Genomic DNA, 70889 nt, shown 5'->3' with positions numbered 1-70889 from the left:
TTATCAACTTATAATTAGTATTTGACTAATGGAGGGGGAGAGGTAAATAAATCAATCACATGAGATCGATATATTAAAAAAAAAAAAAAAGTAATTGATGAAGCGAACTTTAATGGGTGGAGGTTAAGAAGTGTTTAAATGAAAATATTTAATAGAAGTAAACACTAACTTAGTCATGGGTAATGGAAAAACATGTAAGTTTAAAAAATATTTAAACAATAATAAAATAATGAAGATTCCATTTTTTAGTTCATTGGAATCTCAATTCATTGGTGTCATTCATGTTATTATGTGCACCCAAGTACATAGTTTGTGATGTAGACAACATCTTTTAGGCTGCATCCTTAAAAGGTTTGTGCTGCTACACGCACCTTTGTAATAGTAAGTGTTGTTGCGGCCAATTTTTCCTTTTCCTTATCATAATTTTGACGAAGGAAAAGAAAAATGTGATCGAATAAATAGATGAATAGGGGTTAAATTGGCCTCAACATATATAATGGAGTTCCATTCAACGCAGCTTAATTGGCAGACGTGCAGGCAAGTAAATGATATTCATAACCTTAGACGTGGTCTTCGTCCAGATAATAACTACTGTAAGTATATTTATGCAAGAAAAGATGAATTTTTTTGGCTGTAATTGGATTCACGAGATTTTTCACTGATCATAACTTTAGATTTATGGAAATATTAATTCATTTTTTTTTTATTATTTTTTTTTTCAACTCATAAATCATCAAAATAGTGACACAAATGCAAACAAACTTTCACAACTTTATCTCTCTTTCGACATTTATTTTTATGGTACTGTAGAATTATTGAAAAGCGTAGTAGATCATACGTACGTATAATAGGAGCACCAAAGAGGTCAAGTGTTTCCAAAAGCTAGGAGTCAAAAAGTTTTGGGCAATTAAAAAAGCATGTGAAAGCAGGCATCCCATTAATTCTATTTAATTGTTTTTGCACCATGATTGAAGATTTAAGGTTAGGATAGAGTTAATAAACCGGGTACATAGGTTGATATGTCATTTTTTTTCCTGTTGAATTAAACGATGGTCTCTTTTATGCAGTGACGAAGCCCCGTACAACAAATTAAGGTCACTTGATCCCAAGTCACCTTAAATAAAAAATTCAATAGTGGACTTCGATCTATTCAATATCACTTTTGAATCTGCAATCACCTGAAATACAATAGTGGACTTTGATCTACCCAATATCATTTTTAAATCTGCGATCACCTGAAATAAAAAATACAGTTACTCAATATCATTTTTGAATCTGCCACTGCTAGTCCTATGTCACTAATTAACTTTAAGATTGAGTTGCTTCCAAAAATTACAAGAAATTCACTATCTTTTATTCTCTACCTCTTAATCTCAAGATCAACAATTTGTATAAAATCATAGCATGTGTTATTTATTCTAAATAAATTATTTTTAAAAGCAAAATACACTGTTGTGGTTGTGTGTGATTAGTGTGGCTCTAGCTTGGAGTTAGTGTCTCTAATTTCAGAATTATTTTGCCATCTCCAAATAGAAGCTTATCATTTCTTAGTCACTTCTTAATTTTTTTTTTCCTTCTCCTCAAGAGTCAAGTGCTCAAGTCAGTCAACTAAGAGAGTTCCTTTAATCCTTTATTGATGCTCTAAACATTACCTAATTCTTTGTATTAACTTTATTGGCACTACGGACGTTTGGCATCTAGTTCCCCCCATTTCCTTTAAATTGCAAGGTCATGTTCTATAACATTAGATTTCAATTTTTGTATTTTTTTTTTTACATTGTAAAGGTTAAATAATATTAATTATTGTATTTTGAACTTAAAATTAGTAAAATGAGACGAACAAGTCCAAACACAATTTTTGGCTCATGAATATATTAATTGTGATATAATTTGTTAATTTGATACGAGTAGTTATAGAATAAGATTTCTATAAGATACATGTTAAATTGTTGATGTCATCTTATTCCAAAAGTATAGCAAGATTAGGAATTCTATATCTCTTTGTCCATGTACAATTTGGCCATCAAAAAAAAAAAAGGGAGTACAAAAAAAAAAGAGTACCAGTAATTTACCACCTTTGTTGTTTGTTTCGTTAAAACGAGTCTTTTACAAACTTTTACTTGCAAAAATACACTAGTCAAACTTCAACATAATTGCACCCAAAAAAATAAAAATAAAAATAAAATAATAATCAACATAATTGGCCATTAATTTACAAAACGTTTAATGTAGGCAATCGGTAAACAACTAAACACCCTTAAATATGGCGTACTTTGTTGTCCTTTTCTTTGTCAGATCATTTATATGAGACGAGGACTTCTTACACCAGAATAATGTGATCTTTCAAATCTTTCATTTTCTTCTTCATTCAGGTAGTTAGATGTTTATTTGATTCAAAGAAAAAGAAACTGATATTGCAACTGATATTTCCCTTGACATACTCTGACTCTTTAGTCAATAATCAATACTCTCTCCGTCCCTTTTTGTTTGTCACTTTTACTATTTTGGATGCCCCTATATATTTGTCACTTTTCATATTTTCATAATTATTAAGATATATAAAAAGACTTTTATACTCTCATTTTTTTGTCCTTATTAAGTCCTCTTTCTATTTTACCCTAAAATTTGCCATAAAAACTGCGCTAACTTTTGACTAATTTAATGTTTTTACACTTTTGAATCTCTCAATTTCTTTTTTTCATATACTTTAATTACTTTTTTAATTGAAAAATGTCTCTTTCCCATGCACTTTTATTACTTTATTGGTTGAGAATTTCACTTTCCCATATACTTTTATTACTTCACATCCTTAACCTTAATTCCCGTGATTTTCCTTTAAAAGTGACAAACAAAAGGGGACGGAGGGAGTATTGAAAAAAAATCTAATCTAGTTGATCCAATCCGAATATTTGTCTTTCCGATCAATATATATGATAATTGAATTCACTATTGACACAAACTTCGTCAATACACAACTTCAAAAAATAAGACCTTTTAGCCTTTTTATACTCCCTCCGTTTTTTTTATAAGTTAGAGATGAGATTGCTCGAAGTTTTAGGTGGTTTAATAAAATAAGATGTTAGTGAGATAGATAAGGTTATTATTTTATTGAAAAGTAAAAGTGGTGTAAGAGGGAGTGGGGACCATTGGAGGATTGAGAAATGATAAAGTAAGTAAGAATGGGGACATTAGTGGGTAAAGATATATTATTAAGTTGTAAGAGATTTTTAAAAATAGAACTCTAGCTTATACAAAAACGGACGAAAATAGTAACTCTAACTTCTAAAAAAAAGAGGGAGTACATAAGATCTACTCGTGCCATTTGTAGGCCAATGATTATAACATACCACCTAACAAAATCTCTTGAGAACTAAACAAAATCCTCAAAAACATATACTTTACAACATTTTCTTGTCCACCTAAAACCTAAAGAATACTGTTATAACACAAACAAACAAACAATAAAATTACAGTACAAAACAAAAATCAAAAGAAATCAGAATTTCCCCAAATATGATCCAAAGCCTGAACAACTCCCTCAAAGCTACTAAAATTAGAACTGACAACATCAATTCTAACCCCTAACCTCTCAGCCCCAGAAGCCGTAACAGGCCCATGGGCCGCAACAACAAGCCCAGGCCACCTCTTCCTCACTCCCTCCCAGTCCAGCCCATATTCACTCAAACTCTTCAACAAACCCTCAACCTCCGCCGTACTAGTAAACACAAGCCCATCTAACTCATCCACTTCAACCAACTTCTCCACACATTTGGGCCCAGCCCATCTTGTCTCATACGCGTTAACACGAGAAGGAACCCAGCCCATTAGGCCCAAATCTCGTAAAAAAATCTGGAACAACGGTGGGTTCCTCAAGGCCCAAAACGAGCGGAACGGGGCAGAGAACTTTCCGGCCCAGCCCAGGTCCGAGTGAGTCAACGAGTCCACTGGGGGTGGGGTTGGAAGGAAGGATGAGTCTGACTTTTTCTGAGTTAGGGGATAAGTAGGAGATGAAGTCAGGAGTGAGGAGTTCGGCGTCTTTTTCCGAGGGCGGAGATGATGAAGTCTTTTCCGGCGGGGAGCGGAGGTGGTGGGGATTGAGAGAGAGCGGTGAAGAAGGCGGTGATGCCGGCGCGAGAGGTGAAGGCGACGGCGGAGAAGTGGTGGAGGAGGGAGATGTGGTGGCGGAGAGAGGTGGTGGTAGCGGTGGTTGGGCCGACGATGACGGTGGGCAGGAGAGTGGGGTGAAGTTGTGGCGGTGGAGGAGGAGAGCGAGTCGGGAGGCGTAGTTGTTTTCTGGGGTGGTGAAGGCGACGGTGCGGGTGGCCGGGGTGGGTGTAAGTTGGGAGTTAATGGTACTTACTATCAGCATTGTATTTTATTTTCTGTTTATTGAAAAGAAAATAGAGATTGTTGGTTGGAAGTGGAATGAGGATATGAGGTTGAGTTTGTTGGTTAAGTTCATAGTGGTGGTATGGCCTGTGTGGCCGCATGGGCAATCATTTTGTCACTCAGGGTTTCCTACACGTCTACCACAAATTCGTGCGGGAGTAAAACGGATACCCTTTAAAAGTTGTACAATAATAGTCTAAAAAATCTACTTATTATTAGCAAGTGACTCAAACATTGTTTTTAATTACTGTAATACTCATACTTCTTATGTAATTTTATTCAAAAAGCAGAGGTTAAACAAAAATAAAAAATCTTGATGCAAAAAATAATTGTATACCATGCACTACTTTTTTGTAACTTGATCTTTGTCCCTGGTAAAACATTAGATTATAACGGCTATAAGCCAAGAATTTACCATGGAGAAATAGCCAGCAAAATTGGTTCAGTTTAATATTGGGTAAGAAAATTGTTGAAAATAATTTAAGATCTTCAATGTGTACATAACTTCCAGGGATTTCAAATTTTTAATCTCTTTGTTTTGAGATTGAATTCCCATATTGCCGCAGACTCTCCAAGACGGTTTGTATCTTCTCTGATATGTTGGAGTAGAGATATCTCTGAGCTACTTCATCTAAACCATGACGCGCAATGCGAGGCCATCCAAGCCTTGGTTCAGATTCATTATGAGATTCTAATAATGCTATCTTCCTCAATCCAGGAAGGTCAAATTCTATTGGCTCACCAACAATAATCTTAATGTGCTTGTTGATGAGTGGAAATGGTGGTCTTCTACCAAATAAGAAGTCTTCTGGCATGACCTGAATAAAAAAAGATTGGATAATGCTACATACATTAAAAGAAACCGGGAATGATCTTTTTTCAGGAGTTTGTAGGTCACCTCTCTTTTACCTGATGGAAACCATGGTGGAAAATTGGTAAAACTATTGGTGTCACTGGGGCACGGGTGATAAGACTAGCAGTTCCCCATTTTAATCTTCTTATCGGACCATCTTCTTGAGACACTTTCCCTTCAGGAAAGGTATGCAGCTAAAAAATCAAGATAATCATTACACAAAAGGCAAAATTCCATTAATTCTAAACTATGGACTTAAAACTCTTAAGACCACTCCATGATTTTTTTTTTTTTTTTTGACGTAACTTCTCCATGAGTTCATATCTACACAAATAGCTTGGAATACATTCCTCTATCTCAAAATTCATTCAACATTATGCACAATTTCAGTAACATATCATACTGCATGACAGCATCAAATACATGTGGATGCAACTAAACCTGTACCAGCCATTTTTGTCATATAAGCAAGTGATCAGTACTTAATAGGAGAAGCCCAATATCACTATAAACATGTTGATTCAGAATCATGGATTCATACAAGCATTACCTCCGAAACAGAATAATACTAGAAATACTCAAGCAAAAACAGCATTGTCTTAACAATTGTAAACAAAAATCATGTAAGCCTTCATATGCACTTCCATATTGAAAAATAAATAAATAAATAAATCCTCTAGGCAACCATGTTTCAGTTAGGAAATGAAGTTCACTAAATCATAACATTATATACATGGGAAACATTCCTATATATTACTGGTCAGGCAATATGTAATTCTATGCAAGAAAATTGCAAGTTAACAAGACCATACCCATTTCTCCATCACTTAAACGCTCAAGTGCTTCATTCATGTGTTCCTGATAAATTCCACCAACTCTTGTTACAGGTATGCATTTTCCTGTGCAATATACTCATTCAGAAGAGAGCACAACTCAAGCGGACTTCATGCATGCAAATCTGCTAAGGCTAAAGAAAAGTTTCACAGTCAAGACCATGTACAATTGTAAGTTGTAACAATGATGTATTGCAATATGATGTAAATGGTATATCATTGCATATAAATGGAAGCAATAAATGCAACAAGTAGAGCCAAAGGAAAGTTTAGTATGTGATACTAATGTAGCATCTTCCAGAAATAAGAACAGGATTAGCCAAGAACCCAAGACAACAAAAACATAATCTCACTGTGGCGTAAAGCCTAACACAAGTCTTCTTTGACAACATGAGGAAGCGTGCAATTCATCAGACTGACATTAGTAGAATTATAAAGGTTCAAAGATAGGTCATTATCGCCTAAGTCTATAAGATGTTCAGACTCGTGGGTAAATAAAATAATACTTTGTAAAAGCCAAAAATGTAAAAATCAAGAATAAGATACGGAAGAACCTACTTTTGTTTCAAAAAAGGAGGATATGACTTGACCATCTACTGAGACTATGTTTCTTCATTAAGTTACAAGTCATCATTTCACAAGAAGTTCTTTGCTTCTGAAAACCTCTCCCAGATAGAAACACAGTATTCATTTATTCCTATAGAAACAATTCTTTTTATAGGCTCCTAACATCGAACATCAACAAGGTCTGTGACAATATAAGTAAATCATCATCCATTACTTTAACAACAGTGAAGTTTCATACTAAATTCACTCCATCAGGCTAACTTGAAGCAATTAGGTCAGAAGCTTGAAAAAATAATGAAATAGATGCCATACGGTTATAAAAAAAGGACAGAATATGCATTCATCAAATGCATAAATGACAAGACAGATGGGAACCATAGCCAGTTAATACCAAGTCGAAAAAAATAAGACAGCACTGTATTTTTAAAGCATATATCTTCAGCAGCAAGTACCCATCTCGCCAATTTGGGATCTGTTATAGGAAAGTCCTTGAATCCCCACATGAGTGGATCATCCAACCTGTCAGAATTTACAGTTCCATCAGTCTAAGAGAAAACAGTCTCTACTAATTTACAAGAACAAGTTGAACTCCAACTACAATTACTGGGCAGTAATAACAAAAATACTGGTTTCCCTCTATTTTTCTTGTTTAGTTATTTTCCACAGCCAAGACTTTAGTTATAGTCTTATAGACCCTGTTTTGACTAGCTGTTAGCCATAGCTATTTGCATTCGCTGTTTTGATTAGTTGATTGTAATTTGTTGTTTATATAAAAGTGTTTGGTAAATAGCCGTTAGCTATTAGCTGTATCAATGTAAAAATAACCAAAAAGCTAAAAGCTCTTTTAGAAAACTCTTCATAAGAGCTTTTTGGACCCAAAAAAGCTCTTTCAAACAGCACTTTGGCCTTGTTTGGTAAAGAGCTTTTAGCTTATTTTGCCCAATTAGATGTTTGACCAATTAAAAAAGCTAATTTGGGTGTTTGGTAAAAATATTATAAAAAGAGCTTTTTAGGCTCAAAAAGCTCTTTTAAAAAAAAGCTCATTATAAGAGCTTTTTTAAAATTAGCTTATTGAATAATTAGCTTTTTGGCTCTTAAATACACTAAAATTGCTAACAATTAACAACTATTTACCAAACACTTTTACACAATCAGCTAATTATAACCGGCTAGTCAACCAGCTAGTCAAATCAACTAATACAATCAGCTACCAACTAATTACCAAACGGCCTTTACCAAATACCCCAAAGAGCTTTTTGAAATAGTCAAACAACACTTTTTACTCCAAAAAGTCTTTAACCAAACACCCCCTTAAACTAAACAGATCATTTGTAGGAGGCAAATTTAATTTATGTTGGAACAATAAGAGAACAGCGGCAACTGAAGATGAAGGAGAGGAATAATGAAAATCAAGGGTTGTGTAATATAAAGAGCAAGTGAAATTTCAATTGTTGAAGCAAGGGACTTGCTTCCAATATTGACCATTGGAGTTGAAATGAGGAATCAGTTTGACAAAAATTTGAAAAAGTTGACAAATGGCCAAAGTGGGACCAATCCAAATAGCAAATTAGTTGCTAAGCATCAGGGTACAAACTACTTAGAAAGGAAAGTAGTTTGAAATTTTATGTGGCAGCCATTGGAGTTGCCCTAAGTTGCCTTCTTTGAAAAACCAAACTTTGGAACTCCCTCTAGTTTCTGCCAAATATAAATGATATGACATGGTCAGATTAGCTTGTCATATTACATAGGATTTCAATCTATTTTCTTCTCTAGAAAGTTTGTATATTAATAATAAACTAATAGCTTGCTATTTAAATGAAATCTATTTGCCAATAAGTGGATGACTGCCATTCTTCTTCCTTTTGCAAACTTTATGTAAAGCAAATTAGTAGCCAAGCTAATTTCCCATTTCAACTCCAATGGTCAAGCTACTAAAAATTTTAGGCAATTCCTAGCTACTACCATTGTAGATGCTGTTGGAGCAACTCTAATAAACTTCTAGCTTATATTGCCATAGCATTTTCTCATGCTAAAAAAGCTGGAGCCTAAACTAGAGGATAGGATCACATGTCCTATTAGGCTATAATGTCTTGTGTCCTCCTCCCTCCTAATTTTGCCAAAGTCAAACCTAAACTTGATCAACAATGTATATCTAAGTCTGTGACAAGACAATGTGAAGTTTGTTCTCTGCACCACAAAGATCCCTATAACTAAACTAAGAGGTACCGGGGTCAATCACCCATTCACCCGGCAAATGCCGACAAGACTCTAGGTCATTATTAAATTATCTAGCATCATTCAACATTCAAGTACATAAATGCCTTCTCCAGCTCTCTAACCCCCTTCCACCTAATAAAAAACAGTCTGCTGCCGCTTCAATCGTTCACTATGCTGGTTTACAATTGTTGCACTTCTCCAGCTCTCTAACCCCCTTCCACCTAATAAAAATCAGTCTACTGCCGCTTCAATCGTTCACTATGCTGGTTTACAATTGTTGCACTTCTCCAGCTCTCTAACCCCCTTCCACCTAATAATAAACAGTCAGCTGCCGCTTCAATCGTTCACTATGCTGGTTTACAATTGTTGCACTTCTCCAGCTCTCTAACCCCCTTCCACCTAATAATAAACAGTCTGCTGCCGCTTCAATCGTTCACTATGCTGGTTTACAATTGTTGCACTTCTCCAGCTCTCTAACCCCCTTCCACCTAATAATAAACAGTCAGCTGCCGCTTCAATCGTTCACTATGCTGTTTTACAATTGTTGCACTTCTCCAGCTCTCTAACCCCCTTCCACCTAATAAAAAACAGTCTACTGCCGCTTCAATCATTCGCTATGCTGGTTTACAATTGTTGCAAAAAAGGGAATTAAACCGATCAAGTTGAGACAAAACGGCTAATATAAGCAATATTAAGAGCTAACACACCAGAAAAGCCTTAAAGCCAGTCTTCTTTAACCCCAAATTTCAACATTCTACCAGAAATTGCTAACATTTCCACATAAAAATTCCTGCACCTTTTCCCTCCAAAATCAAACAAAACTAAACAATCAAACTATTCTAAGGATCAAACTCCAGTATAAGAACCAATATACTAATCATAACAACCAGAATTAGTTATTTATTTATTTTTTTAACTAAGCGTTAAATTGCAAGAAATTCAACAACATCAATTGAAATTGAAAATGTAAAGAGAGAGAGACAGACGTGGACATATGGTTGCTGACAGTGAGAAGAGGAACACCAGGAGGACGAGATCGAACGAGATGAAGACGATTATCGCCATTGTGAACAGTGGTGGTGTTGAAAAGCGTCACCACCGCCTTGGCAAAAGCGCCGACAGAAGTGATGATTAACCTCCGGGGAATTCCGTACAAGTGTGACGCACGCGCCGCCCATTCCAGCGTTCTTCCCTTTCCCATTATCTCTCTCCTCGCCAAGGAGGCGGTAGGCGGGGCTACAACGGCAGCGGAGGAGGAGGGAGTGAGTGACAGCCTACACCCGTCTAGAGTAGACGGGGACTTGGCAGTTATTATTGATTTAGGGGGTTAAGGGATGGGCCATGGGCCATTTGAGAAGACTTGAGCCATACCAAAATTATTAATGGTGCATTGAATTGACCCATACCATACTTCATACAACCATTGTATGTTGTCCCTACATACAACACTATTAGAAATTTGACATACCCATTATTCTACCCAATAAAAACATGACAAATTAAAGTTGTATATAGGGACCACATACAACAATTGTATGTGTAGCTTTTACTCGGAGTAAGACTAATTAATAATTAAGAAAATGAGTGATATGAGTAAATGAGTAGAAAACGGATCAGATTTTATTGCATATTGGCTTTGTTTTTAGGGTAATTTATCGACAATTTATGAGTCAATTAGTGTAATAAATGTTTATTTATTATCTATTCTTTTTACTTTTAGCTTCTTATATGCAACCCTTATATCTTTTTTCTTGTTTTTAATATATGGATCTAGATTCAGACTTGTATTTATGGATTAGAAAATTTTAGATTCATTTGGGTTTTGATATCAAATTTACGGAAAAAAAAGGAATTTAATTGTAAAATAGTAAGAGTAAATTTTATTTGACTTAGCTTACGAACTTATACCGTTAACAAACTGATAGAAGTCACATGAATTTGAAATTTAATGGAACGCCTTAAGTTATAAACCTTGTGAAAAACATTAGTACACAAAGTTATTTTTTTTGTTATTAGGAGAGTCAAATTAAATATAGATATTACATTAATTTTATACTTCGTATATTTTATCCGATCTTAGCATAAATGCCATAAATTACATCATTCACAGAAACCCGCAAGTCGAATCTACATCAAATTTGGTTATCACTATAGGATCCATATTTGATTTGGTAGATTATCACTATAGGATCCATATTTGATTTGGTAGACCATGTTCGAAATTTGAAGATCCAATACACAAGCTTCGGATTTGGCTCAGGATTCACAACTATCTTCAACTACGAAAGTTTGGAAGTAGACAACTTGAAAATGAATGGACTGAAGCTGCCTGAACAAACAATATGTTTGCACTTATATTTATTTGGACACATAGATAGCGGTGGAAGTGGCAATAAAACAGGAATTGTACTAATATTTTCTCTGAAAATAAATACTTCTACTTGCATTGCTTACTTAATGACATTATATTTATTCAAATCAAGATCTATGAAGTCATATTAAAGTGATAAACTTGTATTTCCTTTCGTACATAGTAATATCGCATTGATAATTTTATTCAAACTAGTAAGAGTTGTAAAGACTTGTAACAGCATAACATAACAAAATATCTCGACCAAGGTAATACAAAACAAAAGTTGTTAAAGAACAAGCATGATCTTTTTATCCTTAATATTGGTTGTAGCAGAGCATTATTATTGAAAGGTTTAAGGATGAGAGTTGTGAACTTGACCAATCTTCCCAGATTTGACTGCTGGTGTTGGAGGATCTATTTTCACTTCTCTTACTGTGCTCTCTGTGTACACTGAACCCTGCCAATTGAAATATGAAAGCAATGCAACTTAGCTTAAACCATGAAATTTTGGTAGGAAAAAAACAATAAAATTTTGTAATGGAGGTAATCTAGATAGCAATTTTAATACATCGAAATCAAAATATATAACACGTAACATGTTCTTTCTCGACTTGTGAACTTTACTCAAAAGGAAACAATCACCACAATGTATACCTAGCAAGCCGCAGCTAATTAGTCGCGGGGATACTATAATAGTGACTAATAAGAATCGAACCCTTAATAATTGACTCTCAAAGGAAGCCTAAGAGAAAGAGATAAAATGTGTAAGAAATTAAACTTACAGTAGTGATGGCAAATTCCTGTTTTGTAAGTGAAAAAGAAGAGACATTATTGGAGGTGGACATATTTGTTTGAGAGTGCTCAGCCTTCTTATTATTACCACTATTCATTTTCACCTTTCTTCCTTTTTCCTTAACAATAATGGTGGATATGTGACACACTTATATATATATATATATATATATATATATATATATATATATATATATATATATATATATATATATATATTACTAATCCAGTGCAGTTATAATCATATTATAAAATCCCACACCAATTGGTTGTTGGTGTAGTGGTGAGTGGGGCTACACTTGGTAGGGAGGATCGCGTGTTCGTTCCCAAGCAACAACAATTGAGAGGAGACTGAAATCTAACCACCCAGAACTGATCCTCAAATTTGGATTAACCCAAAGGGTAAACCGGGTGGAACACCAAATAAAGAAAATATTATAAAATCCTATTAGATATTTTATTAAAATAGAAATGATGTAATATTTGTAAATTTTTTTTAAAAGACAAGTGGTGCAATATTAAAAGAACAGAAAAAAGTATATCGTCTTAGTGCTGAATATAAGCATTAAATACATTTTTCTTAAATCTTTTAAGATTGAAAGTCTATCATATTTCAAAGTTATGTATGGATTAGTGTTATTAATTCTGAATACAGGTTAATTCTTGATTTTTGCTTTTTAATCTTGAACGTCATTTTCCTATTAATTGGTTGCAGTTTGACCAAGTATATGATCCGTTGATTATACCAATAATTGACCTAAAAGAAATTATGTTTATAATTGCATGCATTTAATGCGTTTAATATTTTATCACAAGCACATGCTTACTAAGCATGACTTTTGTTTAAAAAAAACTTCAATGAAACAATGATTACGCAAGAAACTAATGAAGAGATAACTACAGAGTCGTACAAAAGTTTCTTGTCATGTGAAAGTATCTTCGACAATCTTAACAAAACCGTAACAAGTTAGGTCTACAATTGTTGGCAAAACAATACGTGTATTATTGATTTTTTTAATGTATAATTATAATATTAAATATGTTAATTAATGAACAAACCCAGATTTAGAGAGAGAAAGAAGAGAGAGAAAGAGAGACAAAGAAGCAATTAAGAGGAAGAAATATTTGTGGAGAATGAAAATCTGTTTCATTAATCTTAGTATGAGAGTATATATACATGTATAATACAAAAGTGGGTATGAAACCCATAACAAACTTTCTAGTAAACCGAGAAAGCACTAACAAACCACTAATCTGATGTAATAACCTTATGTGAACTTTACACTCCCCCTCAAAGTGGAACTGTCTGTGAAGAACAGGGCTGTCTTGCGCCCCAAGAATTTCTCTTTTCACAAATAAAAAGAATTTCTCTTTTCACAAATAAAAAGAATTTCTCTTTTCTCAAAGTTGAGTTTGATAGAAAGTCGGTACCCTTCACAAAAATGACGAATTTTTTTTTACTTTTCTGCATTTTCGAGTTGCACGAGCACACTCACAACACAATCACCACATCGAGTTGATTATACACATTGAGTCAGATCACATCGAGTTGAGTCATGCACATTGGGTTGTCATCACGTCGAGTTGAGTTTGCACGCATCATAACCCATTGAGTATATTGAGTCACACAATGAGTCAAGAACACCAAGCCTTGAGTCAACCTTAAGCCAATCAACCACAATGAGTTGAGTACACCAAGCCTTGGGTCAACCTCAAGAAAGCTATAAATATGAGCAAAGTCCTATAGTCCAAAATATAGATGCAGGTACACTAAGTTCCTGACGGACGAGTAACCTTTACAAGAGATTTGAGGCGATTTGATTGAGCAAAAAGGCACAAGCAACAACAACGAAGCCGAACGGGCAGAATGAGTCTGACCTTGATTCCAGCGCAGCACGACAGAAACAACGCGGCGCGACAGCAGTCGCCGCGCGATGAAACTTGACATGGCGCGTCGGACTTGAATTCCTACAGATCGATTTGCTGGACGACAGTTATCTACTTAAACCTCGTGATGAGCAATCGATTCTTTCTAAAGCAGATGATTATGCATTTGAGCCTCTTGATGAGCATTTGAGCCTTTTGAGCATCGTGATGAGTGATAAATGATTTGATTTGATTAGTAGTCAGCCCGATTACAACTTGATTGATGATCGGCCTGATGACGATCATCTTATTGATTGATTGAGTACGCCTAAGCATTGGCTGAATACATTTGAGTATAGATTGAGAACGCCTAAGCATTGGCAAAGCATATTTGAGAACGCCTAAGCATTGACTAAGCACATTTGAGTAACACCTAAGAATTTGTTGAGCACATTTTCAGTACACCTAAGCATTGGTTGAGTCCGCTTAAGCATTGTGGAGTACATTGATTGAGTACTGATTGAGCATAATCACAAAGAATTCCTAAGATGGAAGATTTCTACGGAAATCAATTTGAAGCTTGGTGGGACCTTGAGAGATGAGGTTTTTACGGTATATTTTCTAAAGATGGAGGAGATACCACTTCCAGGAGTGAAGGCGAGAAGATTTGAAGATGGCAAAGCATGCAATCTTCGACAACATTCCCTAAGATGTGGAGGTTGTCATTATTTGACTTGAAGATGGATGAGCATTGCGATCTTCGACAACATTCCCTAAGATGTGGCGGTTGTCTTTCTTTGACTTGAAGATGGCTAAGCACTGCGATCTTCGACAAGATTTCCTAAGATGTGGAGGTTGTCCCCCTTTGATCTGAAGATGGCTAAGCACTGCGATCTTCAAAACATTCCCTAAGATGTGGAGGTTGTCACTTTGATTTGAAGATGGTTAAGCACTACGATCTTCGACGACATTCCCTAACATGCGGAGGTTGTCACACAATTTTTGAAGGCGGCTCGTGATGAGGTGGTCTTCGACAGCGTTCCCTAAGATTGCGGAGGTTGTCACCTGATTTTTGAAGACGACTCATGATGTGGTGGTCTTCGACAACGTTCCCTAAGATTGCGGAGGTTATCACCCGATTCTTGAAGTCGACTCGTGATGAGGTGGTCTTCGACAGCATTTCCTAAGATTGCGGAGGTTGTCGCCTGATTTTTGAAGATGACTCGAGATGAGGTGGTCTTCGATAGCATTCCCTAAGATTGAGAAGCTTGTCACCTGATTTGAGAAGACGACACGAGATGTGGCGGTTTTCGACAGCGCTCCTTAAGATTGAGTAGGTTGTCACTTGATTTGAGAAGACGACTCGAGATGAGGTGGTCTTCGACAGCTTTACCTAAGATTGTGGAGGTTGTTAAACAAAAAAAATTTGATCCGACGAGATGTCACCTGGAGGCGTGTACCCGACGGTGCAAGATATGTGTTTCTTTCCCTTAACTCATTTATTTTTGGAACTATTGCCCTCTGCAGGTCGCAGAACGTTCTGAATCATTCTCCGTTCCTATCGATCTACTTTGACTTTTGTTTTCGAAACTTACGTTTCTCCAAACTCAGTTAAAGTGGAGGCTTCTGTAGACACTTGATTGTGTCTTCCCAAAAACAAAACCCAGTGATGAGTATATTTTACATCTTTGATTATCAAGTTAGTTGAAGAGTCTTGTGAATTTCTCTTTAGCCTTAACCATTTATAACCTTTCCTTAAATGCTTTAAACCCAAAATCATTCATTTTGTGTTCTCTTTATAAAAATGTCCAAACCAGTCTATTTTTGGTCCATAATCCTGATCCAATTATTTTGTAGTTAGATGGGGCTTGAAAAGAGATTTCCAACGATATATTATAAACCCAAATCCGACTTATAACGAAGAAGTTATGGCCAAAATACTAAACCGAGCCCAAATCGGATCTAGGTCCACCTTACCTACGACCCAATGATCATGTGGGGGGTCCAATACCTTAATCCCAATACTAAACCAATTAGGATTAACTAGGAGCTTTTAGAATCCTCTACAAGGTTCTAATCTATCCTTTCCCTGAAAGATAAAGATTTAAGAATTTGATGTTGAATAAAACATCTCTTTTTGATAAAACCTAATCCCGGTCAAAACTGAATTTTGTGCCTCGTAATTTTTATCAAAATCTTACATTGTTGGATAGCCCTTAAATTTCCAATGATATATCATAATCCCAATTCTGATTAGAAACGAAAAAGATATGAATGAATTGAAATACCAAACTCTATCCAAAACTGACATTGTTCTACTATTTTGATCATATCTTTTATTCTACAAAAGATATCAATTTGATTCTAATTGGGTTAGAAAGTAGACTATGATGTCTAAAGCAACTATGATACGGTTCAACTTTGATCTCTTAATTAAAGTTGTATAATAAGATTAGAGTTAAGGTTTGTCAATATTAGTATAAGCACCCCGTCTTAAACAAAATACATTTAACACTTTTTTTTAAAACCTGTGTATTTTATAAACATTATTGTGCTATAATTTAGGCCGAGGTATATTAAGTCCATCATCACAGCCAGTCACATACTCACAACAGCTATAGCTACAAGAACCATCAAACGGCAGAAAACACACACACACGCACACACAACCCAAAAAAAGGAAAGAAATCAAAACAAAATAACTCATTAGCTCTATTTATAAATCACTAATTACATTATCACATTCCATCCACTCTGACCACTTTCTATAAATGTCCATTCTAAAGATTTATAGCTACAAGATCAATAACCAAAAGATTTTTAGCTATACGGAATAATATTTAGTTCAATTTTATAAGTAGACAACTTAAAATAAACGCATCAATAAAAAAATGTTCACATATTAGGCTATACATTGGTGATCTGACTCTTTAGAAGACTCTTTGGGATTAAACTACTGCCATTGTTAAGGCTACTAACTTTAATCTTTATTTGACACACTCATCTATTTTTGTTGATTAACTTTCATATTCAAAATAAATCATGATTAGTTATAGTGAAACAATTTTAGTTTGAATTTCAGTCTTATAAAGGTGTGAGTAAGCTACTTTATATCTCATCTTGTTTTTTACACTAACATCAATCATTGAGATGAAAAAAAAAATATTATTTCTAAAAATTTAAAGAGTCTTTAAAATCACTTTTCTTATTAAAATAGACTATGACTTATTCTTTTAAGCTTTAAAAACTTTCAGGAACTTATATTAAGTTCAGATAATTTGAAGTTGCAATCAATAATATTGTTCCCTGCATCCATTCCCTTCCCTGCACACTATTCCTCTCCCATCCCCCTTACCTACACCACTGCACCCCCTCCATGGCCCCTTCCTTGGACAGTACAGTTTAAATTTGGAATTTCATATTACAATTACAAAGCACAACCAAGTAATCGACCAACAATCAAAGTTAAAGAGCTTCATTTCAATAGAGCATTCGAATTATATCTCAAGTCCAACAATAAGTGGAATGCGACAATAAGATGATCATCCTTAAGCACGATGTTTAGTGAGTTTGTGACGCATGTTCTTTCACAGCAAAAATCATCAGTATCAAAACTATAATTTCATATTAGAATTCCCAATTGCAATCAAATTAAACCATCACTTTATATAACAATTTCACACTGAAATTTCAGATTACAAATTCAAAAAGAGCAATCAAATTCATGAACGGAAACTATATAAAATAGGGCAATAGGGCAATCGTAATTTCACATATTTAAATCTCAAATTGTAAAACAAAAGAGTAGTCATTGGGTTTTTCTTTCACAAATTTAAACAATCGCAATTTCATAATAAAATTTCTATCAAGTTTTATTAAGAAATCGGGCAAGATATAATAACTATCAAACGATTCGCAAAGAGCAATCAAATTCGTAAAAACAAACTGAATTAATATCAACTTATCGATGATGGAGTGAAAAATTTTCAGGCGATCGACAAAAGCGTAGTTGAAAGTGTCACTTGAGATATTAGATTGTGTAGTTGCGAGAATGAATTGGGAAAAATTAGAAATTAAAATTTTGAAAAACTGACGAAGTCACGAAGAGCCATTGCTTGTTGGTAACTGTGGAGTTGAGCCGCCATGTAGGATTATAAAATGTATTTATAGCTAATTAGAGATTTGTAAATTCTTTTAGAATTAAGTAATTCAAATGCCATCTAAGCAAAATTGGCGAATGAGATTTTAAAGTTTAAATTAATTAACAATAAAATATTATCTTTTGAGATTAGAAATTTAATCTAAATATATAACGAATGAGAGAAAATTCACAATTTATTTTAAAATAAAAATATTAAATGATGATATATTGCATACAACGAATAAAATAACAAATTTTTACATATACAAAAAAATATTTGTTTTAAACAATACAAATAGGCCGTACATCGCACGAGATTCATCTAGTGTGTATACTCCAATAATTAAGCATTTTTTTAATTTAATCTTTGTTTTTTTTTGTAAAAAAAAAACAAAAAAATTCTAAAATAAAACCTATCCGATTTTTATCGGATCTCACGCCTAGGTTTAAGATTTTAGTCTTTCCCAATTCATTATACGGTCGTACCTCCTAAAACTTAGCGGGAAAATGGATTTAGCGGGAATTCCTTTTCGAAACTGCACTAAATTATACCTCATGAAATACTCCGTATATTTTTAAATTCAATCGGTTTGAAGAATTACCTATCTAGATAGAGACTTTGTTTTTTTGTGATTATATTCTAATCTAATAAATTTTGGGATTCGTGAATTTTAATTTATTTATTTTGGGATTGTGCAAATATTTTGGTGTTTAATTATACCTAAACATAATTTTAATGTGGCACAAGTGTTTGAATGCAACAGGGGATAAAATACCTGTGGCACAAGTGTTTGTTTGTCACAAAATAGAATTACCCGTGGCACAAGTGACAATTTGCCACAAGAACAAGTTACTCAAGGCAATGTTTATTAGCCATGGGAAAATTGTTTAGCCGTGGTACAAGTTTAAATTAGCCACATATTTTTATTTTCCGTGGCGTAATATTTTGTTGTCATTTAAGTTTATTGGTTGAATTTATTTTCCCGTGGCAAGATCAAATTATGCCACGAATTTTGAATTTCCGTGGCATATTTTGTGGCACAAGTGGTGAAATGTTGAAGTGTACATTCTTAGGCGACAATTGTATTGTCGTTATCTTTTCCAGCAATATTTTCTAAACATGTTGCCTTAGGCAAAGGAAAAGCAACATTTTAGGTGATTGTTGTCTTTAATGGTGTATAGCAACACTTTTTTAATTGTTGCACATGGATCTAGTAGTATTATTTTGGTTCATGGTAACATTTAATATTTGTTGCCTTAGGTGATCAAGGGTAATAGTTTTTTTAGTGTTGCAATTTTAGGTGTTGCCTATTCTCATTATTTTTGTAGTGATATGTATATAATTTTGAAGTAAGTTTGTAGTAGTTAACTAATAGTACAACTATAAACACAAGTACAAAACAGAGTACTTTGTACTCCCTCTGTCCCTATTTTATTGCCCCATTTGACTATACACGGTCTCCAAGACGCATCTTAAAACGTATATATCTTTATGTCCATACACGTGAAAATTATAAAAACGTGATATTAATAAAATATACAACGAGACGAATCTAACAAAACCACTCATGACTATATTATCGTTTATAGATTATCGGTAATTTATGGTCAAAGTTTTTAAAGTATGACCCTAAAAATGGCAATGGGGCAAAAATAAAGGGATGGAGGGAGTACATACGAAGTACTTTGTATGTAATAACAAGAGCTTCAATAGACAGATGATGTACTCACATATATAGATAATCACATAACACTCCCATCAAATGTAATATGTTACGTAACTATTTTACAATCACATCATATCAGTTCAAATTTATTCTCGATCTCCATCTCTCCACACTGAAATCAAGATCTATTATGGAGTACATGTTAAACGAACATATCATGCACTTAATAATTACTTGTATTAACTACTTATCAAGAAGACTAATCAAAAACAAAATATAAATTGTTACATAATACGGAGTATATTACAAAGTTGATCAAAATAATATTTTTAGTTGGAATTTTCATAATATCAATGACACTTAAATTATTGCATGCAAGTATGCAACAGAAGTTTGTCAAGTTTCGTCAAGCTTGCGAGCTGTGAAGTTGGCCATTTCTTCCAGCTTTGATAGTTGGTGTTGGAGGTTTGGCTTTTAATTCTCGCGTTGTGCTCTCGGTGTATACTTCAACACGTCCTACCTATAAATTAAGACAACTAGTTAAATCAATTAAACATAAAAATTGTCTGTACTTAATATTATTACTAATGGATGTTTTTACAGCGGTATTTTGAAATATGACTATCATATTATTTTAATGATAAACAATATAATTAGTTATTTTTTCACATTATAATATAGATATTAGATACAATTAGTATTCTAACATACACAATGCAAATATAATTTTTGAAAATTTGAATCCAACGTATAATAAATATTTTTCGAGAAACTATAAATTAATAATAAAAATTACATAATATAAATAAAACTAAAACTTTGATATATATGGTTTAAAAAAAAAATTGATAAATAAAAAAAATGTTGATGATACTATTTTATACCATAAATAAAGTAATATAATTTATTACTTGGAGAAAATTTGTCAATTATGAACTATATAGTCATTAAAATATTATGGTAGTTATATTTCAAACGATCACTATAAAATTTTCACTAATCAAGACTTTTCTATGTATGTTAAAGTAATTATAAACGATTTTACGCGTAAAAAAAAATAAAAATTAAATTTTTGTATTAGATAAAAAAAGGTACATAGAACTACCTCTATTACCTATTATATATACAATTATTGAATTTTTTATATCTCACAAATAATATCTCAAAGTTGCACATAATATGTAACGGATAATATTATTATTATTTTTTGACAGCAGTATTAATTTTACATACACAACATACACGTATAGTGTGGAGAACTTACGGTGGAGATGACAAGTTCATGCTTTGTAAGAGACACATTGGAGCTGGGTTTTTTTGATTGAAGGTGCTCCATTTGACTATTCATTTCTCCCCTTACTAATATTTTTTCTCCCTTATAAATCTCTTAGGATGAATGATGAGCTTTACGAATATACGATATATATATTGATAAGAAATGATCAATAATACAACACAAATATGTAATTATTACTCGCGTTTTAAAAACTAAAATGATTGTGTTAGGTTAGTTGAGTGTTTGACTAATAATGTACACGCAACGCAACTTCAATTCAGACAGGGGTTCATTAGTTTATTAACAGCAGCACATGCATGCAAATCACGATTGTTTATTTTTTTTAAAAAAGATTTAAAAAATTAAGGAAGAAATTGGAAAATGTTGAGTCCCTTAGGTTTTGAATGATGGTTTTGAATGATGACAAACAGCTATGGGAAACAGGTTTTAATAAGTGTTGAAAACAGTTGGTGGGAACCAGCTAACATAGAACACTGTTTCCCCAGACAAGTTATTACTTACATGAGTTTTCTTATTGAACTAACTTGTCTTTATACAGGGAACAGTTATATGATAAAAGTGTTATGTACTGGTAGGGAACCAGTATGTACTGTTTCCATGGTTGCTACGTGGTAAAGCAGTCACATACTCTTTATTGTGCATTAACCATGTTACATGTGCAGTAGTTGAGTTGATTCCAAGACTTGGAGCATAGAAGCCTTTCGAAGATATTTCGAAGAAAGATTGTTTGCTCATAATAGAAGTATTCAAGGAAGATTCAAGTCTTGAAGATTACATGAAGAAAAGACGATTTATGCTTTAATATGTTATCTAGGTTTTCATGTAATATGCTCCGTAGTATGCTTGCATGTTTGGGTTATATAAGTGCTTAAAAATATATTGAAGTATGATATGAAATCTGGTACAAAGTTGGAACAGGTTTCATAACATGTTTCAATTCAGGGAACCAGGTCGGGGAACCAGGTTCACTGTATTCGAGCTGCCGTTTTGGAAAAAGATTTTACAAAAAGATTTTTTCGAAAAGATTATCTTGAAAATATATTGTGCAGCTGGAAATAAGATGAAATATTCTTGGTTACCTAAAATCTAGGAGTATTTATCTTAATTGATTCTATCTTTGTGATTAAATCAAATAAGATAAAAACTTTCCTAAAATTACATTATATCTTATTCTCTAAGATTGTGTGATTTAAGGAAACTAGGTTTTAGGAATCTAAGCTTATATAAACTCATCTTATTTCACATATTTCGTGTGCCTCTCTAGAAATTAAAAGAGCAATTATTTGAGAGCATATACTTAAGCACTAATCCCATTCATCAAGTCATATACAAGAGCATTCTAGTACTTAAACTTTTTCTCTTAATTAGCTTCGTAGAAGTGAGATCAAAGGGGAGTTCTTGATTCTTGTATTGAGTCTTTAACAAAGGGGTTAAAGGCTGGGTGAGTGTTTGTGAGTTCAAACACATTGGGCTTACGAGTGTAAGTCGAGAGCACACTCGGAGTAGAGTGTGGGGTTTGCTGGTTCCCGGAGTAGGGAAACAGCAGAGTGTTCTTTGTCTTTGTTTTTCGGAGTAGATTAATAAAGAACTTAGGATAGGAGGACGTAGGCCTGAGTTGGCTGAACCTCGTTAAATTTGTTGTGTTCTTTATTGCTTTGTTTTATTTCGTTAAATTTGTTGTCTTCTTTATTGCTTATTTATATTCCGCTGCGTACGGGAACCAGCACAACTGGTTCCTCACACATAATCCGAAAAGAAGCAAAATTAGCCAACGATTACTTAACACTCAATTCACCCCCCCCTCTTGAGTGCCCATTGAACCTTCAATTGGTATCAGAGCCTAAGCTTCTCGAAAGAGTAACATCTAGAGGAGTTAAGAATGAGTACTCAAGAATTAAGTGCAATCGGTTATGACAACAAGTCACCCAAGTTTAATGGAAATAATTATGCTTGGTGGAAGAACAGGATCCAGAATGTTATCATGGGTATTGATTATGAATGCTGGCTCGTAGTTAAAAATGGTCCTAATATCATTCTCAAGACAGATGTTGAGGGGAACCAGGTTCCCAAGAAGGATAGCGAATTGGTCATTGCTGATTACAAGTTGCTGGAAAAGAATGCTAAGGCAATGTCAATACTACAACAAGCAATAGGTGAGACCGAAACAAATCGTATCTCTGGCTGTAGTAGTGCTAAGGAGATATGGGACACCCTTGAACTTGCGTTTGAGGGAACCAGCGAGGTAAAACGGTCTAAAATTGATTTAATCATGTCTAAATATGAATTGTTTGCCATGAATAAAAATGAAAAAATCAATGATTGCTTTCGTAGGTTTATGACTATTGTAAATGATCTTAGATCTCTTGGTAAAAATTTATCTGACGAGGATCTTGTGAGAAAATTATTGCGTAGTTTAACAGATGCATGGACAGCCAAGGTAACAGCAGTATACGAAGCAAAGGATCTGTCTACCTTGTCTCTGGAACAGCTGATTGGTTCCCTTATGACTCATGAGATGCTGATTGACTCTAAGTCTGAGAAGGAACCAGCAAGAGGCATGGCGCTTAAGGGAACAGTAGAAGATGATGAAGATGAAATTAGCATGATTGCAAAAAGATTTGAGAGATCTCTTCGAGATCAAAGAAAGAATTTCAAAGGTAAGCATTTTAAAAACTATAAAAAATCTAACTCTAATTCTTCTTCTACAGGATGTTTCAAGTGTGGAGAAAAAGGACATCTTATTCGAGATTGTCCTAAGTGGAATGACAAACAGTCTAAATCCGGAGATAAACAAGCATACAAGAATGCCATGATAGCTTCCATGTGGGGAGACTCTGACTCAGGGTCAGATGAAGAAGAAGGATCACCCAACTCAGATGTTTGCCTAACTGCCTTTACAAACATCAAGGAAAACAGCACTGGTCTAGGAACCAGAGGGGGAACCAGTACATTCAACAAATGCTTTATGGCAAAGAAGGATGTACTACATGAACGCAAGGTAAGCTTAGAGCAAATTAGAGAAGATATGCATGAATATGATAGAGAAAATATGCTTGCTTGTATTGATTCCTTACTAGATGAATGCTATAAACTAAGTGAAACATACATAACTTGCAAAAGAGAATTAAAAGAAAAACGTGGTGAATGTAATATTGCTATTGCTAGTTGTGATCATCTAGAAGGAGTCTGTTATGAACTAAAAAATCAAGTAGCAGAACTAGAGGTTGAATTGGACAAGTGTAAAGTGGAACTAGAAAAGGAAAGATCGTTTGAACCAATTGATGGTGAAGAGGATCTGACCTCCTGGTTCCCTAGAGACTTATCAACCACTAGTGATACTCTTGATTTTTCAGTAGCTATAAGTAAAGCAAATTCGTGTACTAGAACTTCCTTGTTGAAGGCCTTTGAAACATTGGCTTACAACCTGGAAAACTCTCACAAGGAAATTGCTTCACTTAAAGCTGCACAGTTCACTGTTTCCCCTACAGGTACCAGTGTAGATGTCAGTAATACGATTGATAAGTATGAAAGTAATATTTGTGATTTGCATGCGGAAATCAATCAACTGAAAAAGGACAAGCAACCAGTGATTGTTGACATGTCTATTGACTCTATGGTTTCAAAACTTAATCTACAATTCGAAGCTTTAAAAAGTAACTTTGATTTTCTTAAAGAGAAAAACGAATTGTTAACTAAAACACTTGAAACCAGAGAAAAAGAACTTAATGATAGTCATAGACATGTGGACAAATTATTGAATGCTCAAGAATCCTTAAATTACCTGACTTCATCAAGAGGAAACAGAGGAAAAGTTGGTCTTGGTTATACTAGACAGAGAACCAGGACTAACTGGTCTCCCAGAGAAACCACCTGGATCAAAGAATATCAACGAGGCAAGTATGTCATGACTAAAGAAATGCATGTGTGTTTTCATTGTGGTAAAAATGGACATAAGATACATGAATGTCCAGCTAAGAAAATTAGTGCTAATAAGAACAGCAAGGGTATAAAATATGTGTGGAGAAGAAAGGATCAACAAGATGTTAATGTTGTTGAAAAGGGACCCAAGTATGTTTGGGTTCCTAAAACTAATGTTTGATTTGCTCTTGCAGGCTAGAGTGAAGGGAGACACCTATTGGTATTTGGACAGTGGTTGCTCAAGACACATGTCCGGGGATAAAGATCAATTCCTTTCACTAGTGGCCTTTGATGGAGGAAGTGTCACCTTTGGGGATAACAACAAGGGAACCATCACTGGTTTAGGTAAGGTTGGTAAGACACTTTCTAACGCAATAGATGATGTTTATTATGTTGAAGGCTTGCAACATAATCTCTTGAGTATTTCTCAATTATGTGACAAAGGTAATATAGTTGAGTTTCAAGCCAACCTATGTCACATAGTTAACTCACAAACAGGAGAACTTGTATGTGAGGGAACCAGGAAGCATGATGTTTACATTACCTTCTTAGATAAAATCCCTCAAGACAAGTCCATCTGTTTGAGAGCTGTTTCTGACAATAATCAATGGATTTGGCATAAGAGGTTTGGACATGCTAGCCTAACACTTCTAAACAAACTTAAAACACGTGACTTAGTTGTAGGCCTTCCTAACATTAAGTATGAAGCTGATAAAGTTTGTTCTGAATGTGTAAGGGGGAAACAGGTCAAAAATTCTTTTAAGTCTAAAACTGTTTTGAGTACCAGCAGACCCTTCGAACTTGTACACATTGATTTGTGTGGTCCCATGAGAGTACAAAGTCGAAGAGGTCATAGATATGTCTGTGTTATGGTTGATGATTATTCCAGGTACACTTGGGTAATGATGTTACACACAAAGGATGAAACGTTTGAAGAATGGGTAACATTGGTGAAACAAGTGGAGAACCAGCTCACCCACAAGCTGGTCTCGGTAAGATCAGACCATGGTACTGAATTTGATAATGCTAACTTTATTGATTATTGTAGGGAACATGGAGTTAATCACAACTTCTCAGCCCCTAGAACACCTCAACAAAATGGTGTTGTAGAAAGGAAGAATAGAACTCTTGAGGAGATGGCGAGGACGATGCTCATTGAGAGTGGTCTCCCAAAGAGTTTTTGGGGAGAAGCTGTTGACACTGCTTGCTATATATTGAATAGAGGTCTCATTAGACCAAAGTTAAATAAGACTCCCTATGAACTTCTTAAAGGTCGAAAGCCCAACATCACATACTTTCGTGTCTTTGGATGTAAATGTTATGTGCATAATAATGGGAAGGACCAGCTTGATAAATTTGATCCTAGAAGTGATGAGGGAATCTTCCTTGGATACTCTTCTCACAGCAAAGCATATAGAGTCTTTAATAAAAGGACTCTTCGTGTTGAGGAGAGTGTCCATGTCATTTTTGATGAATTTAACATGTCTTCTGAGATTGCGCAGGTACAACCTGATGAAGTGATTGGATTGATGTATTTCACGGGGAACCAGTATACTGGTCCCACGGATGAAGTGCAAGCAGATCTAGGCCTACCAAATACTCCACCAGATGATAATGATGAAGTGCCTAGAGAAGAAAATGAAGATAATGAGGACTCTGAAGGGGAACCAAGTCCTGATGGTTCCTCAAATAATAGACAGGTAATGAGTTCAGGGGGAACAGAAGAAGGTACCACCCCTGAACCTGAGGTAAGTAATGATAGAGGAAACAGCATGAATGTGAATCCTCCTGGCTCCTCAGAAGAAGGAGAAATCCATGAACATGCTGGTTCCCAACTTAATGAGAAAGCACAAAACAGTCTTAATTTTAAAAGTTATAGATATCAATCTTCTCATCCCACTGATCAAATAATTAGTGATATAAATAAGGGGATTCAAACGAGAACAAATGTTTTTCAAAACTTTTGTGCTTTCTATTCTTTCTTGTCTAATGTAGAGCCTACTGACTATAAAATGGCATTGACTGATCCTGATTGGGTACTAGCTATGCAAGATGAGTTAAATCAGTTTCAGAGGAACCAGGTTTGGCACCTGGTTCCCCGTCCCAAGGAAAGATCAGTCATTGGCACTAGATGGGTCTTTAGAAACAAGTTAGATGACCTTGGTACTATAGTCAGAAACAAAGCAAGGCTAGTGGTGCAAGGGTACAATCAACAAGAAGGAATTGACTATGATGAGACGTTTGCACCAGTAGCTAGGCTAGAGGCTATTAGGATTTTAATTGCTTATGCTGCTCACATGAATTTTAAGCTGTTTCAGATGGATGTAAAGACTGCCTTCCTCAATGGATATTTAAAGGAAGAAGTATATGTGGAGCAGCCACCTGGTTTTGAAGATGCACTGTTCCCCCAACATGTGTACAAGTTGGACAAAGCATTATATGGGTTGAAACAAGCTCCGAGGGCTTGGTATGAAAGATTGTCAAATTTCTTGATGGCAAATGATTACAAGAGGGGAACAGTAGACAAGACCTTGTTCATAAGAACCAGGGGGAAACACTTGATTGTAGTACAAATTTATGTTGATGATATTTTATTTGGTGCTACTAATCAGGTTTTATGTGATGAATTTGCTAATCTTATGCAGAGTGAATTTGAAATGAGCATGATGGGAGAACTAGGATTCTTCCTAGGGCTGCAGATTAAGCAAATGGATGATGGAATAATGATCCATCAACAAAAGTACTTAAAAGAGTTGCTGAAAAAATTCGGCATGGAGAACAGCAAAGCTTATGATACACCTGTTCCCCCATCTACAAAATTAGATGCTGATCTTAAGGGAAAAGATGTTGAAGCTTCTCTTTATAGAGGAATGATAGGTTCTCTTCTTTACCTAACAGCTAGTAGACCTGACATTGTGTTTTCTGTTGGTTTGTGTGCTAGGTTTCAAAGCAATCCAAAGGAATCTCACTTGAAGGCTGTTAGAAGGATACTTAGGTATCTTGTAGGAACAGCAAATCTGGGATTGTGGTACCCCAAAGGCAGTACCATTGATCTTATTGGATACACAGATGCAGATTATGCTGGTTTCTTAGTTGATAGAAAGAGCACATCAGGTATGGCACACTTTCTTGGCTCTTGTCTAATTTCATGGGGTTCTAAAAAGCAAAATTCAGTGGCCCTATCCACGGCAGAGTCTGAATATATAGCTGCAGCTTCATGCTGTTCCCAGCTACTGTGGATAAGGAACCAGCTGAAAGATTTTGGTGTTATTTATAAAAGTGTTCCTATTTTTTGTGATAACACTAGTGCAATCAATATTTCAAAGAATCCTGTGCAACACTCCAAGACAAAACACATTGAAATAAGACACCATTTTTTAAGAGACAATGTGGAAAAAGGATTGGTGGAGATGTTGTTTTGTAAAAGTGAAGATCAAATTGCTGATATCTTCACAAAGCCTTTGTGTAGAGAGTCTTTTTGTAGGTTAAGAGTCCTTTTAGGTCTAGTTAGATTTTAGGTATTGGCTTCAATTACTTCCTTCAATGATTGGTTAGAATGGTATTCTCTTGTATAGTGTGTGTACATACTTATGTTGATATCTTTCAAGTGTTGTGTAGATGGTTCAAAATCTCAAAAGGATTGAGAATCATTGTTGTAAGAAACAGGTGAAATCAGGCTGAATTGCCAGAAACAGCGTGACATGGTTCTATACAGGTACCAGCAAAGGGAAACAGCAGACCAGCTCTGATATGTCATCCGATAATATCTTTTATTTTCGGAAGATTACTATAAGATATTTCCTTTTGGAAGGAATTTATCTTATTTCAGTTATTTAATCCCATATAAAAGGCAAACATATCATATGCCTTATTTATAGTTGGTTGAGATAATTATGGTAAAAGATAATTACCAAATTTTTGATTTCAATTTAAAAATATCCTTTACAGTTGCTTTTTATTGGCTCAACTAACTCTTTTCTTTCCTTCTTCTCTCTTTGTGCTTCATTGTTAAAATATACACTAACCCTTTGTGCAGATCATCAATCATCATCACTCGAAATTCTCTCTCTCTCTCTCGTATGCTTTAAATTCATCATTGTTCATTTGGTTACTGTTCACTCAAGGAACCAGCTCAGTCTCAGGGGGAACATCAGATGGAAGCATAAGTGTCCTTAAGCCCGAAGTTGGAGGAAATTCAGAAAATTCAGAGTGAAGAGGATGAAATAGAGATTGTTGGTTATTATGAGGAAACACCCATTGCTAAGACCATGGTACGAAGTAGAGTAACTCAATTAAAGAAGTTCACTGAGAAGGTGCAGGAGGAACAGTCCATTGACGCTGTTCCAGGAACCAAGAGAAAAAGGGTACCAGCAAGAACCTCCTTGCTTGATTGATGTGATGCTAGTTTTGCACTCGTTATGCAACAAGGAGAACAGTTTTGCACTCGTTATGCAACAAGGAGAACATTCTGAATCTGTACATATCTCTCATGCTTTCTTTAAACAAAAAAAAAAAAAAAAAAAAAAAAAAAAAATAGAGGAACCAGCAGGTCAGGAAGTGGTTCTGAAACAGATTGAAGAACCATGAGAATATGCTTAGTAAGATAATGCGATTGGTTCAAGTAGAGCATGATGACAAGGTTGAGTGGGATGAAGAGGAACCAGATGATGATGCAGAAGATGTTGCAAAGTTCGAGGAGGAGGAAGGGAACGAGAATGATGATGAGGAGTGATGCTGTTTCTGTTCTTGTTTCCTCACCCTCATGTTTATTCTAAAATAACTGATTTTGTTGGTCTGTCTACTTCTCTCCATTCCATGAACTTTCTTTTTGGATGGATTTGGGCTTCTTTGGTTGAACTTTGTTGGCTTGTATGAACTACTAACTCTGCTATGGTATGAACTGTTTGACTAATCTCTTTTTGCAGCATAATGCTTGAATGGTGGTTGATGCCATTGTATGGATAAGCACATTAACTTGTGCACATTGCTTTTACTTGTGGATACTTTTTAATGATGCCAAAAGGGGGAAGTAGTCTGAAGTTGAAGCCTAAGGTTTAGCTAGTTTAGATTGAGTCAGTTTGAGTCCTTGTCTTGAGTCCTTGAAGTTTTTGACGGTTTTTCTTTTTGAGCATGTCCACAGGTTCAAGAACTTCAAGAGTTTGTCATCATCAAAAAGGGGGAATTTGTTGAGTCCCTTAGGTTTTGAATGATGGTTTTGAATGATGACAAACAGCTATGGGAAACAGGTTTTAATAAGTGTTGAAAACAGTTGGTGGGAACCAGCTAACATAGAACACTGTTTCCCCAGACAAGTTATTACTTACATGAGTTTTCTTATTGAACTAACTTGTCTTTATACAGGGAACAGTTATATGATAAAAGTGTTATGTACTGGTAGGGAACCAGTATGTACTGTTTCCATGGTTGCTACGTGGTAAAGCAGTCACATACTCTTTATTGTGCATTAACCATGTTACATGTGCAGTAGTTGAGTTGATTCCAAGACTTGGAGCATAGAAGCCTTTCGAAGATATTTCGAAGAAAGATTGTTTGCTCATAATAGAAGTATTCAAGGAAGATTCAAGTCTTGAAGATTACATGAAGAAAAGACGATTTATGCTTTAATATGTTATCTAGGTTTTCATGTAATATGCTCCGTAGTATGCTTGCATGTTTGGGTTATATAAGTGCTTAAAAATATATTGAAGTATGATATGAAATCTGGTACAAAGTTGGAACAGGTTTCATAACATGTTTCAATTCAGGGAACCAGGTCGGGGAACCAGGTTCACTGTATTCGAGCTGCCGTTTTGGAAAAAGATTTTACAAAAAGATTTTTTCGAAAAGATTATCTTGAAAATATATTGTGCAGCTGGAAATAAGATGAAATATTCTTGGTTACCTAAAATCTAGGAGTATTTATCTTAATTGATTCTATCTTTGTGATTAAATCAAATAAGATAAAAACTTTCCTAAAATTACATTATATCTTATTCTCTAAGATTGTGTGATTTAAGGAAACTAGGTTTTAGGAATCTAAGCTTATATAAACTCATCTTATTTCACATATTTCGTGTGCCTCTCTAGAAATTAAAAGAGCAATTATTTGAGAGCATATACTTAAGCACTAATCCCATTCATCAAGTCATATACAAGAGCATTCTAGTACTTAAACTTTTTCTCTTAATTAGCTTCGTAGAAGTGAGATCAAAGGGGAGTTCTTGATTCTTGTATTGAGTCTTTAACAAAGGGGTTAAAGGCTGGGTGAGTGTTTGTGAGTTCAAACACATTGGGCTTACGAGTGTAAGTCGAGAGCACACTCGGAGTAGAGTGTGGGGTTTGCTGGTTCCCGGAGTAGGGAAACAGCAGAGTGTTCTTTGTCTTTGTTTTTCGGAGTAGATTAATAAAGAACTTAGGATAGGAGGACGTAGGCCTGAGTTGGCTGAACCTCGTTAAATTTGTTGTGTTCTTTATTGCTTTGTTTTATTTCGTTAAATTTGTTGTCTTCTTTATTGCTTATTTATATTCCGCTGCGTACGGGAACCAGCACAACTGGTTCCTCACACATAATCCGAAAAGAAGCAAAATTAGCCAACGATTACTTAACACTCAATTCACCCCCCCCCCCTCTTGAGTGCCCATTGAACCTTCAGAAAATAATACATGTATACATCAAATTAAATTATATTTTGTCTAAGTGCTGATAATTGAATAATGGAAGACAGCAAGAAGGGCAAGAGTCGATGGAACTTGCTTGATTTAAATTGTAGACTCGATAAGAAGATTTGAACTCAACCTATAATGGACAACACCTTTGTTACAATTAACCTACTCCAGAGTTCCCGCTTAACTCAATATGCTTAATAAACAAAATTAAGATTCTACAAAGTACAAACCAAGTAAAAAGGTCTCTAATTTACCCAAAGAGCCTTTTGTTAATTACAAAGAGAATCGAATTGTTGACTTCACTCAAAGTCTTTTCTCTTGACACACTTACAGTTTGAGAGAAATAGAAATAGAAATGGAAAGAGAGAGAATGGTGAGGTGGCTGAATAACACAACGAAAGACTTTGAGTGAAGATGGCAGTCTGAAGGCAAAAGAAACAGGTATATTCCAAGTTTCCAACCGCCTGAATAATACAAAGTTTAAACCGAAAAACCACCTCACCACCCATTTCTTCACACTCAGTCTTAATTGCTAGCATTCACACATACAAATTGAAATAGGCTCTAGCTCCTCCATTGATCACAACTCGATGAAAAGATTTTTTTTAACGCAAAAAGGAAACTGAGATTATATTATAGCAAGGAAACAATGGAATCCTTGTTCATTCAAAATACAGATCATGCACAAATAAGCCAACTCGATCTTGAGGAGTTTTTGTTTACCTAGAATATCTAAATTATTTTTGGTGTTTAGAGAGTTACAAAGGTGGGGGTGAGAATCAATCCCAGGATCTCCTGGAATTGAAGAGGAAGCTCTGACTACTTGAGTTATCCCTCACTCTCTCTACAAGTCTAAATTATTCGTGTGCATTTAGAATTAGAATAATTTATACTTGTATTTTGTATTGAAACCCACATTACTCCGCTAGTCCGCTGCTACTTGCAGACATGACATGCTTGGTTAGATTATATTACTTCGTATTAGAAGTCAGCGGCCATAAAGAAGTCAATAGAAAATTCAAAGCCAACAAAGTTTCTTGTTATATCTGATCTTTTGTATTTCTTGCAAAACAATGTCTCAACTTTATTTGTCTATATTATTCTTACATTAACATAGTCCTAATTATGATACTGTACATAATCAGGTATATGTATCATATATCCGGGGTTCAGTTTGAAACCCTTCAACAACCCTCCGAACACAGATACACATATTATTAACGTCTGGGTGGCCAAATCAAAAAGGACAATAAAGATGTTGTCTAATCAAAATCTTGAGCCAAAAAACTAGGAGTAGCTGTTATGTACAAATGTAAATCATAGTGATTATACAGTGTCTAATTAATTATGCGAGCCAGGTTTCCCCGGGTTAGTTTTTGGCTTTGGTGGTTTCCTTATACTGAGCTTCCGCGTTGTTTCCTTCTTATATGCCTGAACCTACAGAATCACACAAATAATAAAACCCGTTAAGATACACTCGTTGTATATATATATATATATATATAATACTGTTATTATTATACGAAGTACTTCTAACACTTTATCTACTATGATACAATATCGGACTTTCTAACAAGTGCTCAAGAGCATACAAACCCACGCGTATGGAAGAAGAAAGAGATAGACCGATAGAAAGACTTACATTGTGAGTAGTCGAATACGAATAAGAGTCGGGGGAGGAGCTGATGATGAGCTTGTTGGGAGTTCTAGGAGAAAAACTTGTATACATTTCAGGTTGGGAATAATTCCGCTTGAATTTTCCATCTGCATTTACGCTTAAACTCTTCATTTCATTGGGTTTCCTCATTATTATTTTTTTCCCAAATCCTACTTGTTGGAGATGTTTGATATCTCCTTTTGGAGTTAGAATATTAAATGAATATGGTTTGGAACGTTTATATAATGGATTAATTGGGGAGTTCAGTTTGGTCAGTGAATCTGCGCGTTGAAAGTTTCTCAATGTTAAAGTTTGACTAATCTTGTCGTACTAAAAAATGTCAAAGGTTGTCTACATATACTAGTGGCTACTTGCTCGACTTTGGTATGTGAAGTGGCCCGGAGGTTTTTTTTACTTTTCAAGTCTACCAACTCTTTAGATGACTCATGACTTGAATTTTATATAAAGTCAAATGATTTTTTCATTTTAATTGTTTTATACAGTAAATCAATTTGATTTCTGATTCACATTGGTTTGTGCTTATTAAAATCGATATTTAATATACATAGTCTTGGGTTATTAGAGTCTAACATTTTAAATTATGAAATTTTGTAAAAAAATCCACCTTTTATAAATTTTTTTTTTTCAAGAAACCTCCTTATAATTTTATTTTTTTTGCAAAGACATACCTTAATCAATTTTTTTTTTTGCAAAAACATACTTTTATGCCGGAAAATGGGTTCAAACCTCATTTTCTAGCGTTGACTACCCCAACCCCACCCACGAAACTGCCCCCTCCCTAGCCCCATTCACAAAATCACTCCCTCCTTAGCTCCACCCACGAAACCACCTCCCCTCCTCATCCCCACCAACGAAATCAAACTCCCTTCTTTCCACCACCCCGCGAAATCTTGGTTTAGGGTAGTTCAAGTGTAAATTTAGGGTTTGGGGAATACGGATAGGGGTGTCAGCGCTGACAGTGGAGGGGAGAAGGGTGGCTAGGGCTATAGAGGAGGATTTAGGGTGGTCAACGTCGTTAAAGGGGTGGGTTTAGGATGGATAACGTCGTTAAAGGGTGGTTTTGTGGGTGAGGTTGGAGAGGGAGGTGGTTTCGTGGGTGATTTGGGTAGTCAACGTCGGAAAAAGGGGTCAAACCCCATTTTCCGGCATAAAGGTATGTTTTCGCAAAAAAAAAAAATTATAAGGTATGTCATTGCTAAAAAAAAATTTATAAGGTAGTTTTTTGCAAAAAAAATTTATAAAAGGTGGTTTTTTGCAAAATTTCCTTTAAATTATGATGTCTAAAGCAACTATAATCAGGTTCAACTTTGATCTCTTAATTAAAAATGTATAATAAGATTAGAGTTAAGGTTTGTCAATATTAGTATAAGCAGCCCGTCTTAAACAAAATACATTTAACACTTTTTTTTAAAACCTGTGTATTTTATAAACATTATTGTGCTATAATTTAGGCCTATATATATATATATATATATATATATATATATATATATATATATATATATATATATATATATATATATATATATATATATATATATATATACAATTTTTTGTAGGCGGCCTGCTGTATCGTGTGGCAAGGGTTACTCGCGTTACTCGGTCAGGGGTTACTCGAGTTTATCGGTTAGGGGTTACTCGAGTTGCCGGGGTTACTCAAGTTACTCGGTCAGGGGTTACTTGAGTTACTCCTGACCGAGTAACCCCTCAAGTAACCCTTGACCGACTAAACCCTCGAGTAATCCTTGATCGAACCCCTCGAGTAACCCCTGACAGAGTAATCCCTCAAATAACCCCTGACTGAGTAAGCCCTCAAGTAACCCCTGACCGAACTCCTTAAGTAACCCCTAACCGAGTAACTCGAGTAACCCGTGACCGAGTAACCCATGACCGAGTAACTCGAGTAACCTTTGACCGAGTAACTCGAGTAACCCCTGACCGAGTAACCCCTCAAATAACCCTTGACCGAGTGAACCCCTCGAGTAACCCCTGCCCGAACCCCTCAAGTAACCCCTGACCGAGTAACTCAAGCAACCCCTGATTGAATAACTCGGATAACCCCTAACAAAATAACTCGTATAACCCCTGCAACACGGTATGGCCTGCTGCACCAAAAAGTTGCTGATATATATGGGCTTGACAAATTAAAAATGCCCATAAAACATGTAACAAACACTACCCCAAACGCATTAGAGTTCGGAATTCCAATTACGGAGTAGCTTATAACCAGCTAATTAACAGTTCAATATAAAAATACATACAAGTACTACTTCTTAAGGGATCGGAGTAAATCCACTATGCTACACTAGTCTTAACAAACTTGCATTGAGAGAGTCCAACGTTCTTAGCTAGCTTACATTAACGCGATGTCTAGTAAGGTAGCATTTAAAATTTATATTTCGAATTTTACTATTCAGTCTGTTCACAAAAGCAATTTTGTAGTGATTAGGGTAGCATACGCGCGAGTGACTTGCCGTTATATCTAATTTAATTAAATATATTTAAATTATGAGTTGAAACCTAATTATTAATAGAAAATAGTTATTTATCCATTAAGCAACTAATAATTGACAATATATATTTATAAATAACTATATAGACATATTCTAAACTTGTAAGGATTTTGCTAGTTAATTAAGAGAAATATGTAAAATCGGGTAGAACCGTAAATCGAATCATATGATAAATGAATCGTAGAATCGTAAGATTCTTAGATTTAAATCGGAATTTTAATAACAATGATCTTAAATATTTACTCATTTGCACAAATTTTTGCTCATTTGGTTTAGTTTATTTTTGTAAAAGAAACAGAAAATAAGCAAACAATAACTATATGCAGTATGTTGAATGGGAATAAACCAATCTGAAATTCTGAATCATTATGTAGGATAATTAGGGTTGTATATATGAGCTTGGGCCGCACCCGCAACCAATTTAAGAGAGAGTCAATTTCACCAGTCCAAAGAAGTTCCATCGCAAAACAACATGACAATATGTGGAATACTGATATGTAGGTGTTGTTTTGAAAGGCTATGCCTCAAGTCCTCAACAACACAACATGCAACATAATTGCACCAATCGAATAAGAAAATCCGAAATTCCAAATAGTTTACAACAAACAAATTAAGGGGCCGTTTGGTTCGCACAAGGTAAACGAAATGGAATCAACAAAGGGAAAGGAGGAGAAAGGAAAGCTAATCCCTCATTTTTGTATTGTTGTTTGTTTTACATAAACAGAGGGAATCACATTTGCAACCACCACTACTCTCCTCCTTCTACAACCAGTCAACCACCACTACCCTTTAAATCTACCATTCACCTACCACCACCTCTGAATGCCGGCGACCACCTACCAGTACCTATCCTACTGCCGACCAAGCCCTTTCCCTTCCCCTCACCGCAATCGCCGCGACGCCACCGCCAAACTCCAATTCCAACCTTCTACCTCCACTTTCTCTCTCCTCATCCCTTTTTCTTCCTCCCTCAATCTCCCTTAATCCACTTCTCAGATCATTAATGGTGATTGGTGCACAATTCGAAGATTGAAGACGAAGTTCGAAATTGATGTAATTTCAAATTGATGATTGTTGGTGGTCGAATTGGTGGAGCAATTAGTAGTTGTGGCGGAGAAGATGGCTGGTGGAATGGGTGGTTGTTGCGGTGGAATGGGTTGCTGGTTGGAGCTGTAGGAGAAGCGAGCATTGTTAGTGGCGAGTTGAAGTGGTGCAGGAGAAGATGGCGACGGTGGGAGAGGGAGGGGCGGGTTTTGCATTTAAAGAAGGTGGGGATCCCGGAGATGGCGGAAAGCAGGGAAAGGGAGGGGGGTGGGTTGACGCCGGAAGGGGAGGGAGGTGGGTTGGCTGGGGAACAGATTCGGTCGCCGACGGTGGGTGGAGAAGGCTGGTTGGTGGTTGTCGGCGTCGGTGGTGGGATGGGATTATGGTTCTAGTGGTGGTTGGGCGGTGGTGTCGGTGGATAGTTGGTGTTTCGAGGGTGGTCAAGGTAGTTAAAAGGTTGGTCAAGGTAGTTGGGTGAAGAGGAGTTTGGGGTTAGAGTGATTCCCTTGGGGGGGTGAGGAATGAAAATAGAGGAAAATGGAGTAATGGGAGGGGTAAAGGGAATGATTGAATTTGCCTATCAAACATCAACAAAGGGAATCATGACAGTTGATTCCCTTTCCCTTTGTTGAATACCCCCAACCAAATGGCCCCTAACAGTTTAACATGATAAATGTAGCTTAATTAATGGATGAATCGATCTCAACATTGTACACCAATATTAAACCTTAAGAGTCCAACTATCATGCTTAGCTAGCTTACTATCAACATGATGACTAGTAAGGTAGCATCTGAAATTAATTAATTTACGGAGTTTAATTTCACAACATGCTCATCACAAACGTAACTCTGCAATGAGAGATGGTTACAAATTACTCCATTTATATAAAGTAATATAACGTATCTAATCAAATGGAGTTAAGAAAATAGTTCACAAAATCTTGTTGGCCATCTTGGCTTAGATTGAAATTTGGCTCCTTCTGCAAATCGAGTGAAAAATAATATGTTATCAATACAATTTGCGATGTATATTATATAAATATATATCAATAACCTTTGAAGGCTTAGCATATGGGTTAGAGATAAATTAAAGTAACATTTCTATTTAAACCATAGTAGGTCTTACATACAACATATACATGTATATAGGATATTACCACTAATGAAAATTGCAAATATTGGCATTGTGTTTTTCAATTATTGATTCCAATTAGCATGATGTGTATATAAAATTTCTTGTATATAAGAGTAATAAAATCATAATATTGAAGTATTAATTGGAATTGGCTTGTTCAATGCATATAAGTATTCAAGCAAAAAAAAAAAAAAAAAAAAAAAAAGGTTGTATTATTAGCTACAATAGTTATATTACGCATTTATATTTACTAAATGTTATAATACGCATTTATATTTATTTCTACGAAGATAAACGTACCTGAGCCACAATAGTTACGTTAAAAGTTGAACCACCATTGAGTGGAATAGCATTGTAGTTGGTGATACTAAGGTTACGATTCTCTATCTCTTGGATGATATTGGCCATTACACCATTTTTTATCTCTTGGTTGAAAAAATTGAATAAGACGCTCCCTTTTACAAATCTAACTGTAATATCTCGGATTTGTTCATCATGAGATATAGGATAGGGATCGTCGTTGCAAGAAGATGAGAGGGTGTCATCGTCGTTACAAGAAGATGAGATGTCTTCATCATTGTTGCAAGAAGATGAGATGTCATCGTTGTTGCAAGAAGATGAGATGTTGTCATTGTTGTTGTTGCAAGAAGATGAGATGTTGTCATCATTGTTGCAAGAAGATGAGATGCCATTTGCGTCCATATTGTTGATGTTTGTTTATCTGCTACTTCACATGCATATCAAATTACCAAGTTTAAAAATTTTGACTTCAAATGACCAAAAAGTAAATTGATTATGTTTTTTTGTTGAATTTTTGTTTGTAGATGGCATGTAGAAAAAAATAAAAAAGTTCACGTCAAGATTGACTAGCGGGCAAAAACATGTAAGACAACTCACAATAATGTATACGAAGTACTGTACATTGAAAACTCGCTTCATAAATTTAAGGGTATTTTGATTTTTACCACCTTCAAATAACCAAATAATTGAATTTACCACCTCCAAAAAAAAAATATTTACTTTGCCACCACCAAAATTTCCAAAAAATCGATTTTACCACCAACTACCAGATTCCGTCCATGAATCCGTTAGTAGGGCCCACATTTTTGACGTTTCTTCTTCATCTTCCCCGATCTTCCATGTCAACCAACCAGCAACGAAATCAACTACCTCGGTTGGTTGGAATTTCGTGTGGGTTTCGCGTCTGGGTGGTGGTGGTTTCGAGTCGCGATGGTTTCGCGTCTGGCTGGCGTGGTTTCTGGTGGGTGGTGGTGGTTTTGAGTCGGGGTGGTTTCGCGTCTGGGTGGCGGTTGTTTCTGGTCTGGGTTTGGATGGTGGTGGGGTTGGTCGTAGCTGTTAGGTGGTGGCTAGGGTTTTGAGGTCGGAAATTGGTGGAAAGGGGTAGAAATCGGTGCGGCTGTGGTGTGCGGTGCGGTGGTAGCGATTAGGTGGTGGGTTGGTCGTAGCTATTAGGTGTTGACTAGGGTTTTGAGGTCGGAAATTGGTGGAAAGGGGGTCGAAATCGGCGCGGCTGTGGTGTGCGGTGCGGTGGTAGCGGTTAGGTGGTGGGTTGGTCGTAGCTATTAGGTGTTGACTAGGGTTTTGAGGTCGGAAATTGGTGGAAAGGGGGTCGAAATCGGCGCGGCTGTGGTGTGCGGTGCGGTGGTAGCGGTTAGGTGGTGGGGTTGGTCGTAGCTGTTAGGTGTTGACTAGGGTTTTGAGGTCGAAAATGGTGTGGTGGTTGTGGGTCCCGACGGTGGCTGGTAGCGGTTAGGTGGTGGGGGCTGGTTGTAACGGTTAGGTGGTGGGGCTGGTTGTAGCCGGTCCGGCGGTGGGGGTCCCGACGGTGGCAGCAACCATCGGTTGCTTGATGGGGATTTTTTATTTTTTATTTATTTTTTTAAAACTTAACCAATAATATGGCGACACGTGTGCAAGGTAGGCCCCACTAACGGATTTTTGGACGGAATCCGTTAGTTGGAGGTGATTGGTGGTAAAACTGATGTTTAATTTTTTTATGAGGTGGTAAAGTAAATCTTTTTTTTTGGAGGTGGTAATTTCAATTATTTGGTTATTTGAAGGTGGTAAAAATCAAAATATTGAAGACAGTATAGAGAAACATTTTAGATAACTTAAACTTTGAAAGTATATTCGTATATTCTTATGGTGAGATGTCTCATTCTAACCATTGATTTAGTTTAATCATGACCATCCATTCCTACCACCAATCACAATAGTTTTCTAATAATTATTAACTTATCCTCCTTTTCTTCAAGGCTATAAAAGTACCTTGATTTTGTCTTTCCATTGACAAGCTTTAATTTTCTCTAGCTATTAAAAAAATTCATCAATAAATCTAATTCTTATTTATCCATAAAATTAAGAAAAGATTTCACCAAAAAAAAAAAAAAAAAAAAAAATAGGAAGGAAAAAGGGGTTAATTAATTCACTTGTAAACCTAATGGTTTTTTTTTAATTTCTTTGATGGAGAAGTTCAATAATGAACCTAGTACATGTTTTATGCTTATGTTTATACGTACTATAGTCTATAGATATACAAATTCTGTCAAAAAAAGGAAAAGGAAAAAAAAAGGATATACAAAAAAGAGCGAGATTCATCGATGAATTGATCATTGATACCTACAATGATACATGTCTATACGTACAATGGATCGAAGAAAGGAGATTGATTTAGTGAAAAAATGCCTATTTACCATATTATGGAGAAATTAAAGAAGGTTCTTAATTTTGTCCATCTGTACTACACAAAGAAGAGGCTCATTGATTGATACTAGGTTATATGCGTACTATATATAACGAAATTAAAAGAGATTCATTAATGAATCAAATGCTTGTTTATATCTCTACTATAAAAATTCAAGGTTCAATAATGCAATGACTGGCTTAATTATAAACAGGGCACGGTATCCACGTATTGTACATACCAAGAAAATATGTTGCAAGTAAAATAAACTACGAAAATATATTACTGACTCGATAAAGGGAGAAAGAGAGGGACTTACAATATTAGTGTTGTGTAATCAGGAGAAAGGGAGATAGAACACAACAGTGAAGAGCCTCCTGAAAATAGTAGCAAAATTCTATGATTTATATAACTCTATGTTCTTTAGATCTGATCACTAATATTATAATGCGCCAAATACTATAGTAAAATACTTCGTATCTTATTACAACCATATACTCTGTAAATACGAAGTAGAGTACGAAATAATCAAGGCGTATAGATTATTACCGGGCTAGGCCACCAGCACATGCATGCATATTACTGTTACGTAAAAAGTGTATAACTAAATTAAAATAGACCTTATCCTATATGACTATTTCTTATTATATGGTTTGAGTAATAATTTATGTTTTAGAGATTTATAGTTGTAAGACGTAAAAATAGCTAATACAAAGTTTACTGATATATTGAATTATTGATTTTGAGTTATCCCACAACTTTTATATTAAGCTTAAATTATTAGACGAAGTAAAAAATAAATGAATAGATAATCTCTATACTAGTTCGAATAGAGATTAATAATGTTTCTAATAATATCTAGGACCTTGAACAATAAGATTTAGGATAAATCTTGATTAATTCAAGTCCTGTCAATTGGCCAAAGTTATGTTGGAAATAATATTTAACCAATTTGTATTCCATCAATAGTATTGCAATTTGTTTGATAGAGTTGGCAAACTAGCTACAAGACCAAAGTATGGGCATAAAACCACTCATTTGGCACTCTGATATTATTTTTGAAATACAGTAGTAGTGTTACATAAATGTTATTTTTGTTATTGTATCGCTATGTTCCTCTTTCACTTTTTCTCTAAAAATATGATTTTGAAGCTTCATAAAATTATTTACATGGACATTATAATAACATTAATGTATATCAAGTTTTGAACGACTGACACTTATTACAAGCAAATAATTTGACCAGTTGTATCCTTGACTTCATCGGACGTGTATTATAATACAAAGTAAATAATTTTTACCATGCTACAAGCAAACAGCATATATTCAATTTGAGTGGATTTTTTTCTTACCCTGATAATTAAAAATAAAAAAATAAATAAAATTATAATTGAGTTAAAATCAAAAACTCTATACATCTATATAGTCCGTACAATTCATTATTCAAGCACTTGGTACAAACTACAACAACTCAACAACAGTACAAGACAACCTATTTATTTTTAATAAAAAAATTGAATAGAATTGTAGATAAATCCGAAGTAATATAAAAACAAAGAAGTACAAATCTAGATCTAGGGGCATGGCAGAGTCGAGATTTTTATTTTAGAAAATTGCATAACTTGATAGTCTAATTAGGCTATCTGCTGTTAATATCTTCAGTTGTGCCTCGCTTTGCACGATGCCTTGAAGTCGATGGAGCAAGTGATTACTAATTAATGTACATTAATAATTTAATATGTTATACACCAAGTTAATCAAGACATTATTGATTAGTACTAACCACTAGTATTAGCATCATTTAATTTTAATTAGGACAATATTACATAATGGTTGAACGATATTTAAATTACAACCACATGACTTTATGCTATGGGGCGAAACAAATATAGTGTCACTTAACGTGTATAGTTGTATACTTGTACTGTATGTATAACATGATTTATATACCGTGCCATGAGCTAAGGTAAAGGTGACACGTGATGAGAAAAAGTCAGATAATAATATATATGCATTATCATCGAGTTTTAAACTTTGGTTAATATGAATTAACAAAAATGTTAAGAGTAAATGATAAGTTAATTACATTATTAATTACCGTAGTTCCAGCAAATTATTGATTTTGTTTTATTTAAAAATTCCAGCAATTCAAGCAACCAAATTTATTTCAAAACAATACTCAAACAATATATCCAAGAATGAATTTGAAAATGTTAGGTTTTTATCCAAAGACAATCACATCATATAAGACTCACTTGTATGAGTTGTATCATTCAATAGAATGGGAAGACTGTAATGACCTAGTTCTCAATGGGCTAATGACATGTACAAATAAACATGCAAGATGGCTTTTAGTGGGCCTAGTAGGCTTAGTGGGTGCGTTGGGCCGAATAAGCTTTGGATGACCTTAGATCAAGTTGTCAATATACCAATTCTTATTAGTATAGCCCAAAATCTATTAGCCCATTATCCTTAGCTTTCAAACGATATATCATAAACCCAAGATGCATTAGCCTCATGGCCTAGAAGGACGGGATCCAAAGGTACATGGTATTAAGTCCTAAACAAATTAATGATCTTCCGAAGAGAATAATTCAATTTCTACAACTTTAATTATCTTAGATATATACCCTAATGAAAAGGGTGTGTTGTGATTGGATGGAATTGTAAATGTATGCATTTCTTTTGATACACAAATTTTAGACTCTTACAAAAGTATGATTTTATAGCGGTCATTTGAAAAATGACTATCACAGTGTAAACTTCTCATAAGATATAGACCCTAATTAATAATAATAAAAAAAAAATGACCGCTATAAAATAATTTACAAGTCTAATAGCATGATTTTCAATATACACATTAATTGAAACGGAAAAAGGTGATACTTAATTGGTCGAAGAGTTTTATATTATTACTACTACTTCTCACATGATTTATAGAGTTTTATAGAGTTAATAGTGTTTAGCTCGGGCGATGTCTCGGGTCATACGTTATTATATATTATTGTATTATAGTTTTCATGTATTATACTTATATAGATAAATTTGACAATCCTTTTGTCCTTAGGAGGTATGAGGTAATAGTTACATTGAATACTTATTGAGCTTATCCTTTGAGTATCTTAATTTTTTTTTAAAAATTAAACCTTGTGCTTTTCACTTATATACCTTTTTTGTACATATTGATAACGTGGTTGGTGATTGGCTTAAACGATTAAATAGCCATCCTTGTTATAAGAGGTCAGGTGTTCGAATCTCCTATACCTTATATTTTTATAGAGAGTAATGTTGGTTTTTCCAGTGACGTGGCGTAATAATTAAGATTGTTAAAGCTGACGTGGCGTCATGAGATGTTGAGATAGTATAGCTTAGTGTGTGGCCCGGACGTTGCACCGGGTTACTAGTTTAATTAAACTTTGTGATTATATGTATTTAATATTTTTGGTGTATTTTTTTTTCCTTTTTTTATTAGTCCTTGTGATTTTCAATTATATACATTTACTTTCATATTTATAACATGTTTGCTAATTTGTTTAGATGGTTAAATAACTATCTTTCCTATAAGAGGCTAGGTGTTCGAATCTCCTTATGTGTATTTTAGTAGTGACGTGGTATAATGATTAAAGCCGATTGAGTTGAGAGTTTGAATAGGTGACGCGGCGTGAGGCCGTGAGTGAAAGGGTATACGTGACACATAGTTAGTTAGGAACGCCTTTTAATATATTAGTATAGATTATTACTCTCACAAGGTATTATTGGTAGTTGCAGGTTCCAATTATAAAGAAGAGCAAAATTCTAATCAATTCAGTTTGATGCATCATCAATTAATCATATTATTCTATGGAGGTTGATTTAATCTTTATTAAATCATATAATCAGTAGTTTATTAATTAATTTCCAGCATCACATGCGATGTATTATTATTGTATTTTTTAAAAATCGAAACTTTTTTAAAATGCAAATTATGAAGAAAGCTACTAGAAAACAGTATACACAATGAAGTAGTGTACGATATTATTTGATATTAATACTGTAATACTATAGTTTAGTTCATTATCTATGCACAACTTGACAACTTTATGTAGTAGCTGTCTGTAAAGTATTTGGGAGGCCAAGCTTGTATTCATTCATGTGATGGCAAAGAATATAAATAGCGTACAAATATATGATGACCTTAGAAAATAATCTGGCTAAGATCAAATAATGCTATATTAACATAATTATCATATCTTCACATAATTCTATCTCAACATCGTTTTCTTTTTTTCTTTCTCTCAAAAAAATGTAAAAAAACATATATTGTATTGGGTGTGACTAATTGATCAGATGATGATGATGTTGTGGAATAATTCCACGCATATAATTAAAGTTGTGGATAATTGGTATATATAACAATATTGTATACTTTTTATATTTCAAAATATAGTGTTTTTTTTTTCCCTCTAATTTCATCCACTACTTTGATCATCACTAACATCATTAACTATATTTCAATACATAGTTAATTGTGACAAGTTGATATTTTAGAATATAAATTGAGATAAATTTAACAAGATATCTTATCATTTTATATATTCTTGTATGTTGATGAAAAATTGTCAAATTTTGATTAGTGTAGACTTCAAAATAGTTGCAAAATAGTACCATTGAAGCTATTTTGAAATAAAGAAAGTATGAAGTAATTGTTTGAAGCAAAATTTATGTTTTTTATTATAGATCTACTCCTATTAAATCCGATTCTATTGTCATTGTAAATATTTCGTACAATATTCTATGGATAACAAAAACTTTGCAGCAAACCCCCCCCCCCCCCAACAAATAAAAAAGTCCACAAGTATGAGAGTTTATAAATCATTGAGTAACACAAAAAATCCACTTTTTATATGCGTTTTCTTACATAAAAATACGTAAATTTGAACTTGTGGATACTTGCAAGAAAGTGAATAAGACATCTAATATTTGGGCGAGAGGAGAAAGAACCTGTAGTTGATTCCGGGATGGTTTGTTAGGAATTGGCCAACATTCAGTGGTGGTAGTAATAACTAATTAATCAACTAATATATGCAAATAAACAATATATTAACATATAATTTATCTTAGCCTGGTGTTATCTCCACAATTTTTATATTTTCCTTGTGGACTAGTGGTGATTGGTAAGAGTATGAACTCTGATCTGATGGACCCAAGGTTTAAGCATTGTTATATTCAATATGTTTCTCATAAATTAAGATAACAAGGTATTAGTACCTCATTGTCCTCATAGATATGCTTGGATGCATATTATAACAATCCAAAACTTACTTATACAAAGTTGATGCAGTCTTAAAAAGGGATTCTCTAATATTACAAATCCTTCTCGAATCAACAAGTTTATATCTTCGAAAAGGAAAACACACCTCAAAGTTGGGACAATCTTCTCTCAAGATGGAATCCTAACTTGAACCTCAAATCAATAACTATCAAGGAGCACACTAGTGATGTTGGCCAGGTTTCCCACTGTTGGTTACTGGCTTTGGGGGTTTCCTCACTGTGAGTTTCCGCGTACCCATAATCGTTTTCTCCTTATAGAACTCAACCTGTTCAATTATACAATTATATCATCATCACTCTACTTCAAATAAAGGTCGTTTCAACAATCATCACACGTACTAAGAAGTTCATTAAGCGTAGTTAAAAATCACAATATCCACTGTAGGAGAAATAAAGAAAGAAAGAGAGAGGTAGGAGAGACTTACATGATGATTAACAATGGTCAACTCTGGGTGGGAGGCGCTGAGAGGGCCATCGGAGTCGATGATATTGTTGATTGATGCACGGTAGCTATCAAAGGTTCCCCAAAATGAAGTCGTTGCATAAACTGCAAGGGAGTTGCGCTGCTTAATATGCCCTATTGTATTTACACTTATGTTCTTCATCACCTTTAAACTGATCCTCGTTCTTTTCCAAAAAGAATTGAAATTGCCTTAGGTTTATAATGTTCCTCCTTTAAGACTTTTATTAGTGTTTTCTTTAATGCTCTCTTTATGTGTTATTTGTTGGAGCGTTTTATAATGGATTAATGGGGGAGTTGTTAGCTTTCCGACAATTATCCCACTCCTTAAATTATAAAAAAAATATCATTTGACCCAACAGATTGCATGTGTGAAAACTCCTCAAATTGGAGCTTTTAATTAATTTATAATCCTATTTGACTATAAGAATCTTAATCACACTTGGTAGTTTACTCATACAACTATACTAGTAATTCACTAACACTTGGTCTTGGAAGATAGCATTACAATTCATATGACATGTTTTTTGGCTCTACATGGTTCATCTGGTAGACAATTTTCAACTAATAAAGATGATGGTGATGAGTTTATATATTCATATTTATTCATACTCGTATTTAACTTAGCATTCATATTTGATTTTGCAAGGAAAGACTGATACTAATATGAAATGTATACAGTTTATTCCTATATGTATATTCTTTTCTTAAATTTCCATTATAACTCAAAACCGCCTCTAACTTAAAGATGGATGAGAGACGACAGAGTTCAGTCTTATACAAAAATAAATAAAAAAGTGCTTAGAATGGAATGAAAATTTTCTTACAAAAAAACATACATTTATAAGCTACATATCTTAGTGAATTGAGCTCTTGACCATGAGGTCATGTGTATTATGAATTTATGATTGGTTGTATAACTTGTATCAACCCATCTAGGGTATAGGTTCTGCTAGGTAGCGTGGGAAGACACTGAAGACCCTTCAGTCCTCACCAGGGGACTTTGTCATACCGTATGTGAATGGTTTATTTTGATTATCTAAAATCTGCCATTATTATTATTATAATTATTTTTTCATATTGGTAGGAGGAAGAAAAGGCTCTAACCTGCCACCCTTTGAACTTGGACTCTGCGTCATAATGACAGTTCTAACATGAAGCTCCCAATCCTCCTATGAACTGAGCCAACACTGCAACAAATGGTATAACAATGGCCAAGGAAAAATGAGACAAGCACATTACGATAACATTCAATAGACAATAACCCAGATCAAAATATAAAGAACCTGTTTACACAGTTAACTATTTTCTATCTCTTAATCATTGAATTACACAAGAATGATAAAGTTATAGCTTTTCCTTTATAGATCGATTGCCTTTAAAATTTTAAATGTCCAGGATAGATCTTAACTGGTGAATTTCTGTATTTGCTGCAGTTTATGCCCACCTGTGGATCTGGCTCGTCTGCCAATCAGATGCTAATCTGGAAGATCGTTAATCCTCCAAGACAAACTTCTGCCTTGGGCAAAGCCCAAAATCCAAAGCTCAGCGGCTCAGCCACTCATCAAACATGAAATGCTGTACCTTTTTCCTGGGGCATAACATCCAAAACTGCTTTCAAACTGCATAGTAGAATATGCATGGAAACACCACATGAGCCCTACAGGACGTAAGGTCATATATAGGAAAATTGACGAAACATTTAAATGATAGGGCAGATAAATAAAGCAACATAATGGAAAAGGTTTCTAGACAAGGTCAAAAGAGAATGAACAGTCTATGATCAACATAAAAATTTGGTTGTAGATGTAAAACACTTCACATCACTTATCCACTTGTCCAACTGGTATGAGACTAAGATGTAAAAGGAAAAAAGAACCCTCACCAAGCTCAATCACAACTCAAAGTTTCTGGTATGTCAATATTTCATCATCATGCTAAGTTTTGGCAACCAGCATATGACATATAGCATGGCAGCTTATGCTTCAGTCTCTTCACTTGAGAAAACAAAATCTAAACTTCAGTGTCCTGAGTGCTAACTGTAGTATTCCGCCTGCAACATAGCAGAAACCAAGCATTGACCAGCTAAAAACATCTGCCTTTAATTCCTTCAACCATACATGTAAATCTTGCATGCTGGATACAAGCAAACTATGAACATGATTCAACTTCATATTGATGTCCAAACAAAGCTTAGACCTTACACCACAGATTTAATACCCCTCTCAAATGAAATCTGAAAAGCAAGCCATTCTAGTCAAAATTCTTTTCCAGATAGATGAGAAAGACAAATGACCTAGAACCAAGGTTAAAAATGAAAAGTAAACAAGATAAAGAATAGAAAAAAGGTCAAAAAGGATGAAGCAAGTAAAAGACAGTCCTAGATTCTAAGAACAAAAGCAAAACTTGTATGCAATGTAGTGATAGCAATTCTACAGTGCTAGATACTAGACCCATGATACCATGACTCAAGATGAACAGAACAGATAAGAAGAAAGAAACATTCAGATTTGTGACTAGAGTAGGCCGTTACTGATACAAGCCAGCTTATATTTGCGGCAGCAAAATCATGAGAAGTATTTTCAGTTAATTTTAACCTGTTAAAATGGTTTTCTAAGGTCGTAGTCTCATAAATTTTGAGGATGGCTCCTAGTAACAGAAAATGCTTGCATCTCTTTAAAAATGCTCCCAATTTATGGATATCACTGATATCCCTAGTCTCAATTCCTAATAGACATGGGAAATTGGACAATATGACACAAGGAATATAATGTTTACCAATCTGCACTTCTTTATTTTGTTTACTCAATATTGTATACCTTTATGAAAGAATTCCAATATGTGGTTAATCTTTTGGGGACACATCACAGTTTTGAAAGTTAGCAACAAGCCAACAAACAAGGCATGGGTTTGAAAATTTACATATATGGGTTTTCTGCCAGACTTTTTTATATGAGATAATGGGAAGAGTCCTGACTCTGGAGAGATCCAATGAGACATAATCAAAATGAGAAGCTTTGGATGCAAAACATCAAGCTTGAAGTATGTCATCTTTAAGAGAGGTATGTATGACTCAAAACTCCACAAGGCCTAGGTAGACCTTTTAGTTCATAAAGCTGGGTCTTGAAGGAGACAAATTGAATATATGAAGGAATGAACTAACACATTAACTACAGAAGACAAAGATTTTTAATAATTGAATATGTAAGATCATAGGCCAGAGATGCTTATGTTTGCAGTGTAGATGTAGGCCAAATGAAGAGTCCATCAATGTTACATAATCCATAATATCTGTTGTTTCTAGTTGAGATATTGAAGATGATTTTTTATTCCCAACATCACTAACAGTAAATTTTGATAATCCCTGAAAACCTGTGAAACACTACAATCTGACGTTCATTGTAAATTAATTTGGCAATTCAGTACTACTAGTATTAATATACAAGTGTCAGGGCATAATCTCACAAAAAAACACTTTGTTGAACCAGTACTTTCTATTGAAGCAGAGAGACAATTTTTACTAAAAAAATGTAAATAAAACATCAACACTGATGCACATAGACACGTAGCCAGCTTTCCAAAAACAAAAATGCTAGCTTGAAGCGATAGAAGATAATAGATCAAGGAAATATACATACCCCTAAATCGAAGGAAAAACATTGCTGTTGGCATGATAGCTGTTTGGAACCAAGACTCACTTTAGACCTTTAGTATTCAAGTGGTCTTTCCAACATTAAATGAATAGGCAGAATTCATTGGAGCCTATAGAGCAGATGACTGAAGTCTCATAGAATAATACACAATTATGTTTTTCCAGCTGCCTGTTGGATACTTGTATATGTATTTATACTCGTATGCATTGTATCAGTATTTGTACTCTTATCTGTGTTTCTACTATCTGTATTTCTACTCTTATCTGCATTTCCAGAAGCAGATTTTTTAGTAGTTGTTGATGACCCAAATGCTCCTAAAGCTTCCAAAAAAAACCTCTTATTAGGGACAATACCATCTTGGTCCATACACTTCAATAACTTCTGTAAAAGATCTTTCATGTTTGCCTTCGTGTAGGCTTTGTAAAGAAGCTTGTAAGTTGAAGAATTTGGGTGGACACCATAATCTCGTGCACTATCCAAAAGTATGTCTGCTTCCATTGGTAAGTTATTTAAGCAGTAAACATCCAACATAGCATTTAATGTTGACACCTTCAATTCCTTTTTAGATGCACTGATCCCATCAAATGTTTCCCTTGCTTTCGAAACAGAGTCACATAATCCATACATCATGATGACACTCTCATATGTAATATAATTAGGAGTGTATCCCATATTGGTAATATTAAGGAAAACATTCTCTGCTTTCTCCCGAAGTCGTGCCTTCCCATAATTGACAATCATTGAATTAAATGTGGGAAGAGTTGGCTTCTCCTTAGAACGTAACAAGCTCTTGAAAACTTGCTCCATCTTCTCAAATTCTTGTCTCTTTCCATAGGCATCAATCAGCAGATTAAATGTGATTATATCAGGCTTACAGTGATTGATTTTCATGCGAGACAATACAGCTTCCATTTCTCTGATCATCCCATTTTTCCCAAATGCGTCCATCACACCATTGAATGTAAAGACATCAGGTGAAACTAAGCTCTCTTCAAGATCCTTAAACAGTGTATTAACTTGATTAACATTCCGTGCTTGTGCAAACGCTCTTAAAAGAATATTGTACGTCACGATACTTGGCTGACAGCGCTCCATCCCCTTCATCTTATTGAAATATCCAAGAGCTTTTTCCAAGGCCTTAGACTTGTCACGAGAATGCAGATGTGCCGTTATGAGCGCATTGTAAACAGATGTGTCAGGCCGACACCCACTATTACGCATCTCAGAGAAAAGCCACATTGCCATCCTAGTTTGACCTTTCCTTCCCATAACTGAAATCAGTTTCGAATATACACCATTGTCTGCAACATACCATCGTTGTTTCTGCATCCATCTAAAGACCTGAACATCAAATCCAAAACACTATCAAAAATAAGCTTAATGAATGTCCATAGACAATGCTTAGCACGAAACCAACAATCTTAGAATCAAGAAAAAGTCTTTAAAAAGGAAAATATAGCCTTTTGGACCTATATAATATTCCTAAACCCTGGCAGCTAATTTTTTCTTTCACACCTTAAAGACATAGCAGCCATGATTACAATTAAATGATTACAGAAGACAACAACAGCCCCTTTGAGCAAAATTAGTAGTTTATATTACTTATTTTCATATTCAATAATATCAAAACGATCTATATATCACAACTAAACATCAAATTGCTGTACGATAGTACCATTAGCAACTGCAACAACTACATCATCCATAAAATAAATACTACTCCAACCATTCCACTTTTATAGGCCACATATCTTTTCTGCGATGTCACAACATAAGAACCCTTTTCATATTCATCAAATTACAATTTACCTGAATTACTCTTACTTTTTTTTTTTTTTTAGAACTTTGTTATCATGATTAATAAGATGCTAATTCTCATTGTATTTCGAGCAATGTGGCAAATTAAAGTGAGACAGAGATTGATGAATTACCCATTAGAAAAATATTTTCTTTATCTTCAGTGCAATCAACAATAATCAAATTTCCCAAACTTTATAATTCTATAACAATATCTACAATAAAATCAGAGAAAATTCTAATAAATTAAATAACAAAAACCCAGAAATCCTAACCTCGAGACATTGAAGCCACTTATCACTTTTACCCAGTTCTTCAAACAGCATAAAACAATGCTCCGTCCTCAAAAACTTAACATATTTGTTCAATGTTGATACTATGGGTTCCTTATCACTAAAATTCCTCAAAATCCCACGAACAAGTTCATATGCCTCGGAATTTGATCCTTTAGAAACAGATCTTTTGTGGGGTCTGGATGAATTACAGGTAATTTTGAGGTTGGGTTTGTATTTGATGTAAGATTTCTGAAATGCTACAAATGGGTGTGATGAAATTGGAGAGTAGGGTGAAGAAGAAATGGAGAAATGGGTAAAATAATTTGGATTGATAGGGTTTTGAAGAATCCCAATTGCTGCACTTGTTGCCATTTTCAATTAAGGGGTTTGAGAAATTTAGGGGTTTTATGGAGGGAAAGAGGAGAAATATGGAGTTGTGGTCTTGTGGAACATTGGATAGATAGAATAGAATGTCACTTGCAGTAAATTTTCGATGAAACTTTTTTGGTTTTTTTAAGGTAAGTTGAAGGTCTATTGGTTGAAATCTTGATTACGGATTAGTTTAATTTGATTGATCAAAGTAACGAGTAAGATTCTTTAGGTGTTTTCAAAAAAAAAAAAAAAAAAAAAATTTAAGATTATTTAGGATTTCGAAGTAGCCAAAAGGTAAAAGAATTTTCATCCTCAAACTTATTTTGCTTGAAAGAAGTTACTACTATAATAATTTGAATAGAACATAACCTTAATTAATCCCTCTAAGGGACATTTATGGTGTAAGTGGCTTGTGGCTTATGTGTTCCATGTTGTAGCTCAAACACAATAAACATGTTGCTCCACTAGGGATGTCTAACTGTCGACGAGTCGAGCTAAGTATTAGTCTATTCAAGCTAGGCTTATAAGAAAAAAACATGAGCTCGAGCTGAAGTCGAGCTTAATCGAATTTTATAGGTCGTCTCTTTGGAATTAATTTCTAAAAAATTTTAACTATCCATGTGGCCCATGAGAATATTTAATAAGGATTAAGAACATTATTTTAGCTTGTAATTGTAACATCGTGATAATTAATACGTTAATTTATATTGTAAGTTCCCTCCAAAAGTAGGAGGAAAAATACATTTTTGTCTTAATAAGAAAGAAATAATATGGGCGAGCAGTTTAGTCAATGTATTAACTATTAAGTATTCAAGATACAGTTTCATCTCATACCATACAAAAGCTATGTAACATTTAATCCTCGTTTAATATCAAATAAAAATAATTTATTTTTATTTAGTCCACATTTTCCCAACTTTTTTGTTTGTTACACTCTTTTTCTTATTCACAACCAAACAACCCCTAAGTGTAATGTCTTCCTATAAAAACATACATGACTATTACACAAATAACACTTCGGTCCACCAATTTTCTCACAAACATATCTCCAAGATACCTTTCACAATATCCTCATAGGATTTCGCTTCATAGTCCATGTAAAAGTTTTTTTTTATTTTTTTTTCTAATTCTTTTCTTAAAAAAGAAAAATATTATTATTGTTGCTTGATTATAAATTACGAAGCATATACAACACAGGTTATCTATACCAAAGATGAAACCATACATTGTACCTTCTCATGGCATTTATGATTTTCTTCCAAACAGGTAAATGAATACGAAATTCCCAGTTAAGGTTTTTCATTTGTTTCCGGTAAAAGTTCTTTTTTTTTTGTCGGTAAGGAGAAGGCCTTGTAGAGCCGAAACCTCTCACAAATCCTTCCACCCCAAATTAACAGACTAGACACTTTGGGGGGAGGGTAAGGGAATTCCCACCCCCAAAGTGTCACTAATAGGGTTTGAGTGGTTGTGAGATACAAACTTTGTCATTGGCTGGTAAAAGTTCTTTGGTTATGGTAGCAATATGCTCTCTACATACGAAATACAATATATATACCAGCAAAAATCTGACCTTTTTATTTTTTTTTTTTTTTTTTTTTTTTTTGACATATTACAATTTTTGTCAGAATAAATGTGATGTGTTATTCACCGAGTCAACTTTCACAGTCCTATAAAATAATAAAATGCTCAAATTTTAATGCAATAATCTGGCATGCATGTAACATTGTTGTGAACATATCCATCATATAAAAGTCATAATAAAATCAATTATTAATTGTTGGAATGTTTACGCATACGTAACAGGTGAGTGTTACAAATGGACGAAAATATGCAAGGATGAGAAGGTGGCAGCGTTACCCTTCAAATGTTCGAAGGTGCCTTGTGGCATTTACTGTGGGAAAAAGCACCCAGAAAGCCTCCATGCTTGGGGAAAAATGCATAACTGACGATGTACATGTTTGCGAATGCTTCTACATCTGTTATTACGACCACTCTCCTCTGGGATTTAACAACAATGATAAATTTATCTTGCACTTTAGATTTATTTTTCTTGTAACGTTTGTTTTAAATATGACGTATTAAATAAATTTTGTTTAACAATTGGATACGGTTAATCTTTTGGTTGAATTAGCTCTTTAATTCAGTTTAACCTTTTAGTTGAATTGGTCAACTAACATAGTATTAAGAACTAACACAGGTTATGAATTCAAATCCTCCATCCCATCTCCTTTCGGGTTGAATGTAGAGTTGAAAATAGGGAGACCCATGCTTAGAGAGTTAGAGATGGCAGTGGATCTTAGTCCCAATTCAGGTTAATGAATCCAGATCCGTTTTCACAAGTATAAATCCTCAAAATCTAGACCCGATGATGGATCCAAGTTAAGATTGGATCATTTGGAGAAAAATGAATCTGAGCACGGGTCTAACCATACTTGTATTTGTTTGTAACCCATATAAGCTGTAACATTCACGAGGTATAAAACTTGAAAATAAAGACAACTATTTTTTTTTTTTTTTTGTGTGTGTGAAATAAAGACAACTATTGAAATCTACTCTATGGTATGAACAGTTGTAAATTTCATAGGAAAAAAAATACTTAAACTCTTGAAGTGTTGGAAAGCTAGTACAATTTTTTTTTTTAAAAAAAAATAAAAATAATTCACCCTCAAAAGATGTTGCTTTCTATGTAAAAAGAAAATAACATTATTTTAGTTGCCTCGTTCGAGTATATATTTCGATTGTTGTAACATATGTAATCGAAACTCAAAGACAAAGTGAAAGAATATTTGATACCAATCCCATTGAAAAAAAAGAATCCAATAACTCATGTGAAGCCAAATTATGTTCACGTTGTTGCATTCTTGTAGGTACCTTTTCCTTAAAAACAAAACATAATTTTTCCCTTTAATATGTGATTGAAAGGCAAACAATAGTGACTACTCTGTTTTTTTAAAACTTAAAACTGTTTTTTTAAAACTTACAACTTTGCATGGTTTGAGATCAAATCCCTTTTATTTCACTACCGTTGATGCTCTCTTTACGCAACAATAAAAATAATGAATTACCTTGTCAATTTCAGTCCACAATACAAATAATTTTCATCAACTAAAGTTAAGTTCATCAAAGAACAATTTTTTTTTAGCAGAAGTTATACTTTGAATTTTATTTTTATTTTTTTTATACGGGAGGTCCCTCACCCTATCACAGGAATGGGGGGATGAGAATCGAACCCCCAACCATTTGGAGGGGGGGAGGAGATGGAGGTAATAACCATCCCTCCATCTCTTATGTCCTCAGTTATACTCCGTATTAGGCAAAACTAATTATTGAGGGGTCGTTTGGTGGGGGTATTTATTAAACGGAATGTAAATCAACGGCCCTGATTCCCATTGTTGTTGTTTGTTAGACACTTTTTTTTCATTCCCTTTACCCTCTCTATTACCCCAAATCCTTCCAACTTGATTTCCCACCTCCCCAAGTTTTTCCATTCCCTTTCCTTAGCCACCACACCAACAGTCCAACACCATACCCAGACCAGCAACCACCATCCTACCCTACCATCGCCACCCTCGCCGCACCTCCACCGTCCCTCGCCGGAGCTCCCCCGTCCATAGCCGCCCCTCCCCTCCCCCATCCCGAGGAATGAACACGGTAAACGCCATCAACAATCGCCTTAATCGCCGACGAATAAACAGAAACCCTAGAAAATTTTGGCAAGTTCCAACGATTCTTTGGCGACAAGAATGCTTCTTTGAAAGACCGACAAAATCAGCGTAAACGAGACGACATTCATTGGCGGAGAATACCGACGGAGATGATGATGATATAGCAGCTTCAGTGCCAATTATAGCGCCATTGTTGACGATTGATCAACTCACTCAACAAGCAAATCTCAATCAGAAAATAATCGTAGTAGAAATCACAAATTCAAAACCCAAAAATCAAATTCAAAAATTTAGATTTAGGGTTTTTGCAAGGATGGGAGAGTTTCTCGGGGGAGGGGAGGGGCGGCGAGGTGTGGTGGTGAGAATGGTGGCTTATTTCCCTTTGTTATACAAAACAAACAACATAGTAAATTTGGGGATTTTTCATTCCATTCCTCTTCTTTCCCTTTGTTCATTCCATTCCGATTACCCCATGGAAACCAAATGGCCCCTGAATATTATGATGCTAAATACAGTTCAACCAATAGAATTTGGCCTGCAACAAAAATAGCTCCATAGTCTATAGTCTATACACTCAAATTCCAGCCACAGTAAAATAAAAAAAATAAAAAAACTTCGTGGGGATAAATTAATTAATACTTGTAAAAGCAAGCAATACAAACCCTAATTGAACAAGAAATGTGAATAATGACATTAGTAACCATTAAATTAAGCAAGGGATGGTGAAAGAAGGCACCCAAAAAAAAATTGCAGCCAGCTTTCAGTGCACCATCTTCATCAAACTCAAAAAATGTGTCAATCGAACAATGGGATCAATCGTAACTTTACACAAGAAAAAATTTGAAATAAAGAATGAGATCAATCACCCCACATTCAAGCCTTCCGAAACCGATTGCAGAAGTGAGAAGACTACCAAAGGGGCTGGGGGGGAAGAATAAAACTAACCCAAGAAGGAAGTCTGTGGTAAGAGGCTACTGGGAAACCATGTACAGAGATTTTTCAACCAGCTATTGAACAGAGATCTTCAAAGACTTGTCGAATGTTAGGTCGCTCATTTACAGGAAGAATACACCTAAGGGATATAACGAGCATATCGTCCATCGCTTGCGAGGGTTCACTCCCCCCTGCAATGTCGCGATCTATACAATCACCGCGCCGCCCTTCTTGATCACAGAGTCGAACCCAATCTGTGAGGTCAACAGCACCTGATTGCCCTGATATGATGTCACCTGCACTTCTTCTCGTCAAAATTTCCATAACAATAACTCCAAATGCATACACATCGGCTTTCAATGAGGGCATTGGCTTGGAGGCATTGGAAAGTTCAGGAGCACAATAACCTAGTGCCCCGAGATTCAAAATCTGCTCAGCGACTCCAACAGGCATCATTAAGCGGTGTAAACCATAATCAGTCACCCATGCACTGAGATCAGGCCCTGCTAAGATTATGTTTGTTGGCTTTAGGTTTCCATGAGGCATACCTCTATCATGAAGATAGACAAGGCAGCGTGCAACGTCAACAGCAACTTTCAACCTTTGAGTGAATGACAAAAGAGAATATCTTCGCGGTGTGGATTCTGCATAGGACAAATGAAGCTAAGTTTTAAGGAGATAACAAGCAGAAAGAAGGAATATGTATAAACAAAGTGGGGGAAAACCTTGATAGTAAGATACCAATCCACTAGACCATCCCACCCAATTTCTAAAAAGTAATAATATTTAACAATTTTTTCAAAATAACTCACATGCGAAATGACAAAGGAGGAGAACAAAGGAATTTTTTATGCATAATAGAGTAAATAATTCTCCTACATCAAAACTTCACTACTATTCACAATATAAATCATCTAGAATGAACCAGACTAGAAACAATAAAGGAACTTATAATGTGCAAATAATAAAGGAACTTATAATGTGCAATGCTGAAACTAAAACTAACATGGCAACATGGGCACATTAAGTTCAAGCATGCTCGGGCTATAAAATCACAAGTATATAAGCTTAGTTGTGCCTTACCATACAGATGAAGTGCCAGGCTATCCCCATTGATATAATCTGATAAAATAAGCCTCTCCTGTTCTCTGGGTCCCCAGTAATAAGCTCGTACTGGAGCTATATTAGGATGCCTCATCAAACCAATTTTTTTTGACTTCCTTAGCAAATTCTTTCTTATTTTTCACCAATCCTACCCTCAACCACTTCACTGTTAACATGTGTCCACCATTGAGTGTGGCCTTGTATAACGTACCATGACTACTTCGACCAAGAACTTCAGCTGGGGCTCGAGATAACTGCTCAGCTGTAAATGCAAGAGATGTATCAAGGAAATACAACTCTCCAGCAAAACCGATCAGGTGAGTAGACATCCAATGTTACAGGTTGTTCAAATGTCTCAAAGAAACGAGGTGAAGACGAAAGTGGAGAACCAGGGGGAGACTTCCGTGCTGATGTCACTATAGGTTGTCAGGGAGATTGGGTTTCACATAGGAAGTACTAGATGCAGCTGCTGCACGATCAACAAAGTCTGGCACAAGTTCAGCCTGCCCAGACAATGTTCTTGAATTTGAAGTTAGTAAATGAGTATTAGAAAAACTCAATGATGTATCTGAAGGCTCAGGGCCTGCATTAAATTTGAAAAGTGAAGGCCGAGTAAATCTTCTAACTTTAACATCTCTTCCAGTTGTTGCCCCATTGTATTTGCTACTCCCATGAAGCTGAGAACGATAATAAGCTAGTGCAACAAATGCAATCATGAGAGCAGCCCCGACTGAGGCAAGAATAATGGCAATCTTGATACTAGACTTTGAACCACGATGCCCATTCTTTCCAGATACATAATTTGAACCACCACCTGGTGATCCTTCATCACCTGGGATATATAGCTTCTCATTTCCAGGATGGAAGGAACTTGGTGGAAATGATCTTAAGCTTTCAGGGACTGTACCGGACAGATCATTATAGGTCACATTTAATAACTTAAGATTTGGAGGAAGCTTACCAGGTAAGTGACCCTTGAATTGATTGCTTGACAGATCAAGGGATTCCAACCCATCTATATTGACTAATGAATTAGGTATATGTCCTGATAAGCTATTTTTTGCAAGATTCAGTGATCTCAGCCTACCCAAGAGTCCTATATCTTTGGATAGATCACCAACTAATGAATTGTCGGAAAGATCTAAGGACTCCAACGGTGCAAAAAACAGGCTGAGCCAGAAATTCACCAACAGTAGTAGATTCTGGGAAGGGGATTGCTCCATTGAAATGGTTTTTAGAAAGATTTAAGTCTCTCAAGTTCAATGAAAATAAAGCAGGTGGGATTCGCCCCGCCAAGTTGTTGATGCTCAGGTCAATCTTAGATAATTTTGCAAACTGACGCCATTCAGAGGGCAAGCTACCTTCTAAGGAGTTGTTACTGATTCTCAAAGTTGTCAAACCTGATTGAGAACTGAACTCTGGGAAGCTACCAGTCAGCCTGTTTGAGCTAAGATCAAGTATCTCCAATGTTGTTGAGTTGATGCCACGAATAGAGCCTGTTAGCAGGCAAACTAGGCGTTTCAGAGACTCATATGATATGAAAGAATCCAGAGGCCATGCATGACGCATGATTTAGTTACAGAACAACAAAGGGAATTTCTTGAAGTGATTCATAACGTCAACTCATGTCATATGTAGCATACTAGCACATCACATTATTGTACACTACAAGAGTTGGGCTCAACTGTATACCAAATAACCACAAAGTGTAATTTAGAATTAATGAAATAAATAAAATAACTATATGTAATAAACAAGTAGCTCAAGGAAAATCAGTAATTAGACCAATTACTGTGTAAAATTTCTGCCAATTTAAGGAAAGATAAAAAATAAAATGTCCACCATCTTTCAGGATTTTCAAATCAATAGCATATGCTATTGATTAAAATAATCATTTAGCAGCTCAGTTTCTAAGAGCCCTTAAAAGAGAAAGGGAAGAGGTTGGCACATCGACCAAATTTCATTGTAACACAGCAGTGAAAACATGGAAAGAGCTGGCACTTTAACAAGAACTCTACCAGTTCTAATTTCCTTAAGAAACTATTCTTCAGATGACATTTTTCAACAAACAAATGATAGGAAGTGAAGCAATACCAAGACTACTAGGAAGTAGGAATCACATATAAGAAAGAAACAGAGAGGCACAAGCACATCTTCATTTTGCATGTTCTAAAATCATGACTGCTCATAAATTCATAATCCCTTGACTAAAACAAAACCCCCAATGCAGATCTAGGGCTAGTGCGTTCCGCATCCTTGACAACAACTAAAATTAAACTACTTCTCCATCTCACTATAACAAATCCTACACAAATATAGACAACACACTAGTTGAACCAAGTAGAGTGGCAAATTAAAACACTCATCAAACTTCACATCCCAGATCTTCACTACTTTCACTTGCATGCAAATAAAACCAATTGAATTTCAGCTATTACTAAAAAAGATGGTTCAAAGCTACATTGGACTAGTGCAATATAGAGTGAATTGAAGCACAAACAAATAACTCTACCATCAATGCCATAATCGATTTTCTATATATTGCAAAAATAAACTTAAACATATAGCCATAAATTGATAGCAAAACAAATGAACCCGAAAACGCTTACCCGAAAACCCGTTTCCACTAAGATCCAATTCCTTCAATTGAATCAAAGTAGCAAGCAACTCTCCAGGTACCTCTCCATACAACTGATTGTTTCGAAGTCGTAAAACCCTCAAATTATACAACGACCCAAAAGACGGAAGTTCTCCCCCAATCATATTATCCCCCAAATCCAAAACCACCAAGCTCTGAAACAATGACAATGTATCAGCCGTCAAGAACTTGCCACCCAACAGATTACTACTTAAGTTCATATGTCGAATCGTGTTCCCTAAACTCGAAACATTCGAAGAATCAACCGGAAGTCCACCGGAAAACTTGTTCATACTCAAATCAACAAACTCCACATTCCTAAGCTCAGAGAAAAACACACCAATATCACCCCAAAGCTCATTTGCATGCACATCCAAAACCCTAAGTTGCTGTAAGTTCCGAATTCCGGTAGGATAACCCCCAGAAAACCGATTATTCGACAAATTCAAATGTTGTAAGTTCCATAAATCATGAATTCTTTCTGGGATCCGACCAATAAAACCGATTATCAGACAGATCTAAAATTTGCAAATTACTCATTGAACCCAATTGAGGAACTAATCTACCAGTAAAATTATTTCCCCTAAGATTTAGGTTTTGCAACATTTTAAGCCCAATTAAGGTACTGAACTTCAACTCACCACTGAGATTCAAACCATTAAGAGAAATGGCGACGACGGAGTTCGACGCATCATCGCAAACGACGCCATGAAAGGAGGTAGGGCAAGAATCGAGATCTGAAGCAGTCGCAACAGCAGTTGCATTCCATGTCGGAATGACTTTCCCAAGTGGGTCTTCATGGATCCCCTTCTTGAACTCTAATAGAGCTCGAACTTCATCGGAGTTGCAGAAAACCAAAGATGGAGTGATAATAATCAAAATTAGGAGAGAGAAAATGGGGAAAATTAACCCACCATTGTTAATACTACTTCTATTACTACTCCTACTACTGAAAAACATCGTTAAATTACTGAAATTAAAACCCTAGGAGAGAGAAAATTGGAGCTAGATTGAAGAGTGACTGTACATTGAGAGGAAGAAGAAGGTGGGAAAAAATGGGGAAAGCATAATTTGGGATAAAAAATGGTAAAATTATGATGATAATGATAATGGGGTTGAATTGAATTGAAAAGGGGGAGAGAGAAAAAGGGGAAACTTTTGAGAGGTTTTTTTAGGAGAGAGAAATTAGGGTTTTTGCGCGTCGAATTGCAGAAAAAGGGGGTGATAAAAATGGAGAAATGGGAGGAGAGAGAGAATGAATGAAGGTATAAAAATGGCGGATTGTAGTGAGAGAAGAAGGATGGGTTGGAGTGAGGTTGCTACACTCTGTAAAAAAACACACTACACAACACAACACAGTTTCTCTCTCTAAAAAAGAAAGCTGAAAATTATTTTCTCTCTAGAAAAAGGTGAGTTTTTCTCTCTAAGAAAGAAGGTGGAGTTTCTCTCTCTAGAAATGATGTGTTGTAAGAAGATGAGTGGAGGAGGGGTGCCGCTGAATGTGCTCAAAATTGGCATGAGATGTCAATAAGGTGATTTTAAAAAAAAAATTAATTAATTTTTAAAAAAATAATTTTATTTTAATTTTAATTGTAAATTTTTTTTAAACTTAAATTGATTTTTATAATATTCTTTACTAAATTCAGAATTTTCAGACAATTTGACATTTGTGTATTTGTCTCTATCAATATCAACATTTTTATTGAAGGATTGTCATTGTCAACATTAATACATTATTGTCTATATTGATATTTAATCCTTTTTGCAAAAAAGAAATTAAAATTAAGAGAGAAAAAGAGCATGAATTTTAACGGATACTAAAAGCAATATTTTTATTTTGCCTCAAAAAAAAAAGTATAAATTGCTACTTGTCCATTTAGATATAAATTATAATAATGTAGTCAATATATATAATGTAAGATTAAATATATGTAATGTGAGATGTATGATTTGGATTTCTTTTATGATATCCTTGGGATATTTCAGTAATAATCAATACTTTTAAAATTTTTAAAGAAACAAATTGCATAGTAGAAATCTCTAGATTGGGTCATTGTCCAACATTTTGATTATGAAATTAAAAACCTTTGAAGTTGGGGAAAATGAAAGTTGCAAATAAGGTGTTCGAATTAACTTATGTAAGATATTTGTTTATTCAAAAAAATGAGAAAATTAGAGCAATTTAGGTCTCGTTCACTTTACCTTATTTTTTTCTGAACTGAAATAATTTTTGCTAAATTGAAATTAATTTTACTGAACTGAAATTATTTTTGCTAAACTGAAATTATTTTTACTGATTTTTTTTGTATATTTCTTCTTTACGTTTACTGATTTTTACTAAACTGAAATTATTTTTATAAAAACTAAACTTATTTTTTACTGAACTGAACTTATTTTTGCTAAACTGAAATTATTTAACTGAATATTATTTTTTTTAAGGTGAAGTGAACAGGGCCTTAGTCCAAAGCAGTAGCATATAAATTGCCTCAAATAAATGTATTAGTCCAAAGTAAGCATGTAAATTGCAGAACTTACTCATGAATTTCTCTAACTCGGCTCATCAAAAGCTCGAGTCAAGCTCTCAATGAGCCAAGTCCAAGCTAGCATCAACTTAGAATTTTATGAGATCAATAGACCCAATGTTTACTTATAAGTATTGAATGGAACTCTCCTTTTTGCTTTTTAATGAATGCTACTAGAAAATGGACATGGTATAAGGTGATAAGAATTAAGCTGGACTAGAATTTTTTTTAGGTCACGAGGTGATGACGTTCTATGTAACCGCACATAAATTGTCCAATATTTTTATTTAAAGTTTGAGGAGTTATTTCTTAATATAAGAATAATAATACATCGTTTAAATAAAGTTATCCATTAATTTTCTTCCAACCGATGAGCGCAAACTTAGGCTCATTTATTTTTGATGAAATTTGAGATGACAAAGTCAATTTTTGCTTAAATTTAATATGACAATTGTGATTTGTGAATTGTGAGTAGGTTGAATATCTTCTTCTCTTCTAATTGCTCAAGCTTATATATTTCCATCTTTGATTAAAAAAAAAAAAAAAAAAACCACGAGAAAGCACCTTCATTAATTAATAGACAAATTGTCTATGAGTACATACGACGAAACAACAGGAGGACAATGATTCTCCCATACTTTGTTCGCATCCAAAAGGTACTAAACTCGCTAAATGATAGGCTACAACATTCCCATCTCTAAAAACATGCGACCAAGAAATAAAAATCGAAGTCAGCGCTAAGAAAAAACACATCATCCAAAATCGAATCCAAATCTGTGATGTAGGAAATAGCCTTTGACAATCGAGAGATAACAACTTGGCAATCAGACTCGATTATCACTTTCTTGTACCCATATCGTTTGGCTAGGAGCACCCCAAAGTGAATGGCTTTGCACTCTGCGATTTCAGGGGACCAACAGCCCCTTATGCGTCTTGTACCAACAAAATACAGCCACCCCTGCAACATCTCTGGCCACGACCCAAGTCCCATCCAACCAACTTCTTTCAAACAAGCATCACAGTTGACTTTTATGAAGTCGGTAGGGGGAGGAAGCCAAGTCTTCGAGCTCTTGCGATTCTGCTTCTTACTTACTGAAACCATACACCTTAGAGGCATATTCCCACAATCCTCAATCAGCCTATGCACCCTCTCGAGCACCACTAAATGCGGAACATCTTTGTTATTAAAGACTCTATCGTTCCTTCGACACCAAATGTTACCAGAGTAAAGCAACACCCGCCAGGCATTTCTTCGAACATAACTTGTTCCATCTTAGCAGCATTTCCTTCACCTCCTCATGAGGATCGACAGGGACTAGCATATCGCACTTGCAAGCACACCACAGATCAGCAACGACTGGGCAGGAGAAAGAAGGCATGATGTATGGTCTCGCCTCATCAGAACACCACGGGCAACAGGACACATCATTCATGTGTCTAACAGCAGCATTTTAGTTGGCAGAGAGTTTATACAAGCTCTCCATAGAAAATGCTCACCTTCGGGATTGTATCAATACTCCAAATGTCTACCCAGGTCTGATGAAATGAATCCAGATCACAAAGACTTGCCAAGCGAATAAGCAGATTTGACAGAGTACAAGCCATCTTTCAAAAAAGGCCCATGTCAAATCATCCTCCGGAGCACGCCACACTTAAGGGGATAGACATTATGCATTGGAGTATCACGCTCATTAAAAATTTTCAGAAATTAATTCATAATTCCATTCTCTAGTTCCTGCATCAATAAGCTCACTTACATAATTAAATCCCTCAATGCTTGAGTCTACACAAATTTTCCATTCTCATCGGCTAACCAAGGTTCATAAAGATTTTAATTTTTGAACCTTTCCCAACTCTCCAAATCAACCCCTCCTTCACAAGACCCTTAGAACCCCAAATACTACGCCAAGAGTAGCTTCCATTAAGCCCAAGCTACGCATTGAGAAAATCGCTATTTGGGTAATATTTGCTCTTCATAACACGTGCAAACAAAGACTCCGAGAAGTAATAAGCCACCAAGCTTGTTTTCCTAGAAGTACCTCATTAAATACAGCCATATCACGGAAGCCTATACCACCAAGACACTTCGGTTTGCACATTGAGTCCTAATTAATTCAATGCACCTTTCTTCTCGGACCCGAATGCCCCCACCAAAACTTCGCAGTCAGAGATCGGATACTATCAATTATGTGCCTAGGCAGTTTGTAAACTCCCATCAGGTACGTCGGTATGACTTGATTAACTGATTTCACCAACACTTCTTTCTCGGCCCTCGATAGTAGCTTTTCCTTCCAACCTTGGAGCTTTTTCCATATCCTGTCTTTCAGAGCCGCAAAAAACCAACCTCTTCGGCCTTCCAATAATGGTCGGGATACGAGGTACTTCTCATGCACATCAACAAGACGCATATTCATAACATTTCTCAACTTTTCCTGCTTCGACACACACACCCTTTGCTGAAAGAGACCTCCGATTTTTCATAGTTAATTTTCTAACCGGAAGCTGCTTCATATATGTTGAGTATATCAACTATCTTCGAGCATTCCTCTCGAGTGGCCCTAGCAAAGAAGTAAACTTTCATCTGCAAAGAAAAGGTGAGAAATTTTCGGCCCCCTCCGACAAGCACCAGCTCCATGAATAAGTCTGTCATCATATGCTTTCCTGAGTAGAGCAGAGAAAGCGTCAGCCACCATAATAAAAAGATAAGGTGAGAGGGGATCACCTTGTCTCAGTCCGCGGGAAGGAGTCACGGAAGCACATACATTACAGTTGATGATGAAAGAGTAAGACACAGTTGTAACGCATTCCATGACTACTCTCACCCAGCTATTAGCAAACCCCATCTTAAGAAGCAATTTTTTCAAGAAAAATCCATTCAATTCTGTCATATGCTTTTGCTCATGTCCAACTTCATAGCAATAGTACCTCTTACGCCCCGTACTTCTCTTCTTCATAATGTCCAACTTCATTGCATTTTTTTATTTTATTTTTTGTAAAAAAAATCTTTACTACACAATTAACACATATGTATACATGTTCATTACATTCTTAAATATATATACTGGTCTAGTAAGTAGTAAGGTATAGTTCGTACTTAGATTATTATATTCTTCAATCTCATTGTCATCCTTTGAACGTAATGTACAGAAAAATAAATAAATACACGGCCAATAATCAACTTGACATTGTAATACAATTGATAAGGAGCTAGCAAGTATAATATTAGCCTCGTCTTTGGGAATAGTCATGATGTTACAATTCATCAAAGACACATAATAATGCATACATTAATACATATAATAAGTTGTAAATGTAATTAAAGCTCACAAGTCACAACTTTGGGAGGTACTCCGTATGTGACTCACACCTATACCTTATCCAAACTCATCACAAGGTCATAAAAATACTCACACCTTTATTTTATGCTAGGATAAAGTAAGGTTATGCATGGTCCTATATACAATGCTAGCCCCTACTTATAACTACGTATTTTCAAAGAAAATTTTTGTTATTTCATTTGGGGTCTTTTTGGCTTATGGATATAAAAAAAATTATCTCAAACAACACTAAATGAACCCAAAACAACTAATTAAGAATCTGTAAACTGAGATTAAGATTGAGATTGCTGCTGACCACAGCCATTGTGCTTTACAAAGCATTCTCAATTCAAATTAACATTATCATCCTTATTAAAAACCAATAGCATTCAACATCGCATGAAAACCTTGGGAACTTTCGAATCTCCTCTCTTTTTTTTTACATTACCTCTAATAATTTTAGAAGAAAGAAACCAACCCAATTCTTGACGCTCGAGCTTCATGCAGTGGAATCTAGGAACCATTCAAAAAACAGCAAGGTTTCCAATCTACTATATTACTTGTACATAAAGCTTATTATAGACATTACTAAGAGATAAAGTATTAAACAAAATAAACTACCATATTATATAATGAAAATGGTGTATAAAAACTAGTTCAAAATAAAGCTTCCTCAAAGTTTGCTTTGTCTTGTACTTTCTACATCTATAATATTTACACTATATTCTAAGAAAAAAAAAAAAATGAAGGCAATGAGTATTTTTCTCTTGTTTTTGCTAATTATGTATTTTCTTTCACTAAGCCAATCAAAGCAAGGATTAGAGACAAAAGAGTTCATGCTTTCCAATGGTTCTATTACTATGGTAAGTTGATGCTTCATCTCCTCTATCTCTCTTACACGTACACGCACACATATACATGATTTTTTTCCTATTGATGTAGGGCAAAGATGAGCATGGCAAGGTAAACATTGAGAGGAAAGAAAATGGGCAACAAGATGATGGTGTTTTTGAGCATGAAGATTACATTTACACTCAATCTTTGCCGTAACTAATTAATTTTTATGCTTCTTATCTGATTTCGAACCCTTGACCTCTTGAACAGATGAGGGTTCATGGACTACTACGGCTTGCATCCTAGTGTAGTTCATTCTCCTTCAATACACTACGTTCTTGTATTCTAGCCCTCTTGTTTTAGAAAAACAGAAATGCAAGTGTAGCTTTTAGGATTTTATATAATGTACTTGTATTTTATATATATTTTTTTTTTTCTCGGTATATAAGTCTACAGTCTAGTTTTATGTTGCAAGTATTCTTTAGTTTAATTAATGGGGCAAAAAAAGAAAAAGGAGAGCTTACTAAAATAAACTTTTACCTGGAAAGGATGAATTTCTATAAGAATATAAAGAACACCTTTTTTAAAAAATCATCTACTTGATTGCCGTGGTATAACTTTTTGCTTGATGTACTTTAATTATAATACCAAAATAATTACCTAAGTATAGAACTCACTAATGATGATATTAAACACACAATATAATTAATCTGCTTGTTAAATGATTTGTTTCCCCATTGCACATACAGCATGCCTTCCACTAAACCACATTTTTCTTCATTGTTAAGAGAGAGGGAGCAAGTTTTAGAGCACAAGCAAGAGTTGGAATAAGTACATTATTTCCGTCTGAAAATAGTAGTCACATTATACTAATACCTTGTAAGATAAAAAATTACTCAAATAACAACTACTTCTGAGCATTTTGAAAGATGCAGAAAAGATTAATTATATGCCTTGTGGAGTTGTGGTTGACACATTGTGAGCTAATCAAATCCAACCTAAATCATGCCCATGTTTGCGCGACCATTACTTCTGGAGATCTAGAGGAAGGGAGTTCTAATTCATTTGTCCTTCATGTACCTCTAACGCAATTTTGGTACATAAACGCGACTAACGGTCTCCCAGCCAATTTGTCATACAATAATTGTAGTAGCATGATGGACAAAAAACATGTAACGAAGAAAATCCACATCAAATATGCTATTTGCCTATTTCATGTACAAGTAATGGAAAATGGGGGTGATTATTTAAATGACGAACAGCTTACTTGGTTCCCCTTAAATCAGTACAGTTTGATTGGTTTGGTCAAAGTGTATAAAATGTGACAACTGTTTGAATGTGGATTTTTGGATCCAACTTATCTGGGAAACTTCCCTATTAATGTTGAAGCATATTAGAATGCTGTTATAAAGAACACCTCAAGTTTATATGATTTATTCCAAATGCAATAAGTTTCATATGATAGAATACATTCTTCCAAAAATAATTAAAAGAGAATAGCTAAAGGAAAAATGATTAAGATATAAACTCGACTCGGAATATTATTATATTTAAAAAATGGTAAAGGTACATGCATTATATGGAATTTGCTTGATAATACCAATTCTTATTTTTTAGTTTTTTGGGTTGGGGGAAGCTAATAGGCAATAGCATGGATGTTTTGTGTAGATTAGTAAGCAACTACATAGAATAATGAAACCAATAATAAGGTAAGCTGAACATACAAGTACAACTAAAGAAGAATAAACAAAGATTTATGTCATTCTCCTTAATACTTTCAGGTAAAGTAAAGTATTAACAAAGAGGACAAGAAACAAAAGACAGGCATATAAGGGTATCAAGAAGCTGGAAAGCTTAGCTCCGATCTCGAAGCGGAGCACGAGGAAGCAAAATTACAGCGATTCAATCACCGAAAAGACAGGAAATAAACAGTACAAAATGAATTGAGCAAAGGCGATAGATAAGGACAGCAGTTTTACTTACCATAAATTCACATAGCTATTCCAACCTCAATTATATTCGTATTTAATTGCAAGATTATCCGCCCAATGGCCTGCAGTAGCTATATGAACAACAGCAGGAGTTCTGCAAGCCAAACTCATACAACATTGGTATATTACAGTATATCATGTGCCGCGAACTCAAGAATGAAGTACCCTCTCTACTTTACAGTTAGTGTACATAGCTAGTACTGGTACATAATTTCACAATATCAATTTATACATTATATACTTTGACCACTAAAAAGGACAAAAATTTCTGGTCTAACTAACCTGGTAGGCTTGTGGGAACGCAAGCATGAATGTAAATGAAACTACAAGCCTTTATTTTTTACTTTTACAAATGCTTCAAAGTTTAGATTAAAATTTACCAGAACCATCCTTCAAAGCTGGACTTGGATGTTCCTTCAGAGATCAATCTGACAATGTATTTGATGACCTGCTTTGCTATATACCTGACAAAATGGCGCAATGCTTGTAGTTGGAGAGTAAGCAATGTTCGATCTGTGTCTTTATGAATCAGTCGAGAAGTTTTAATTTAAAGCACACAGTAACTCCATTAAAAAAGTGTCTTATATTGTAGAATCAGCAGCCTTGACAGCAGCTTGCTATTCAGAAGGCTGATTAGGCCATAAAGGCCAAATGGAACCCATGATGTGGTTAAATATGGTTTCGATCATGGGTCTGTGTAATATTGCATAACCACAAACCTACAAAATGTTTGAACAGTGTTGTCAGCCTACACTTGATGAATAGAAAAGATAGGACAGTAACATGGTAATATAGACTATAGATCAAACAATGACTCCCTGAATGAAAACAGACTTGCAAATGTGTATCAAAGATAAGAAATGCCAAGATTCAGTTTATGAAGTAATTTTACCAATATAAATTGCTAATTAAGTGAAGCCAAACAAGGGACTTCTAGACCAGTAGGAGCTTCTTAGACTACCAAAAGCATGGCCATAGCAAAATTTGTAACAGTGTGAAGACAACTATGATTGGTTTTTGAGAAGGCTGGCAAGGGTCGGTTGGCTCGCAGTCTTGTCTGTTCAAAAATTCAAAATCGTAGCAGATAAATTGTACAGTGCACTGTCCCATTGTCAGTGGGGTTCTTAAGAAGGGAATTAGGGAAGTAGCACACCTAGAAGGAATTTGTGGAAGCATGATGGTGAGATATAATCCCATATTGAAGTTTCGTGTTCAAAAGAAGATAAAGTTCATGATACTGAAGATCATCATCTAGGATTTTGGCAAAACATAGGCTCTTGCAAATTCAACATAGGCATTGTTAAAAAGTACCAAAAGTACATAATAACGCACACAGTTCCCTTTAAAATCTATTGGCTATATTATACTGATCATCTCCTCAAAAT

The 70889-nt window shown here is 35.0% G+C and overlaps 4 protein-coding genes and 1 long non-coding RNA gene across 12 annotated transcripts; all 5 read right to left on the bottom strand.

Moving 5' to 3' along the window:
• Nucleotides 1-4702: 4702 nt before the first annotated feature.
• Nucleotides 4703-10194, bottom strand: LOC110702240 (N-acylphosphatidylethanolamine synthase-like). Its single transcript, XM_021879948.1, has 5 exons — nucleotides 9846-10194; nucleotides 7034-7161; nucleotides 6050-6141; nucleotides 5299-5436; nucleotides 4703-5207 (listed from the first exon to the last, which is right to left on the bottom strand). The coding sequence occupies exons 1-5, from the start codon at nucleotides 10058-10060 to the stop codon at nucleotides 4914-4916; spliced, it is 867 nt and encodes a 288-aa protein (XP_021735640.1). The 5' UTR covers nucleotides 10061-10194; the 3' UTR covers nucleotides 4703-4913.
• Nucleotides 10195-19704: 9510 nt separating this feature from the next.
• LOC110702235 lies at nucleotides 19705-21080 on the bottom strand. The gene is made up of 2 exons (XR_002507454.1): nucleotides 20943-21080; nucleotides 19705-20198 (listed from the first exon to the last, which is right to left on the bottom strand). It is a non-coding gene; the product is annotated as an uncharacterized LOC110702235 (long non-coding RNA).
• Nucleotides 21081-37478: 16398 nt separating this feature from the next.
• Nucleotides 37479-41031, bottom strand: LOC110702239 (putative uncharacterized protein DDB_G0286751). Of its 3 annotated transcripts, none has more exons than XM_021879946.1 (3): nucleotides 40953-41031; nucleotides 38230-38650; nucleotides 37479-37774 (listed from the first exon to the last, which is right to left on the bottom strand). In XM_021879946.1, the coding sequence occupies exons 2-3, from the start codon at nucleotides 38629-38631 to the stop codon at nucleotides 37703-37705; spliced, it is 474 nt and encodes a 157-aa protein (XP_021735638.1). In that variant the 5' UTR covers nucleotides 38632-38650; nucleotides 40953-41031; the 3' UTR covers nucleotides 37479-37702. The 3 variants fall into 3 exon arrangements, with proteins under 3 accessions (XP_021735638.1, XP_021735639.1, XP_021735637.1); XM_021879947.1 differs by having other exon boundaries at nucleotides 38230-38653; nucleotides 40953-41018; XM_021879945.1 differs by having other exon boundaries at nucleotides 38230-38656; nucleotides 40953-41008.
• Nucleotides 41032-45810: 4779 nt separating this feature from the next.
• On the bottom strand, nucleotides 45811-52821 carry LOC110702237 (pentatricopeptide repeat-containing protein At4g39620, chloroplastic-like). 6 transcript variants are annotated; one of them, XM_021879939.1, is made up of 7 exons: nucleotides 52129-52821; nucleotides 50042-51397; nucleotides 48289-48639; nucleotides 47815-48025; nucleotides 47511-47593; nucleotides 46369-46570; nucleotides 45811-46209 (listed from the first exon to the last, which is right to left on the bottom strand). In XM_021879939.1, exons 1-2 carry the CDS (start codon nucleotides 52498-52500, stop codon nucleotides 50207-50209), a joined length of 1563 nt encoding a protein of 520 aa, XP_021735631.1. In that variant the 5' UTR covers nucleotides 52501-52821; the 3' UTR covers nucleotides 45811-46209; nucleotides 46369-46570; nucleotides 47511-47593; nucleotides 47815-48025; nucleotides 48289-48639; nucleotides 50042-50206. The 6 variants fall into 6 exon arrangements, with proteins under 6 accessions (XP_021735631.1, XP_021735629.1, XP_021735633.1 ...); XM_021879937.1 differs by having other exon boundaries at nucleotides 48289-48456; nucleotides 52129-52820; XM_021879941.1 differs by having other exon boundaries at nucleotides 46369-46490; nucleotides 48289-48456; nucleotides 52129-52820.
• A 4316-nt stretch (nucleotides 52822-57137) lies between these two features.
• On the bottom strand, nucleotides 57138-61917 carry LOC110702236 (probable inactive receptor kinase At5g10020). The gene is given in 8 exon segments (XM_021879936.1): nucleotides 57138-57742; nucleotides 58182-58314; nucleotides 58316-58510; nucleotides 58512-58627; nucleotides 58630-59399; nucleotides 59401-59698; nucleotides 60812-61343; nucleotides 61345-61917. Coding segments are annotated over 8 exon segments (3078 nt in total). The 5' UTR covers nucleotides 61801-61917; the 3' UTR covers nucleotides 57138-57164.
• Between the last annotated feature and the right edge of the window lie 8972 nt (nucleotides 61918-70889).

This window comes from Chenopodium quinoa, unplaced genomic scaffold (genome assembly GCF_001683475.1).
Source record: "Chenopodium quinoa cultivar QQ74 unplaced genomic scaffold, ASM168347v1, whole genome shotgun sequence".
In the NCBI taxonomy this organism is placed as follows: domain Eukaryota; kingdom Viridiplantae; phylum Streptophyta; class Magnoliopsida; order Caryophyllales; family Amaranthaceae; genus Chenopodium; species Chenopodium quinoa.
The sequence above is the reverse complement of the archived record's forward strand: the minus strand, read 5'-3'. Positions and strand labels throughout refer to the sequence as shown.

What these genes read in the sequence shown, in the direction of transcription:
- LOC110702240 (XM_021879948.1), bottom strand. Translation starts at nt 10,060, where the DNA reads ATGGGAAAGGGAAGAACGCTGGAATGGGCGGCGCGTGCGTCACACTTG. An exon ending in GTCTTATTTTTTTCGACTTG is followed by an intron (nt 6,142 to 7,033) that starts GTATTAACTGGC and finishes TATATTGCACAG; the next exon opens with GAAAATGCATACCTGTAACA. An exon ending in GTGATGGAGAAATGGGTATG is followed by an intron (nt 5,437 to 6,049) that starts GTCTTGTTAACT and finishes TTGATTTTTTAG; the next exon opens with CTGCATACCTTTCCTGAAGG.
- LOC110702239 (XM_021879946.1), bottom strand. Translation starts at nt 38,631, where the DNA reads ATGGACGCAAATGGCATCTCATCTTCTTGCAACAATGATGACAACATC. An exon ending in ACGTAACTATTGTGGCTCAG is followed by an intron (nt 37,775 to 38,229) that starts GTACGTTTATCT and finishes CTCGATTTGCAG; the next exon opens with AAGGAGCCAAATTTCAATCT.
- LOC110702237 (XM_021879939.1), bottom strand. Translation starts at nt 52,500, where the DNA reads ATGGCAACAAGTGCAGCAATTGGGATTCTTCAAAACCCTATCAATCCA. An exon ending in AGTGGCTTCAATGTCTCGAG is followed by an intron (nt 51,398 to 52,128) that starts GTTAGGATTTCT and finishes TTTGATGTTCAG; the next exon opens with GTCTTTAGATGGATGCAGAA.